Below are 72,089 nucleotides of genomic sequence, written 5' to 3'. Positions count from 1 at the left end.
CCAAAGAGTTGCTCTTCCACGTGGCACCTTTCAACAGTGGATATCACACCCTGTTAGGGCGAGACGCATTCACATGCTTTCAAGCCATACCCCATTATGGGTACATGAAGCTCAAAATGTCAGGGGCCAACAGAGTTATCACTATCACTAGTGATCCGAATATAGCACTCCGTGGCGAAAACAAAACTGCATCCCTGGCCCTCGAGGCACTATCCGAGGCCCTAGCGGCCGAGGAACTAACCACTCTGCGCTCTACAGTGGACAAGGACGATGTAATCCTCGACAAGAGGCCCAAATCCACTTCCTTCAAGCCAGCAGACGAAATAGTCAAATTTCAAGTACACCCAATGGATCCTAATAAAACAGCGGCCATTGGAGCACAACTGGATCCCACGGTCGACGCCGCTCTAAGAGCGTTCTTGCGTGAGAATTGGGACATCTTTGCCTGGAATCCTTCGGATATGCCAGGAATCCCACGCAGACTGGCCGAACATAGCCTCAATATAATAACGGGGTTCAAACCAGTCAAGCAAACGCTGTGGCGATTTTCCGAACCCAAGCGACAAGCTATGAGGGAGGAGCTAGCCAAACTACTTGAAGCCGGGTTCATCAGAGAGATCAAACACCCAGACTAGCTAGCAAACCTGGTCATGGTGCCAAAGAAGGACAAATCCTGACGCCTTTGTGTCGATTTCAAAGTCCTCAACAATGTGTGCCCTAAGGAACCCTTCCCGCTGCCCCGCATTGACCAAATCATTAACACGACTGCAGGACACGATTCACTATGTGTCCTCGATGCATACTCCCGATACCATCAAATTAAGATGAAGGAATTCGATCAGGCTGCAACGGCATTCATTACTCCGTATGGGCCTTTCTGCTTCAACACCATGCCTTTCAGACTCAAAAACGCCGGCGCCACTTACCAACGCATGATTCAAACATGCTTAGAAAAACAAATTGGCAAGACGGTGGAGGCATACATAGATGATGTAGTCATCAAAACTAAACACGTCGAATCATTGGTGGACGACTTGCGCCTTACATTTGACAACCTCCGAACATATGACATGGCTCAATCCGAAAAATGCGCTTTTGGCATTCCGGCCGGAAAGCTTCTCGGGTTCATTGTTTCCAATAGAGGAATCGAAGCAAATCTAGCCAAAATCCGAGCCCTATCACAATTGGCAACGCCAACAGACCTAAAACAGGTCCAAAAACTAGCTAGGTGCATGGCAGCCTTGAGCCGCTCTATCTCCAGATTGGGAGAAAAGGCACTGCCGCTTTGTCGCCTGCTCCGGCGTACCGAGGGGACGGATGCAGCAACAGCCAAATTAGAAGAAATAAAAACTTTGTTAGCAAATAACCCAATCCTTGCCGCACCAAACGTTGGCGAACCTGTGCTGCTCTACAAATCTGCAACTCACCAGGTGGTGAGCGCTGTGCTCGTCGTCGAACGAGAGGAAGAGGTCCATAAATTCCCACTACAAAAACCAGTATACTATGTATCGGCGGTCTTTACACCATGCAAATCCCAATACCCGCACTATCAAAAGATAGCATATGCGGTCTTCATGGCATATCGGATGCTGCGACACTACTTTCAAGAATGCTCAATCACGGTGGCTTCCGAAGTGCCACTCAATGACATCATAAACAATCGAGATGCCACCGGCCGCATTGCCAAATGGGCTATCGAGCTCTTACCATTTGAAATAACATACAAGCCATGCCGAGCTATTAAATCTCAGGTGTTAGCCGACTTTGTCACCGAATGGACAGAAGCCAAACTCCCTAAAGAGTACAACACATACTCCAATTGGGTGATTTACTCCGACAGCTCTAAAATGCTAGCCGGATTGGGGGCTGGTGTCATCCTAACATCCCCTACAGGGGACACAGTCCGTTATGTATTACAAATCATGTATACGGACTCCAATAACGCGGCCGAATATGAGGCACTACTGCATGGTCTTCGGATGGCCGTTTCTATGGGCATACAACGCCTCGAGGTGCGGGGGGATTCGAACCTTGGGATATCTCAAATAAATGGAGAATTCGATGCAAAAGATCCAAAGATGGCGGCCTACCGCAACGCCGTACTCAAAATATCAGCTCGGTTTGAGGGGCTCGAGTTTCATCATGTGGCTCGGGACAGTAATCAAGCAGCGGACATCATTGCTCGAATGGGCGCTAAAAGAGACCCCGTCCTGCCTAACACCTTTGTGGAAAGGCTTTTCAAGCCATCCGTGGTATGACATGATGAGAGTGGAAATACCAGTCCAGCACCGATCACACCCCCGGATACCGAACATGATTCGGATATCATCGGGGGTTCGGGCACCGAACCAACACCTTCCGCCCATGTAATCATGGCGGTAATCGCTCCATGGACCGAACCCTTCTTAGCCTACCTTAATAGGCAGGAGCTCCCTGATGACTAGAACGAGGCTCGTCGCATAGTTCGACGTTCTAAAGCCTACAAAATTCATGAAGGAGAACTCTACAAGAAAATCACTACTGGAGTTCTTCAGAGATGTATCTCCAAAGAGGAGGGGCGGCAGCTCCTGGCCAAAATACATGCTGGCCTCGGCGGCCACCACGCCGTAGCTCGGGCCCTCGTAAGCAAGGCCTTTGGTACAGGTTTCTTCTGGCCCACGGCCCGAGCAGATGCACAGGCCCTTGTACAGCGCTGTATCGGATGCCAGCTCTTTGCCAATCAAAGCCATATGCCGCCCACCTCCCTTAGAACAATCCCCATTACTTGGCCTTTCGCGGTCTGGGGGCTAGACATGGTCGGACCCCTTAAAGGGGGAAGACACAAGAAAAAATATTTACTGGTTATGGTGGATAAATTCACTAAGTGGATCGAGGCCAAACCAGTAAAAATGGCTGAAGCCGGACCGGTGATAGATTTTATATCCGGTGTCGTACACCGTTATGGTGTCCCGCACAACATTATTACTGACAACGACTCTAACTTCACAGCCGATGTGGTGAAAAATTGGTGTGCTAACCTAGGCATCAAGCTCGATTACACCTCCGTATATCACCCTCAAACAAACAGTCAGGTCGAATGGGCTAATGGCCTGATAATGAGCGACATCAAACCCAGACTAGTGCGATCCCTAAAGGAGTCGGATAAACACTGGGTCGAGGAACTCGATTCCGTACTCTGGGGGCTGCGGACCACGCCCAACCGTACGACCGAATACACACCGTTCTTCATGGTGTACGGCGCAGAGGTTGTCTTTCCCTGCGATATTATTCATGACTCACCTCGTTTGGGCATGTATGAAGAGAGAGAGGTCGAGCTCGATCATCAGGATGACTTAGATGGCCTGGAGGAGGAGCGCGATGTCGCAAAAGCCCATTCCGCATTCTATCAACAACAAGCTCGGAGATACCAAAGTAGAGAAGTGCGGGCAAAGAATTATAACGTCAGTGAGCTCATTTTATGCCTCCTAGAGAATAAAAAGGACAAAGTCAAACCAAAATGGGAGGGTCCCTTCATTATAGATGAAGTTCTCACTAGAGGAGCCTATCGCCTTCGCAATGCATCGGATAATCGCTTAGAGCCGAATCCTTGGAATGTTGCCCGGCTCCGAAGATTCTACGAATAAGCCCGGCCATGCTTGTTATTCGTTCCTTTATCTCCTTTTCAATTTTTTCCTTTTTTTGTCTTTATACGTTCCCCATGGTGTGTTCGGATAAGCCGAACACTTGAGTGGTACACATCCTTAAATGTACACACCCCACCATGACTGTGGGCTTCTGTAAGTAGAAGCTCACTATTCTACCAAGCCTAGACATCACAATATATGTGTCGTTTGCGGATATACATCCTTTTTGCCATTATATGCACCTCTATGACTTAAGTTTCTGCCAAGCTGGGTTGCCTTGCTCCTGTGCTTATGCCCTACGTTCCCGATTGTTCGGCTAGGCCATAAAGGGAGCACCTCTGCGATTGTTACAACCGGGTCATCCGGACATGTACCTCAGACGGGTGAAGCCGAAAGCTAGCATTCTTAAGGGAATATTGGTCAGCAGTAAAACGACAGATTGTTGCCGCATTGCAACTATTTCAAGCACTATGAGACAGTTTTTCCGTATTATGGACCACACACCCCGGCACGTGTAATCATAATATGCCGACCCAAGGAAAGGAACCCTTAGCGGAACTATTTTCCTTGGAAGATGTTTCTTACATACGTAATATAACATATATCCCGAGCTCGAATTTTTTGGAGTGTATCTGTTCGAGCGCAATGACTGGGTTGCGTGGTTTCCGGATAAGTACTTTCTTTTGTCTTAAGTATCCGGAAACACTCCACCATTTTGGTCAGGAGGTTAAAGGCAAAAGCCTGCGATGACAAAATCATTTCAAATGTTCGGTTCAAACCAAAGGTAGATCATAAATGTACATTGATACATTAAGTCAACAACTTATTCTTTCTCTATTCCGTCTATAAGGCTGTCTAATCTACAACTTCCTGCGAATATTTTGCAGCGATCATTACTTGATCATAGACCAAATTTAAAGGGATTTCCTTCCCATCTGGTCCCTGCGGTCCTACTCGGGCCATATGATCCGGGTCCAGTTTAGTGAAGCGTGTCTTCACCATGGCCCAGGCTTCACATGAGCCTTCACGGCAGGCAGATGTCTTCCATAGCTCAAACCGGCGCTGGGCACCTTTGAACAGGTTTACCAGGCACTCCATACTTTCTCGAGGGGTATTAGATGGCCATAATGCCTTCACCATACTCCTCATGGCTTTCCGGGCCCGAGCATGCACGGCGGACAACTCCTTTAGCACGTCGCCTTGAAATCCGGATACTTCCTCTTCTGGCCGACCAGTAAGCAGACCTGCAGCAATAAAGTCATGATATTCTGCATAGCGAACCAAACATGAGCACCTATGCTGGTTCTAAATATGAGTGGAAGACATATCGAACATGCCACCCTTCAGTTTTTCATTTTCCTTCTGAAAGGCCGACAACTGAGCCTTCAAGCTCTCTATCTCTTCATACTGTTTGTCCTTTTCCTCTTCAAGTTTTTTCTCCCTAGATGCGCCTGTCGCGCTCTCTTTCAATTCCACTAGTTTGGCGGTGACTGCATTTAGTTGTGTCTGGTTTGTGTCCAGCTCCTGGGCTAGCATAGTGTTCTTTTCTTTCAGAACCTGCAAAAGGTATCGATCCTTAAATCGGTTTGCTTCACCGTTTCAAGTCTCGGGGGCTACCGGCATATGACGATACAAAATTGCATCAAATTTTACCTATATATCTTTTGAGAACAGCCGAATGACTCCGGCAAGTCCCTCTCGAGCGGCTCGGATATATGCGTCCACCGAACTCAATGCGACAAACTCTTGTTCGGAAAAAGCTGGAGCACGCATAGCCTCCTTTAATCGATGGTGATTCATCATGCTCTCCACTTCGGAATTCGTAAATGATACGACATCCGAATCTTCTTGAGGAGGCTGAATGGACATTACATCAGCTCGCGTCCTAGTTGACGAGTCCGGCACCGGATTAGTGGACATTTGGCTAATCGGGCGTTTTCCCACCATCTGCCGCATACTCCTCCTGATGTCAAGGATAAAAAGGGAGATTCTTAACAACCCAGATTCATGCCTAGGCATATATTAAAACACACATACCTCTTGGAAGACTGTGAGGTCTCCGTAGTACTCCCGGTTACTTTTCGTTTTGAACGACGGGCTTGTGTAGGGGCCGCCCTTGAGGAGATACGGGCCCTAGAGCGCGGATCCTGCTAAAATCCATATCAGTACAACGGGTAAGGATGCAGATGAGGATCTCCTTTTAGGAAGCCTCCGGATACTCAAGATGCATGATGGGTAAAGGCGAGGGTAGTCGGCGGTGATGGCCACTTCTGAATGGTCAAGGATCGCTTGATAAAATACCCCATCATCGAATTCTATACATATGTCCGGATCCTCGCAAAAGCCAGGATCTTTATCACGATTATGATCCTCTGGCTGGGGAGCAGGACAGTGGACGTCTTCGGTCATCCTCCTCCATGACTGTTGGTGGCGACAAAGCGTGAATTTGATTAGAGTCTACAACGCAATAAAATAAGCACAGACGATCGAGATCTTACCCATTCAATAGGGGTGTACATAGAATAAGCCTCCCGGTAGTTTAACCGGAGAAAATCTTCTTTTTCGCCCTTATACAGATCAGCTAAAATTGAGGCCAGTTTGGCTGGAGTATCCGGACCCTTCCGTCTGTAGCGGGACGCGTCGTCTTCTCCGTTGTAGCGCCATAAGGGAGTTACTCTGGATTGAAGAGGCTGGACACACCTCTTTATTGCAATGGCCATGACTTCAACTATAGAGAGCTCGGTATGGGCTAGCAACCTGACCTTGCTAACCAACCTCTTTATCTCTGTACTATTGATACGTCCATTTTGCATCATGCTTTTATATCGATATTTATTGCAATATGGGTTGTTATTACACATTCTGTCACAATACTTATGCCTATTCTCTCTTATTTTACTAGGTTTACATAAAGAGGGAGAATGCCGGCAGTTGGAATTCTGGGCTGGAGAAGGAGCAAATATTAGAGACCTATTCTGCGCAACTCCAAAAGTCCTGAAACTCCACTGAAGTTATTTTTGGAAATAATAAAAAATACTGAGCGAAGAAAATACCAGAGGGGGCCCACAACCTGGCCACGAGGGTGGGGGCGCGCCCCCTGCCTCATGGGCCCCCTGGTGGCCCTCCGGTGCCCATCTTCTGCTATATGAAGTCTTTCGTCCAAGAAAAAATCATAAGCAAGCTTTCGGGACGAGACTCCGCCACCACGAGGCGGAACCAATCTAGGGCTCCGGCAGAGCTGTTCTGCTGGGGACACTTCCCTCCGGGAGGGGGAAATCAACACCATCGTCATCACCAATGCTCCTCTCATCGGAAGGGGCCAATCTCCATCAACATCTTCACCAGCACCATCTCCTCTCAAACCCTAGTTCATCTCTTGTATCCAATTCTTGTCTCTAAGTCTGAGATTGGTACTTGTAGGTTGCTAGTAGTGTTGATTACTCCTTGTAGTTGATGCTAGTTGGTTTATTTGGTGGAAGATCATATTTTCAGATCCATTATGCATATTAATACCCTTCTGATTATGAACATGAATATGCTTTGTGAGTAGTTACGTTTGTTCCTGAGGACAGGCGAGAAGTCTTGCTATTAGTAGTCATGTGAATTTGGTATTCATTCGATATTTTGATGAGATGTATGTTGTCTCTCCTCTAGTGGTGTTATGTGAACGTCGGCTACATGACACTTCACCATTGTTTGGACCTAGAGGAAGGCATTGGGAAGTAATAAGTAGATGATGGGTTGCTAGAGTGACAGAAGCTTAAACCCTAGTTTATGCGTTGCTTCATAAGGGGCTGATTTGGATCCATATGTTTCATGCTATGGTTAGGTTTACCTTAATACTTCTTTTGTAGTTGCGGATGCTTGCAATAGGAGTTAATCATAAGTGGGATGCTTGTCCAAGTAAGGACAGCACCCAAGCACCAGTCCACCCACATATCAAATTATCAAAGTACCGAACGCGAATCATGTGAACGTGATGAAAACTAGCTTGACGATAATTCCCATGTGTCCTCGTGTGGGGACCCCGACTCGTAAGTCGTGATCACCGAATGCATGTGTACAGTGATCCCAGAGATCAATGCTCACTGAAAACACAGAAGCTGAATAACAAGAGTCTTACATCCATACATACCGTCTTACACAAATTATGACCATTATGGTCGAGTCTTACATAGGTAAAGCCACAAGGGCTGAATACCAAATAAACTAAAGCATCGGAAATCTTTGTCGATAAGTAGAACCCATGCCATCTGCCTTAACCCTACAGGCATTCTGACTGGGAAGCGTCCTAGCTCGCGTGTTCGTCACCGAAGTATTCTTCTTCATATCCTGTTATTTCATGCCTGGCCAATAAAATAACTAGTGGCAAGCCAATGAGTACTTTGAATGTACTCGCAAGCAACCCATGTTTTGGTTCAAGATACAACAATGCATGATATAGGTAAATTTTTGCAGAAAGCTAGTTTTGAGTGCAATGACATGTTCAACAACTTGTAAGACATGCATCAGAAGAATTCAAGTAACCATGAGGACAGGTTACAGATATCAACATAAATAGAGTGGGCATCAACCCAACTCAATCATGTCAAGTCCTTTAACTTGACCCAAGTAGTTCTTCCCACTTATCCAAACACACAACCTGGTTTACAAACATGTGGACGTAGCCCAAGAGCGGTTACCCAACTGTCCTTGACCGTGAACACGGCTATTCGAATAGTTTTACACTCTGCAGAGGTTGCACACTTTACCCACAAGATCCGGGGAACTTCCGTGTCATCCATGACCCGCGGTACCTCAAGTACCCGGGGTAAGCACCCGATCACTATCTTTCCCTAGACGACACTAAGATAGAGTCCACTCGGTTGGTAGTCACCCCCGTGCCCAACATTTCACAACTTAAAATTGTGGAGCCTCGCTCCCATATTCATCACATACCACTGGCACGGGGTACCAACGGTGTGTCCAGTGCCCCATAAAAATGTTCTTGGCCGCCCTACCTTGCATGACCCCGTCCCGAGAGAGAGCACCGACTCTCCCCCATCACTAGTAATGCGGGCTCCAAGCTAGTATCGGCCTAGGTAATCAATAATGCCCTTTCCCATATAAGGGTAGAGTGGTTGCGCATGTAAGGTTGGAATAACGGTCACAACTTAAACCAATCCGTTTTGAAAACACCACACACACTTGCCTCGGTACACCACTTCGTCATCAAGTGGTTACCCAACTTATTATCTCCTTCGGGCATAAGTGGCACCCGACAGGGTTTTCGAAAAGTCTTTTGAAAACAATCTTGCTCCCATCACCATGCATATTCCCGTCCCTTTTTGCGTAGCAACTACTTTAGCATCCTATCTACTCCCACCAGCATAACCCTCATAAGGAGGTAGGGTCATGCACAATGCAAGTATCAACGAGGAAGTAACGGAGGCCAACCATCAAAGTGGTTCCACCTCATCATGATTCCGTTGCAACAATAATATGGTGCTATATGTCATGCATAAAAAGGGTTTCATAGACATGGTCAAAGGGCTGCTTGCCTGTTTTAACAAAGTCTTCGAGGTCTTCAAATATCTCTGGTCCAACTCCGAGCATTTTGTCTACTTTCTTCAACTATCGTCGAAAGCAACCATAATAAGCAACACAACAAGGCAGAAAATAAAAGTGCTCTAAAAATATTAATTTGACTTTTCTAGGACATCTCTAGTTATATGAAAAATAACCAGAGTGGTTTCATTGGAATTGGGTCAGTGGATATTTCTAAACATTTTGATATGATGGAATCAAGGGGTTTATGGATTTGCAAGAAGTGTACAGAAACATATTTTTGAAAATGAGCAAAGATACTCATTTAACAAGGCATGATTTTAGAAGCATTTAGGAGTTGGTTTCACTGGATTTGGAGTTCAAATGATTTTCCTATGAATTTGCAAAGTTGACAAATATGAAGAAATGGCTCATTATTTTGTGTGGTACAGAAAGTATTAATAAAAATGTTCATAAACCAAGTTATGAAATTAGAAGCATCTAGGAATTTGAATCATGGCATTTGGATCAAATTTGAGCCCTCAATGATTTTCTAAAATTATCACAGAAATTACAAACAAGGGATTTGATAAATGTTTGTGAAGGAAATGATTCTGGAAAAATGTGCAAATAGCACCATGTGATAGGGAATGATTTTAGGAACTACTAGAAATTTGAATCATCAAATTTGGATCTTATTTTAATATTTGGGAGATTTTACAAGTTTTACAGAAAAGAAAAAGGAGAAGGGCTATGTGCCTGCTGGGCCAGAACAGCCACAGCGCAGCAGGCCCAACCAGAGAGGCGGCCCAGCGCACTGGTGCACGCGCGCGCGCCAGGTTTAAACCTGACGGGCGGGGCCAAGGCATCATCATCATCGAGAGAGAGGGGCGATGGAGAGGAGAGGCTGACAGGCGGGGCCCGCCTGTCATCCCTAACCCCGCGACAGAGGGTCGGCGAGCTCACCGGCGTCGATGCAGGGAACGGCGAGGTCGGGCGAGGGTACGGCTAGACTCAACGTCGAGTCGCCGTTCGGGTGGAGGTGGTTGCGGTCGCCGGGGTGGCCTGGTTCGCCGGCGACGAGATCATGCGGTGGAGGAGCTTCGGGCGTCGACGGTTATGGCCGTTTCTGGCTGTAAAAGAAGCGGGGAAGAAAGGGGAAATGATCAGGGGTGCTCGGGGGTTCCAGATCTGGAGAGAACGGGGGCGGAGGAGGCCTGTACCGCGCGAACGCCGACGAGCCGAGGCGGCGAAGCTCGAGCTCGATCTCGAGCTCGAGCGACTCTGGAGACAAATGGGTGGTGCGGGAGGTGGATTAGGAGTGTGGGGGAGCGACAGGGAGTGAGAGAGAGGCTCGGGGTCGCCTTATATAGGCTGGCCGAGGTCCACCGTAGGCGCGGCCTACGGGTGCCCGCGGGATCGGCTCGGGTGGCCGTTAGAGAGGGAATGGAGGGCTCGGGGGTGTTCGTGGGAGTGGTATAGGGTGCCAGGGAGAGAGAGGAGGAGCGGGACGAGCTGCGGGTGGAGCCACGAGCTCGCACGCGCATTGGCGGGCTCGGGCGGCTTTGGGCACGCGCGGCATGGGCAGGACAGAGAGGGGAAGGAGGGGGCCAGCGCGGTGGCGTGTTGTGGACGTCGAGGCACCTCAACTGGCGCAAGGGGGAGGCTCGAGGCGGTCGGGGACGCGGTGTCAATGCTCGGGTGCTCTGCCACGCGCTCCAGAGCATGCAAATGGCCGGCATCCGCAGCTTTTTGCGCGCACCCGCGCGCCCACTTGTGTCTGGCAGCTGCAAGGGGGAGTAAACAATGTGGCAATGGCATCGGATGCCCTGGGAATCCACTGGAGGGGAGAGGGAGTTGAGAGAGAGTGGAAATGCTGCTGCCCAGAGAAGTAAAGTGGATCCCTACCCCCCTTCATCATTGCCTCTCGGGAAGGGAAGCACACCAGAGGTAGAGGGGAACTAGTAGGGGTGGTGGTAAAAAGTAGAACTCATGGAGATTAGTGGAAGTGGTCAAATTGGTGTTTTTAGAAAAATGGCAGAAGGTGTTTGTTATTGACTTGGAAAAGAAGATGAACTCCTCTTGTCATAAGGCTTGACAGGGCCAAATGGCATGAGAAAACAAGTGGTTCCACCGAGATTGAGTCCATTTGGGCAAAGTTGCCAATGCAACTTTTGTAAACCCTAGAAATCAACAGAAATGGACTCTTCAAGATTTAGTCATGCAAAGCTAATCTCCTTGATGCACCACTTAGTGTAGTGTCATCATTTGAGGTTCTGAACATGTCCAAAAAAGTTGAGATCAAAAGGAGAAAGTTGCCAATGTAAAGTTGTTCAAATTTGGTTCTGGACAGAGAGGGTTTTGGGGCACTTTGATCAAGATAACATTCTCTCCAACTTGTGTCGTTTGGTTTAGATGCATTATTACACCATTTGAGCATGTGCACCCAGTTTGAGAGCATTTGGACATGTTTGACAGTGCAAGGTTGTTCAAACTTGAAAAAGGACAGAAGTGGTTTTGAGAGGATTTCATGGGGTTATACTATTCTCCATAACATGAGACTTGGCAAGATCATCAAACATGTCATATGTGACATGCTAGAATTTTCTTGGAATTTTTGGGGAATATTTCCTTTGTAAATATTTCAAATGCTTGAAATATCCAGAAAGGGCTTTTGAGGGGTCTGACCAATATTTTGAACATGACCATGTGTTGAAACTCTTATATATGGACAATATATGTCCACTGAGTTTCCCTAGGTTTTTCCCAAATATTTTTAAAGCATTAAAAATATTTTAACCTATTAAAGAATATTTCTGGACTTAAGAAAAAGCCTTTAAATAAAATAGGAAAATAACTTTTAAAATTATATTTTTGTGGTTTCTGGGTGTCCTATATCTAATAGGAGTCAAATATATTTTTGGAAGGATTTTTACTGCCCTTAATTAAGTACTTGCAGTGCAAATCTCAATTCAGCGTTTTTTTGGAAAACTATTTTTTGAAAATACTATTTGGCCAAATTATTTTTGCAAGAAATCATTTTTATGTCCTACACACATGGCATGATCATTGGGCAAGGTTTTTGGATCAAGGAGAAGGAGTATAAGAGTTGGAGAATTTATTTGATTTTTAGAGCACTTGCAAACAAGAGACAAAATCCAATCAAGGCAAGGTCCAAAACACTCAAAAGTTTTTGTTAAACCACAATTTATCATGATTTATTAGCGTAAGTGTTGTGGCATGAAAATCAGGGTGTGACACCTCGGGAGCGCTTTTCTCTATATAAGAGTTTGTCCAGGCTTGTCCTTTGCTATAAAAAGGATTGGGCCATCTTGCTGCACTTTATTTACTTTTGTCACTTGTTGCTCGTTACAAATTACCTTATCACAAAACTATCTGTTACCTATAATTTCAGTGCTTGCAGAGAATACCTTGCTGAAAACCGCTTATCATTTCCTACTGCTCCTCGTTGGGTTCGATACTCTTACTTATCGAAAGGACTACGATAGATCCCCTATACTTGTGGGTCATCAAGAATCTTTTCTGGCGCCGTTGTCGGGGAGTGAAGCGCCTTTGGTAGGTGGAATTTGGTAAGGAAAAATTTATATAGTGTGCTGAAATTTACTGTCACTTGTTACTATGGAAAGTAATCCTTTGAGGGGCTTGTTCGAGGTATCTTCACCCTGACCGGTAGAGAAAATAGTTGCTCCTCAACCTACTGAACCTATTGAAAATGTCTACTTTGTAATTCCTTCGGGTATGATAGAAAAACTGCTAGCTAATCCTTTTGCAGGAGACGGAACATTACATCCTGACGAGGACCTAATCTATGTGGATGAAGTTTGTGGATTATTTAAGCTTGCAGGTATGCCCGATGATGTTATCAAGAAGAAGGTCTTCCCTTTATCTTTGAAGGGAGATGCATTGACATGGTATAGGCTATGTGATGATATGGGATCATGGAACTACAAACAATTGAAATTGGAATTTCATCAGAAGTTTTATCCTATGTATCTTGTTCTTCGTGATCGTAATTATATATATAATTTTTGGCCTCGCGAAGGAGAAATCATCACTCAAGCTTGGGGGAGGCTTAAGTCAATGTTATATTCATGCCCCAATCATGAGCTCTCAAGAGAGATGATTATTCAAAATTTATATGCTCGGCTTTCTGACAACAATCGCACCATGCTCGATACTTCTTGTACTGGTTCTTTTATGATGAAGACTATTGAATTCAAATGGGATTTATTGGAAAGAATTAAACTCAACTCCGAAGATTGGGATCTCGACAAAGGTAAGGAGTCAGGTATAACACCTAAGTTTGATTGTGTTAAATCTTTTATGGATACCGATGTTTTTCGTAAATTTAGCACCAAATATGGACTTGACTCTGAAATAGTAGCTTCTTTTTGTGAATCTTTTGCTGCTCATGTTGATCTCCCTAAGGATAAGTGGTTTAAATATTGTCATCGAATTGTCACGGCAGATGTCCTCAATCTAGGACTTAGTCGTGGAGCCATCGCAACTAGGAAGCTTGAAGGGGTTATGCGGGACAAGGAACACGAGGGTTTATACTGGTTCGGCCCCTTACGGTGAAGGTAAAAGCCTACGTCCAGTTGAGGTGATATTGATTAGGGTTACGATCGCCAGGGAGCTAAACAGCTATGCCTGGCTCTCGATGAGGTTGATCTCGCCCTCGAACCGCTGCCGGGTCGTCCCTTTATATAGGGAGGCTGACGCCCAGCAACTCTTAGAGTCCTGGCCGGCTCATAAGAACGTCCGGCTCGGACTCTAAACCATACTTGCCTTATACTACAAGTCTACCATAATAATGATTGTAACTACAGGCCCTAAGCCATATCCGGGTCTCAGCCCATCTCTGGCCCATCGTCTTGAAACTTGGCTCCGGGCTTCTGGCAATGACCATCCAAAGAGTAACCCGGCCCCTCCTGGCGGGTGACTCCAAGGTCTACATCCTCAACATTAGGCCCCAGATTGACTTGAGCCGGCTCGCGTCAATCTTCAACTCTGCCAAAAGAAAAAATCTCCGGCTTACCATTCATATGAAAGCCATAACCCGGAGTGACGTCATCCTCTGGACTCCGGATAATCCGCCGTGATGTCATCCTCCATTAAGTCCGTTTTTTACTCCGCCAGATCCGCAACGGATCTTTGCTTTTACTGTCATTCCAAAAATCGAGGCGCCGTGAGGGGGAGATAACCACGCCAGGGTCTCCTTGAATCTCGCGCCCACTTATGACTCTGCCTTATAAATTGGCCGGCCCAACGCTTTCTTCTCACGCTCTCCTTCTTCCTCCTCGCGCCGTCGCTCCTCTGCCCGAGCTCCGCTACTGCCGCCGCCGTCGCGCCCCTGGTTTTCATCAACCCGGCCGCTGCATCACCCTGATTCGGACCAGATTCACAGCAGCGACCTCCGCTCTTTCCAACTCCGGTGAGTCTCCTTTGCCCTGTCAGATAGATCTACGGTAGGGTTCATCTTGTGTTCTTCGCGTTCATCACCATTGCCGCAAACCTCAGTAGCTCTTGTAGTCACTGCACTCGATTGATCTTTAACCTCACGTAGAGTCAGTGCGGTAGATGTTTGAGATCCATTTCACCTACAAAAAACCCTCCTTTTACTGCATAAGAACCATGTTCCACCTCAAGAACTTCTCCTGCCTCTGTTTTTTAGGTCTAGAAAATTTTCATTTCACCCGACCATTTTGATCCGAAAAAGTTACTGCAATATGTGAAATCTGTTTTACCACACTTAGTAAAAACTGCAGCCCTTGAATCTTGGCGGCTTATATTTCCGACTTAAAGAAAACACGCGCCGTAGAACCTTCCGGTTTAAAGAGCACCATGCTCTGTAGAATCCTCCGGCTTAACTGCGGTAAGCCGTAGATGACCAACTTATTCTGAATGCCCCTACGGCTTAGATAACCCACCGTATCTGAATATATATCATTAGTCCCCTTCATAAGCCGCCATTGTAGTTTGAATGATAATCTCCGGCTTACAATTAACCCGGACACTTTTCTCTTTACCATAGACCACCAACCTTCACCATGCCTCCCAAGGCTCCCATCACTTGCAACTGGATGAGATCCAACGTTACTGACGACACCCTGGCCAACTTCGTTAAGTCCGGATATCTGCCCAAGAAGGAAGTGATGTCCTACCGTGCCCCTGATCCGTCTGAAGAAAGACCACAGCCGAGGGACGGGGAGGTAGTGATCTTTGCGGACCATATGAGCCGGGGTTTCGCACCGCCCGGCTCAAAATTCTTCCGGGACGTGCTCAACTTCTTTGACCTTCGGCCTCAGGATATAGGACCCAACTCCGTATCCAACATCTGCAACTTCCAAGTCTTTTGCGAAGTGTACCTTGGGGAGGAGCCCAGTTTGCTGCTTTTCAGAGAACTGTTCTACTTAAACCGCCAAAACGAGTGTGCGAACGGGCCAAGTCTGGAATTAGGCGGCATCTCCATCCAACGGCGCAGGGACTGTCTATTCCCTTACGCAAAGCCGCCAAGCCACCCCAAGGACTGGAATATGACTTGGTTCTACTGCCAAGATACATCCCCGGCTGACGAGAACCCACTGTCCGGCTTTCGCCCAACACGCCTAGAGCCGACTCATCCGCTATCCGATAAACTGACTGCCGCGGAACGCCAGCCTCTGCTTCCAACGATCAATAAGATCAAGGCCCTGCTAGGCAATGGTCTGAACAGAATAGACCTGGTCCGGGTCTGGATCTCATGGCGGGTGATCCCATTGAGCCGCCGCCCCGGCTTAATGTGTGAGTACACCGGGCGAAAGGATGACCCGCAGAGGCACAGTCGCAATGATCTTCCAGAAGACGTTGCCGAAGAAGAGACCAAGGCTCTGTTAAACGAGAGCCTGGCAGACTGTGGAAAAACCGGGCTAGCCCCGTTCTGCAAGACCAATCCAGCCCCAGCGGTAAGCCGCTGACTTTAACCTTTCAACTTCTTTTGCATGTCACCTTGCTCTGAACCATTTTAAGAATTCATTACTGTATTTCTCAGGCTGATGATAAATTCTGGCGGGTCAAGTATGACCATGAGGCGGCCAAGACGGCCAGGAAGGCGAAGAAAGCCGCCCCTCGCAAAAAGGGAAGCAGACCCACTGCTTCGGAGCTACTGCAATTAAGAGACAACTCCGAGTCAGAGGTAACCCTTAAACCTTTAAACTCTTGCCATATTTGTTGTTTGTTGCCGTCCGCCTTACCAACATTTTGCTTATTGACAGGATGACACCGGCACCAGTAACCCGGTGGTTGAAGAGGTAATGTCACTTTCCTCCGACTCGGAGCCTTTGCCACAGCTGAAAGTCCGAAGAGTAACCCGGAACGTAAGCTTTTCACATCCATTAGCTCATCAAGACCCTCAATTTCTTTTGAAGCAGCAGGTTCACGAAAGCCGGCGTCACACCCGGGCCCGCAAGGACACCGACCTCTCCGCCGGGTTACCCGACGCAACAAGGAAGCGTCGCACTGAGGTTTTTTCTCACCTGTACCCTTTTCATCCGTTGGCGGGTGTCATCCGTCAGCTACTCAACTCTTCTGACTCCAATTATCAGGAGACCTCCCCCTCTTCGGGTGACTCCATGCAGTCAAGTCTGCCGGCCTTCAAGACTGCACCCGGGTAATAACAATCTCCTTACATTATCTGTCTGTACTTACTCCTTGTGTGCCTAACACTTCTGCCTTTTGAGTGCCCAGGCAAAGCTCACCAAAAGAGCAAAGAAGACCAGGTCAGCCGGAGTGCCGGACTTGCCTGAGCCGGAGGCGACGGCTCAAGAGCCGCCAGCTGCCTCCGCCCCCGAAGCCACCATTCCCATGGACGCGGCGCCTGAAGCCCCTGCCCCGACTACCAAGACAACGACCGAAGCGTCGGTTAACCCGGAGGCCTCCAGCTCAGCCCCACCAGCTGACGACCCGGACGTGGTAATTACCTGGACGGAGTATGTTGAGCCGGGGCGGCCGACCGTGCTGGCCAAATGCTCCGCGAAGGGGGAGTTGCTGCAGCCCCACCGGGTGAATCTGGACCTCTCCAGCTACACCGACTTGAGCATTGGAGAGCTCGTCTCTGGCTACATCAACCAAGTTCACAAGAGCCGGGACGCCGAGATCGCCATGGTCAACCAGATCCAACAAAAATCTGAGGTATCCTTCTGCTGTCTTCTTACTTTCTGCATAGTGACCCTTGTCATGCTAGCTCCCAAGTCGACAACTTCTACTTGAATATGTTGTAGACTTAGGCCCCGGCTTACTCAACTAAGCCGGGAGTACGTAGATAGATACGTTCAATATGCATTAGCCCCCAAGTGCCAAGTGTCTTTGCTTGGAAAGCGCTTGGGACTTATAGAATGACTGTTAATAACCCGGAAACATATGCAGGCTGTTGGCAAGAAATTAGAGTCGGACCTTGCAGATCTCAAGAGCCGGCTAAAGACACAAGAGATGGAGACCCGGAAGGCAAACGCCAAGTTTGTCTCCAGCATCGCCGCTCAAGAGAAGCTAAAGACCGAATTTGATGCTGAGCGGAAGGCCTGGGCTGAGGAGAAAGCCGCACTGGTGACCCGGGCAGAACAGGGGGAGAAGGCCCTCACTTAGAAGACCGCTGAGCTCTCCGGCCTAAAGCGCCAGGTTTCCCAAATGGTGGCTGCTATCTTCGGTAAGTCGCCTCGCCGGCTTTCATCAAGTCTGTATATGTTATGATTCATCCTTGTCACCGGCTTATCTGATCTTTATTAAATAGGTCCCAGGAGTGCCAACCTTAACCAGAGCGTGGTCACCAAGTTAAAGGCCGTGTACACCCTGGTGGAACAACTCTACACCGGGTCACAGCGCGCCTTAGCTGTGGTGGCCCTATCCAACGAGGTGCCAACCCATCTGGCCGAAGTCCTGCGCCGGCTCGCTGTTCTGCCACAGCGGATCCAGGAGCTACGCCGAGCCTCCGCAAGAGCCGGAGCAATTGCCGCGCTGAGCCGGGCCAAAGCATTCCTGCCAGAGCTAGACCCGGCAGACATCGCCCTGGGTTACCCAAGCCTGAAGGAAGACGGCTCAGCCTTCGACCAGAAGGACTTCGCGGCATGTGTGAAGGCTGTACGCCCGGTGGCCACCATCATCGGGAATGACACCGACTTAACCAAGTATCAGCCGGGGTACAACGCGGAGAATCAGAGGATTCCAACCCCTCGCTATGAAGCTCTCAATCTGATTCCTCCGGCTCGCCAGCACACCTTCGCCCCGGAGATTGACCCGGCCGGGTTAATTGACGAAGAAGCCTAGTTCGAAGCTCTCAGCGGTATCAACTGGAAGTCGTCAACCTTCGAGGTCTTGGAATCAGCCGGAGCAGAAGACAGGAACGAGCCGGGGACTTCAACTCAACAGGCATCATAAAGCGGCTGGCGGTTCACCGAACAACGCTCCATCCTTGAGACTTGACAAATTTTGTAATAGAATAGGTGCAACAATTTATCTCTGCCGTGCCATCGTGCATGTAATGAATGCTGAAATCCCTTGAAGTTATCCTTTTGGCGTTCCTCTGGGTCATAATTATCCCTTTGTCCTTCTCAACCTTAAAGGTGCCTTTAAGTATATGCATAAAAAGGCAAATCACAAGTCTCAAGGCGGCTTACCACCCTGAGAAGCAGGTGTTTGAGATCGATAACCCGGAATATGAATCAAAAAGGACTGGTCCTTAGTTACACTCTGAACATAGCCGTGATAACACACTTAACGGCCTGTAAGCATACTTCTGGATTAAATAACCCGGGTAGCACGGTTGGTATCTTAACTCTAATTGACTTGCCTTGATGACATCCATGATCTTCAATTAACAAGATAAACCCAAAATTAAGCCGGCAGGTGAAACCCGGCCATGCACACTTTGTCATAATCAGAGTAAACTTGTGATAAATCAGAACTTAGGGGCTTCCAGTTCGAATACGACCAGAGACCCGGCCCAAAAGGGGTTAAGCCAAGATTCGGATACGATCATATAGCCCCCAGCGGGTGTGGCGATGCCAATCAAGAGGGTACCGACAGCTATGTTCTCTTTGGTTCGAATACGACCCATGTTTGAACAGGAAGCCCCCAAGTGATTCTTAAAATTGTTTAACGACGCTGATTCGAATACGATCCGCGTCGGTTCTCAGAGGGGTTAAACTGTGATTCAAATATGATCAAAGTTAACTTCCCAACGAGCTCGGCACTTTGCCAATCAAGTGGGTATCGACAGCTATGTTCTCTTTGGTTCGAATACGACCCATGTTTGAACAGGAAGCCCCCAAGTGACCTTACTGCTTACGGCTAGATTTAAATACGATCATAAGCCGGATCCTTCTTTAAATCAGCATGTAAAAAAGAACACACGCATAATTGGGGGAGAAAAAAGGACAGAGGCCCTGCTTTATGGCTTATCATAATATATACATGTCTGAGATAAATATGTACACCACGAGAGCCGGCAGCTCAAGTATAGTAAGGCCGAAGCTGAGCTATATTCCACGGCCGACGGGTCTCCTCCTTAGATTTACGCGAATCTTTATGTTCCCGAATATTAATGAGGTAATATGACCCGTTGTGCAAGTTCTTACTGACCACAAAGGGCCCTTCCCAAGGTGGGGATAACTTGTGTGCATCTGTTTGATCCTGGATGAGCCGGAGCACAAGGTCGCCTTCCTGGAAGACCCGGGATTTGACCCGGCGGCTATGATAACGGCGCAGGTCTTGTTGGTAAATCGCTGAAAGGGCTGCGGCCACATCACGCTGTTCGTCCAACAAGTCCAGAGCATCTTGGCGCGCCTGTTCATTATCCGTCTCAACATAAGCCGCCACGCGAGGTGAGTCGTGACGGATGTCGCTGCAGAGGACTGCTTCTACTCCATAAACCATGAAGAAAGGCGTGAAGCCTGTAGACCTGTTAGGAGTAGTGTTGATGCTCCATAAGACGGAGGGCAACTCCTCCACCCAACAACCCGGCGTCCGTTGCAAAGGGACCAAAAGCTGGGGCTTGATGCCCTTCAGAATCTCCTGGTTAGCTCTCTCAGATTGACCATTGGATTGGGGATGAGCCACTGAGGAAACATCAAGTCGGATATGCTCTCGTTGACAAAACTCTTCCATAGCGCCTTTGGATAGATTGGTGCCATTGTCAGTTATGATTCTATGCGGAAAGCCGAAGCGGAAAATCACCTTTTTCATAAATTGAACCGCCGTGGCTGCATCGCACTTGCTAACTGGCTCAGCCTCCACCCACTTCGTGAATTTGTCAACTGCCACCAAGAGGTGGGTCTTCTTATCCTTGGACCGTTTAAAAGGCCCAACCATATCAGCCCCCAGACCGCAAAGGGCCAAGTGATTGGGATCATCCTCAACTCCTGAGCCGGCACATGAGCCCGTCGTGAGAACCTTTGGCAACCATCACATTTACTGACCAAGTCCTCTGCATCAGCGTGAGCCGTCAGCCAATAAAAACCATGACGGAAAGCCTTGGCCACAAGGGATTTTGAACCGGCATGATGGCCACAATCCCCTTCATGGATCTCGCGCAAGATCTCTTGACCTTCCTCAGGGGAGATACAACGCTGAAATGCCCCTGAAACACTGCGATGATGCAACTCGCCATCGATGACGATCATTGATTTAGCCCGCCGGGTGATTTGTCTGGCCAAAGTTTCATCCTCAGGCAACTCTCCCCAGATTATATAAGCCAGATATGGCATTGTCCAGTCTGGTATGACGTGAAGAGCCGCCACCAGTCGTGCGTCCGGGTCAGGAATAGCCAAGTCCTCCTCTATAGGCAACCGAACCGACGGGTTATACAGGACATCCAAGAAAGTGTTAGGCGGCACCGGTTTTCGCTGGGAGCCTAGCCGGCTTAAAGCATCAGCCGCCTCGTTCTTCCTGCGATCAATGTGCTCCACTTGGTATCCCTCAAAGTGCCCAGCAATGGCCTCAACCTCGCGGCGATAAGCCGCCATGAGAGGATCCTTAGAATCCCAGGTGCCCGATACTTGTTGAGCCACCAAGTCTGAGTCACCAAAGCACCTTACCCGGCTTAAGCTCATCTCCTTAGCCACCCGAAGACCATGGAGCAAAGCCTCATATTCAGCCGCATTGTTAGTGCAAGGAAACATCAACCGTAGCATGTAATGGAATTTGTCACCTTTAGGGGAAGCCAATACAACACCAGCCCCCGAGCCCTCCAACTGTCTGGACCCATCAAAGTGGATAGTCCAATAAGTGTTATCCGGCTTTTGCTCAGGCACTTGTGACTCTGTCCAATCGTTGATGAAATCCACCAAAGCCTGAGATTTAACAGCAGTGCGTGGCACATATTTGAGACCATGAGGTCCAAGTTCTATAGCCCACTTAGCAATTCTCCCTGTGGCCTCTCTGTTCTGTATGATATCACCAAGAGGGGCAGAACTGACCACAGTGATGGGATGACCCTGAAAATAATGCTTAAGCTTCCGGCTCGCCATGAACACACCATACACAAGCTTCTGCCAATGCGAGTACCGCTGCTTGGACTCAATGAGCACTTCGCTGACATAATAAACTGGCCGCTGAACCGGATGCTCCTTACCCGCCTCCTTGCGCTCCACCACAATAGCCACGCTGACGGCCCGTGCGTTTGCCACCACATACAGTAGCAAGGGCTCCTTATCAACCGGAGCGGCAAGGACGGGGGGCTCTGCCAGTTGCTTTTTCAAATCCTCAAAAGCGGTATTAGCTGCATCATTCCAGACAAAGGTATCAGTTTTCTTCATCAACTGATATAAAGGCATAGCCTTCTCACCCAAACGGCTTATGAACTGGCTTAAAGCAGCGATGCGACCCGCCAAACGCTGAACGTCATTTATACACGCCGGCTTAGCCAGGGAAGTGATGGCCTTGATCTTCTCCGGGTTAGCCTCAATGCCTCTGTCAGAAACCAAGAAGCCCAATAGTTTGCCTGCAGGAACACCAAAAACACACTTGGCCGGGTTAAGCATCATCTTGTAGACCCGGAGATTATCGAAGGTTTCCCTTAAGTCATCTATTAGGGTTTCCTCCTTGATGGATTTAACCACAATATCGTCCACGTAAGCGTGAACATTGCGCCCGATCTGTTTATGAAGACAATTCTGTACACAACGCTGGTAAGTCGCCTGTGCACACTTGAGTCCAAAAGGCATAGACACATAGCAGAAGGCTCCGAAGGGAGTGATGAACGCCGTCTTCTCCTGGTCCTTAACTGCCATCTTAATCTGATGATACCCGGAATAAGCATCCAAGAAACTTAAGCGTGCGCAACCTGCCGTAGCATCAATGATTTGATCAATACGGGGGAGGGCAAAAGGATCAGCCGGACACGCCTTGTTCAAATCCGTGTAGTCCACACACATCCGCCAGGTGCCGTTCTTCTTGAGCACGAGCACCGGGTTAGCCAACCCCTCTGGGTGAAAGACTTCAACGATAAACCCGGCCGCCAAGAGCCGGGCTACTTCTTCACCAATAGCTTTTCGCCTCTCTTCATTAAACCGCCGAAGGAACTGTCTGACCGGCTTAAATTTCGGATCAATATTGAGAGTGTGCTCAGCGAGTTCTCTAGGTACACCTGGCATGTCAGAAGGTTTCCATGCGAAGATGTCCCTATTCTCACGGATGAACTCGATGAGCGCGCTTTCCTATTTCGGGTCCAGATTTGCACTGATGCTAAACTGCTGAGACGAGTCACCTGGAACAAAATCAACAAGTTTAGTCTCGTCGGCTGACTTAAATTTCATTGCTGGTTCATTCTCCGTGGTTGGATTTTTCAGAGAGGTCATATCTGTTGGGTCAACATTGTCTTTATAAAACTTCAACTCCTCTGTGGCGCAAACAGACTCTGCATAAGCTGCATCACCTTCCTCACACTCCAGAGCCACTTTCCGGCTGCCGTGAACCGTAATGGTCCCATTGTGACCCGGCATCTTGAGCTGTAAGTACACATAACACGGCCGTGCCATGAACTTGGCATAAGCCGGCCGTCCAAATATAGCATGGTACGGACTTCTTATCTTGACCACCTCAAAGGTCAACTTCTCCACCCTATAGTTGTTCTCATCACCAAAAGCCACTTCCAATTCGATCTTGCCGACTGGATAAGCCGACTTACCGGGTACCACACCATGGAAGATAGTGTTTGACTGGCTGAGGTTCTTATCAACCAATCCCGTACGGCGAAAAGTCTCATAATAGAGGATATTGATGCTGCTGCCTCCATCCATGAGTACCTTTGTGAACTTATAGCCTCCCACCTGAGGAGCCACCACTAAGGCCAAGTGGCCCGGGTTATCCACCCGGGGAGGGTGATCCTCCCTACTCCACACTATAGGCTGCTCAGACCACCGTAAGTAGCGTGGAACTGCCGGCTCAACAGCATGAACAGCTCTCTTGTGAAGCTTCTGATCCCATTTGCACAAACTGGTGGTGAACACATGATACTGTCCACCGCTAAGCTGCTTTGGGTTGGTCTGATAACCCCCCTGCTGCTGTTGATGACCCTGACCAGACTGTTGATTAAAGCCCCCTTGACCGTTCTGAGGACCGGAATTTGATCCGCCGCCCGGGCCATGAAAGCCGCCGGCGCCTGAGCTGCCGCCCGGGCCATTGTAGCTCTTAAAGGCCTTCATGATCGCGCAATCCTTCCACAGGTGAGTCGCCGACTTCTCTCTAGAGCCGTGCCTTGGACACGGTTCATTCAACAGCTGCTCCAGCGTTGGACCTGACCCGCCGCCTCGGGGAGGGGGCCTCCCCTTGCGTCGCTGGTTATTACCTTGGGAGTTGGCGTTGGCTACAAACTCTAGGCTGCCATCGGCCTTACGCTTGCCTCCTCCTTGGTTCCCCGGGTTTAACTGAGGACCCTTGCCATTGCCATTCTTCTTTCCCTTCCCTGCCCTTTCATCGTCTGAAGGGGGATCCTTGGTACCATCGGAATCGGCGTACTTGACAAGAGCCGCCATTAGGGTACCCATATCGGTGCAGTCGCGCTTGAGTCGCCCGAGCTTCATCTTAAGGGGCACAAAGCGACAGTTCTGTTCCAACATTAAGACTGCAGAGCCGGCATCCATCTTATCTGATGAATGTATAATCTCCTTGACCCGGCGAACCCAATGGGTCGTGGACTCACCCTCCTGCTGCTTACAGTTAGTCAAATCCACAATTGACATAGATTGCCTGCAGGTATCTTTGAAGTTTTGAATGAACCGGGCTTTCAGCTCAGCCCAAGACCCAATGGAGTTCGGCGGTAACCCTTTCAACCACGTGCGGGCAGTTCCATCTAACATCATGGTGAAATATTTGGCCATGGCCGCCTCACTAACCTCCAGCAATTCCATAGCCATCTCATAACTCTCAATCCAGGCTGCAGGCTGTAAGTCCGCTGTATAGTTAGGCACCTTCCTAGGGCCCTTGAAGTCCTTAGGTAGACGTTCATTACGGATGGCTGGTACCAAACAAGGGACACCCCCGGTCCTGGTAGAAATTCCCACATCAACGGACATCGTCGGATAAGCCGGGGGGGTCTGATAAGCCGTCAATTGAGGCGCCTGCTCCGCCTCTTGCCGCGCTTGGTCTGTTGCGTAGAAGGCTCCATTATGAGCCGGGCCATGGCCAGGGGGCGGGTCATGGCGTCGTACATTACTTGAACCAGTTGCTGAGACCATGTGCCGGCTGTAACTCGGGCTCTGGCCTGGACGAGGGGTCGAGTGGATCCTGTCGCGGCTATAGGAGTACGCCTCTTGCTGCGCTAGTGCCGTCTGCAGGAGTTCCCTGACCCGGCGGGTTTCGATGGCCGCCGGAGAATCGCCGTCAACGGGGAGAGCCGCCAGCCGTGCTGCCGCAGCTACCATGTTCTCTAGCGGGTTATCATAATGACCCGGGGGTATTGGCACATACTGAGGCGGGGCAGGGTGCGCCTGGGGAGGCCCCATCACTCGTGGCTGAATAAGGGGCCCAGACCCGGGCGCAATGACCCCTGGCGGGTTACTAGACCCTGCACCCGGCGTGTTGAAGAGATTGCGTGGATCATAAACCGGCGGAAGTCGGGACTGGGCCTTCTGATGCCTCCTTCTCATGACCTCGTTGGCCGCGTTCTGATCCATCATGAGTTGGAAGGACTGCGCCTGAATCAGCTGAGTCCGGGCGTCGAGAGCCGCCCGCTCCGCAGCCAGCCTGATCCCTTCCGCTGCGAGATCCTCTTTAGCTTTTAACAGATCCAATTTTAGCTGTGCCACCTCCGCATCATGCTGAGCTTGATCCGCCGGGTCAACCGTGGCGGTTAACAGGGCCGTCATCTTATCCGTGAGATCCATTAGCACCTGAGCCGGAGAAGGCACCGGGTTTCCCGCTCCAGCAGCAGGGTTCTGAACAGGCTGCGCACCAGCCATAAAAACTCCAACCTGACTTGGTGGCTCAAAAAGGTCCGGAATACTGTCACCGTCGGAACAACCCATGAGCCTGCCATCCTGAAGTTGGTACAACGAGTTTGACTCATCAGTGGCCGACTCGCCGTCAGAGCCAGCGGCCGCCTCATCACTGGACCCGGATGGATCAGAGGGCCCTCCATGGATGCATCCCACAAAAGCGCGCCTTAAGGCAGGCCGGGCCCGGGCGGGTTGTGCGAGCTGAGCCGTTTCAATGAGGTCGGCGCAGAGATCCGGCCCGGGGCCCGGCTCACCAATCTTGCCAATGAAAACATGAATTGTGCCAAAGGGGACCCGGTACCCGTACTCAATTGAGCCGGCGTCGGGGCCCCAGTCCGCATCGTCGATGTAGAGCTTGCCGCGACGACTCTTGGTCATCCGGCCCACATCATATCCCTTGAGCCCTTCGAAGCTGCCCTTCAAGAACTCAAATCCACCGTGCGCGAGCCCCACGGTGGGCGCCAACTGTCGTGGAATTGTCACGGCAGATGTCCTCAATCTAGGACTTAGTCGTGGAGCCATCGCAACTAGGAAGCTTGAAGGGGTTATGCGGGACAAGGAACACGAGGGTTTATACTGGTTCGGCCCCTTACGGTGAAGGTAAAAGCCTACGTCCAGTTGAGGTGATATTGATTAGGGTTACGATCGCCTGGGAGCTAAACAGCTATGCCCGGCTCTCGATGAGGTTGATCTCGCCCTCGAACCGCTGCCGGGTCGTCCCTTTATATAGGGAGGCTGACGCCCAGCAGCTCTTAGAGTCCCGGCCGGCTCATAAGAACGTCCGGCTCGGACTCTAAACCATACTTGCCTTATACTACAAGTCTACCATAATAATGATTGTAACTACAGGCCCTAAGCCATATCCGGGTCTCAGCCCATCTCTGGCCCATCGTCTTGAAACTTGGCTCCGGGCTTCTGGCAATGACCATCCAAAGAGTAACCCGGCCCCTCCTGGCGGGTGACTCCAAGGTCTACATCCTCAACAAATATCATCCTCCCATAGAAGTAAAAGTAGTTGAACCTATTGAAGTTGAAGAAAAGACTATCACTTATAATGATCCTATTGTTCCTACTTCTTATGTTGAGAAACCACCTTTCCCTGTTAGAATAAAGGATCATGCTAAAGCTTCAACTGTAGTCAAAAAAAGTAATATTAGGACACATAAACCCCCTGAGCAAGTTAAAGTTGAACCTAATATTGCTATGGTTAAAGATCTCTTGGCTGATAATATCGATGGGCATGTTATTCACTTCTGTGATGAAACTGCTAGGATTGCTAAACCTAGTGCTAAAGATAAACATAGACCTGTGGTAGGCATGCCTGTTATTTCTGGTAAAATAGGAGATCATTGTTATCATGGCTTATGTGATATGGGTCCTAGTGCTAGTGCAATACCTATTGACTTATACAAAGAAATTATGCATGATATTGCACCCGCTGAGTTAGAAGAAATCGATGTTACCATTAAGCTTGCCAACAGAGATACTATATCACCAATTGGGATTGTTAAAGATGTTGAAGTCTTGTGTGCGAAAACTAAATATCCTGCTGATTTTCTCGTTCTTGGTTCCCCACAAGATAGCTTTTGTCCCATTATATTTGGTAGACCCTTCTTGAACACTGTTAATGCTAAGATAGACTGTGAAAAGGATGTTGTTACTATTGGTTTGGGTGATATGTCTCATGAGTTTAATTTCTCTAAATTTCGTAGACAACACCGTGAAGAGGAATTGCCTAGTAAAGATGAAATTATTGGGCTTGCTTCTATTGCCGTGCCTCTTAGTGATCCTTTAGAACAATATTTGCTAGACCATGAAAATGATATGTTTATGAATGAAAGAAGGGAAATAGATGAAGTATTCTTTAAACAGGGACCTATTCTGAAACACAACTTGCCTGTTGAAATCCTAGGGGATCCTCCTCCACCAAAGGGTGACCCCGTGTTTGAGCTTAAACCATTGCCTGATACTCTTAAATATGCTTATATTGATGAAAAGAAGATATATCCTATTATTATCAGTGCTAACCTTTCAGAGAAGGAGGAAGAAAAATTATTGAAAACTCTGAAGAAGCACCGTCCTGCTATTGGATATACTCTTGATGATCTTAAGGGCATTAGTCCCACTCTATGTCAACACAAAATAAATTTGGAGAAAGACGCCAAACCACTTATTGATCATCAACGACGGCTGAATCCTAAGATGAAAGAAGTGGTAAGAAAGGAAATACTAAAGCTCCTTGAGGCAGGTATAATCTATCCCATTGTTGATAGTCAGTGGGTAAGTCCTGTCCATTGTGTCCCTAAGAAGGGAGGTATTACTGTCATTCCTAATGATAAAGATGAATTAATTCCGCAAAGAATTATTACAGGTTATAGGCTGGTAATTGATTTCCGAAAATTAAATAAGGCTACTAAAAAAGATCATTACCCCTTGCCATTCATTGATCAAATGCTAGAAAGATTATCCAAACACACACATTTTTGCTTTCTAGATGGTTATTCTGGTTTCTCTCAAATACCTGTGTCAGCTGATGATCAAGCAAAGACCACATTTACTTGCCCTTTCAGTACTTTTGCTTATAGACATATGCCTTTTGGTTTATGTAATGCACCTGCTACCTTTCAAAGATGCATGATGGCTATATTTTCTGATTTTTGTGAAAAGATTTGTGAGGTTTTCATGGACGATTTCTCCTTCTATGGATCCTCTTTTGATGATTGCTTGAGCAACCTTGATCGAGTTTTGCAGAGATGTGAAGAAACTAACCTTGTCTTGAATTGGGAGAAGTGCCACTTTATGTTTAATGAAGGTATTGTCTTGGGGCATAAAATTTCTGAAAGAGGTATTGAAGTGGATAAAGCTAAAGTTGATGCTATTGAAAACATGCCGTGTCCCAAGGACATCAAAGGTATAAGAAGTTTCCTTGGTCATGCCGGTTTTTATAGGAGGTTCATTAAGGACTTCTCAAAAATTTCTCGGCCTCTGACTAATCTCTTACAACAAGATATACCTTTCGTTTTTGATGATGATTGTGTAGAAGCATTTGAAATACTTAAGAAAGCATTGATCTCTGCACCTATTGTTCAGCCACCTGATTGGAATTTACCTTTTGAAATTATGTGTGATGCTAGCGATTATGCCGTAGGTGCTATTCTAGGGCAAAGAGTTGATAAGAAATTAAATGTTATTCAATATGCTAGTAAAACGCTAGACAATGCCCAGAGAAATTATGCCACTACTGAAAAGAATTTTTAGCAGTTGTATTTGCTTGTGATAAGTTCACATCTCATATTGTTGATTCTAAAGTAACTATTCACACCGATCATGCTGCTATTAAATATCTTATGGAAAAGAAAGATGCTAAACCTAGACTTATTAGATGGGTTCTCTTGCTACAAGAATTTGATTTACATATTATTGATAGAAAGGGAGCTGAGAACCCCGTTGTAGACAAATTTTCTAGGTTAGAGAATGTTCTTGGTGACCCACTACCTATTGATGGTAGCTTTCCTGATGAACAATTAAATGTCATAAATGCTTCTCGTACTGCTCCATGGTATGCTGATTATGCTAATTACATTGTTGCTAAATTTATACCACCTAGTTTCACATACCAACAAAAGAAAAAGTTTTTCTATGATTTGAGACATTACTTCTGGGATGACCCACATATTTATAAAGAAGGAGTAGATGGTGTTATTACACGTTGTGTACCTGAGCATGAACAGGAATAGATCCTCGGACGAGGAGATGGAGTAATCTGCAAAGGCCTTCACTGAAATGTTGGAGGCCTCAAAACGTCCTCTTCACGAGCACACTAAGCTTTGTCAGCTGGATGCCATCTCACAAATAACGGCTTTGAAGGCTCAATTCAACTTGGGCAGAGAATGCTATGACGCGATGATGACAGTTTGCGGACGATTTCTACCCAAAGGCCATGTGCTACCTCCAAACCTGTACCAGTCAGACAAAATCCTCTGTGCTCTTAAGATGCCCTATGAGAAGATACATGCCTGTGAGAAAGGATGTGTCTTATTTAGGCTTCAGTATAAGGACTTGAAATATTGTCCCATTTGCAATTCTTCCAGGTATGTTGTGGTAGACAACGGTATGGGTGAGAAGACACAGACCAAAATACCCGTTAATGTTCTTTGGTATATGCCAATCGTACCAAGACTTCAACGTCTTTTCATGGTTGAAGAGACGGCCAGACAGATGACATGGCACAAAACGGGCAAGAGAACCGAACTAGGTGGAGATGGGAATGTGATGATGGTGCACACATCGGATGGTGAAGCGTGGAAGCGCTTCGATGCATTACATAAGGGAAAAACGGCATATCCAAGGCATCCTCAAGTCGCCGTCAGCACAGATGGGTTCAGTGTGTTTGGTCAGATGGCAGCCCCATACAACTGTTGGCCCGTGTTTGTCATTCCACTCAATCTCCCCCCCGGGCATATTATGCAACGAAAGAATTTTTTCCTGACGTTGATAATTCTAGGGCCCAACTATCCGGGGAAGAATATGAATGTGTACATGCAGCCGCTTAAGGACGAATTGCAAGAAGCTTGGGATAATGGGTTCAAGACATACGACGCCTTTAGCAAACAGAACTTCATAATGCGTGCCTGGTACATGTACTCGACGCATGACTTGCCGGCGTATGCGCTCACTACAAAAAAATACACTTCCGTGATGATACGTGTTTGTCACAGTAGGTCGCGTTTTTTGTCATGCATGTACATCCATGACGATTTTATGACAGAGTCAAGATAGTCATACCTGTGCTATCGTAGAAGTGTTCCATGACATTACCAAAATTATCATCACGGAAGTGTGCACTTCCATGATGATAAATCGCACGTCACAGAAGTGCTTTCGTCAAGGGTGACCGACACGTGGCATCCACCGTAACGGAATGCCGTTAAGCTATCGGGTCGGGTTTTGGATCCGATAACCCGTTAACAGCCCCGACCAATGGGGATTTTCCACGTGTAAAATCATCATTGGCTGGAGGAAACACGTGTCGGCTCATCGTTGGGACAGATGTCATCCACTCATTGGACAGAAGGCGCCTATGATACATCGACACGTGGTACGGCCCAACAGAGGCCCATTCCTATGAAAAGGCTGGCCCATTTGACTTGGTTAAAAGGTGGCGGGCCGGCCCATGGAAAGCCTGTTAAGGGCATGTTCGCATATAGCCCATTTACAGCCCGCTAACCCAAGGCTCGTTACGCCCTATCCGAATTAGGCCCAGTAGCGTCATCTAGGCCATCCAATATGATTCCAGCCGTTTTCACTTCTGGCCCATGTATGGCCCATGACGTCTTTCGGCCCATATGAGGCCCTATGTAACTCTTGGCCTATTAACGGCCCGTGGTGAAACTGACCCGTAATGAACAGTGTATCACTTTACACCCATTAACGGCCCGTGGTGAAACTGGCCCATAATGAACAGTGTATCACTTTATACCCATTAACGGCCCGTTATTCCGTTGGGCCGTTTCCAGCCCATGTTATCTTTCGGCCTTCTCAGAGCCCATTTATTCTTGGGCTCATTTCCAGCATTCGTTTACTTACGACCCATTACTGTCATTTTCTGCTTGTGGGCCAAATTCAGCCCGTGGTTACAGTCGGCCCGTTTGTGGTCCGTTAATACGTTGGGCCATTTTCATAGCGTCATCAAATACGGCCTATTAACGATGGCCCGTTATGGTCGGCCCATGAACGGACGTTTCCAACTCTAGCCCGTTTACGGCCATAATGTGGCCTGTTATTGGCCCATGTTTGGCCAATCGATCATACGGCCCGTATAAGGCCTATTGATGATACGACCCGTAGAAGGCCCATTGTTTCTACGGCCCGTAGAAGGCCTACTGTTTCTATGGCCCGTAGAAGGCCCACTGTTTCTATGGCCCGTAGGAGGCCCAGTGTCACTACAGTAAATATTAGCCCATGGTTATTGTGGCCTAGTTTTAAAAAATAGGTTATTGCAGCCACTAGCAAACCGCAGAAAAAGAACTGCACTGACTACAAGCAAACAAATAAACAAGACAACAAGGAAATAAATAAGCAAGCAACTTATGCTAGGCTATCACGGCTATTACACATATTACATCCACTGGGCATCAAAGTTCGCCACCAGTGCAAATATAGGGAACAAAGCAGCATATAAACGTCACAACAAAACAAGTCCAGAACTGAAACCACTTCAGAAGAGTTCAAGAAACAATATCCTGGGTACCCATAATGCTGGTAAGATGCTTAGCAAGCTTATTAACTTTTCTTGTTTGGCGCTTAAATCCTCCAGCGCTTGCTGTTGCACAAGAAAGTACGCATCTGAATTCTGCAGGGACTTCCTCAGTCCTTCGGCTTCTTGCCGCAGCACAGCTGACTGATGCCTTTCAGCTTGTAGCTGAGACTGAAGAAGCCGAAGTGATTCAGGCAGCGAGTTCGAAGAGCTTGTGCCAGCGGTACTGGCCAGTAACTCGATCACTACATCAATGCAGGACTGTGGGGTTTTCTCACTGTCTACAAGATCGTTTTTATCACCTTTCGTGGAGACCAACAGGGTTGTCTCACTATCTTGAACCTTATCTGCATTACTTTCTCTACCATTGCATAGTGGGGTGCTCTTCTCCAATATTCTGTTTGCATACTACAAGAGAAACAAGCAGACACATCACAGGTTTAGCTTGTAGTATACGAAACTCATTTTTGTAAACCGGTTCAGTAGTAAGGTGGACAGGATAACAGCATGAAACAAACATATATCTATGTACTATGGTCACTGTATTGTCCATATCATTCTAGTTTATGTTCCCTAATCAAGATAGAGACACGGTTCAACTCATATATTTTTAAGACACAGCAGCATAGACAGAATATAAGTGTGAGAAACTACACAGCATTGGCAGCACTTGTAATGTGCATCACATGAGAACATAACTGTTTATACAACTTAAACTGAAATCAACATAGAGCAAGAAGTTAGAACAACAATCCAGTTAAAGAAATAGGTTTAAAACATACCTGTTGCGCCATTGGAGTTTCAATTGGATCCTTCAAATTCGAAAGTAGTTGGTATGAGTAAATACAGTGATGCAACAGCAAAGGAGTATGGACCATAGCTATGGAATCTGACCTGAGAACAGTTGCTCTTCTACTTTAAACGTGGACTTTGGGTTAGCTGTGGTGGTCTTCGTGCTTTGGGCACTGCAGTAACTTTACAAACTGCTCGTGTGGGGGTACTTTGTGGTGGACATGGTGCTTTGTCAACTATAAGTGGGTTACTATCCGCTGGGGTTGCGGTTAGATGGGTTGTAGCTGGTTCTCTGCCCAACGGTGTAAGTGTGCAATCTGGAAGAGTCTCGATTATGTGTGGTGGGGCTAGTTTGTGGGCCAGTACAACCATGGTTCTATCTGCATCGACGGGTAGCACTGTCTTTTGTGAAGAACGGGTTTTTGCTCCCTTAGATACTGCCATCACCCCCTCCAATTCAAATGGCTGATAAACAAGAAAAGAAATTGAACGTACAAACATTGTATGATAGACAGATGTGGTAATTCACATATATGTTGTCTAACCAAACAGGACAGCATGACACAATTTCACATTATGATGCGTAACTAAACATGATAGCATGACACAGTTTCAGATATATGATGGATAACTTAACAGGATATAATGGCATAATTCAACATATGATGAGTACCTAAACAGTATGATATGACAAAACTATATGATGTCTTTCTAAAATAGGTTGGGATGTAATAATTCGCATACATGTTGTCTAAGTATACATGATGGCATGATATAATTGACATAATTGATTCATATACTAAGCAGCTGGCACTCGCATGTATGATCTCTAAACTAAGCAGATAGAATTCAATATTGTGCATATGATGTCTAAACTAAGCAATGCAAGACACCATATGCATCATATGAGAAATATAAACATTGCAACTTAGAGCATACACCTCAGGTGGGATATAGGACTGGTCATCTGTCTCTGAATCCTCCTCTGAGGAGCTCCCTGTAACCATCGAGATATATGCTTCAACAGGTACCATTGCCTGCTCTGAAGACCTTGTTTTCACTCCAGATTTTTCCATAACCGGCTCAAATGGCTGATACACATGAAGAGTAGTTCAATATACACAGATTGTCGACAAATGGAATACGTAATTGAAAAAAAGATGGCATGAGATAATTCACATATATGATGCCTGGCTCCATGGCGGTGCATAATTCACATATATGATAACTGGCTGAAAAACATGGCATTGCATAATTCACATATCTGATATAGAAAGCAAACAGGAGGCATTCACACAAAGCATGTCTAATCTAAGCAGATGGCATGGCAATGCAAGACACCATATGCACGATATGAGCAATATAACCTAGCCAAGTTAGAGCATGCACCTCGGGGGGGAATACGACTGGTCATCTCTCTCTGAATGCTCCTCTGAGGAGCTATCTGTAACCAGCAAGAAATCTGCATCGACAGGTAGCACTGACTGCTCAGAAGACCTTGTTTTCACTCCAGATTTTCCCATGACCGACTCAAATGGCTGATGCACAGGAAGAGTAGATGAATGTATAAACATTGTTGACAAATGGAATACATTATGGAAAAAAATATGGCACAATACAATTCACATATACGATGACTGGCTAAACAGGATGGCATTGCATGATTCACGTATATGATGCCTGGCTAAAGAAGATGGCATTGCATAATTCCCATATACTCCCTCCATTCCTAAATATTTGTCTTTTTAGAGATTTCAAATGGACTACCACATACGGATGTATATAGACATATTTTAGAGTGTAGATTCACTCATTTTGTTCCGTATGTAGTCACTTGTTGAAATCTCTAAAAAGACAAATATTTAGGAATGGTGGGAGTATGATATAGAAACCAAACAGGTGGCATTCACACAAAGCAAATCTAAACTAAGCTGATGACATATAAGATGTATAATGTAAGCAATGCAAGGCGCCATATGCATGATATGACCAACATCAGCATGCCAGGTTAGAGCAAACACCTCAGGTGGTAAACAGGCGTGGTCGGCTCCTTCTGAATCTCCATCTGAACAGTTATCTTCCTCTGGAATACAATCTGGAAATGCAGGAGGGGGGGCACTTCGCCCACCATGGAGCGGCGTCTGCATGACATTATATTTGCACGCAACGGTCTTCTCTTTTTCTCTACATGTTCAGTACGATTGTGTACAATATCTGACATGCATAATAAAAAAATAGTTAGATTTTGTAAGGCCTAAGGGGTGCATGCAAAAATCAAGACCGATGGTAGCAAACGAGTGGATGGATCCAAAACTAATGATAGCAGGTAGATTATAGCTTCAGTTTAAAAAGATAGGCAATGGATCAACTATAGTTTATTGCCCACCCAACATGAACCACATAGAAGACCCCAGATGAACCAGATAGTAGACAGATACTATTCGTTGCTGGCTCGATATGAGACCCATGGGCAATTCAAAACTCAAGATTGAACGATAAAGTAGCAGGTAATAATAACCAATGTATAACGTAAGCGAACACGAAAGACTGCGACCTCTCTTCCGGAACTGTGTAGTCCTCAGGTTCATCTGCTCAGTCGATGATGGTAATGCAGTTGGCGTGGCTGCCGGCAACAGGGAAGATGATCTGAGGCAGCGAAAGGAAGTCTGCAGGGGGGATCTCTGCTGCAGTGAACGCTTCTGTCGATGGTGCACCTCAAGTGGGGTGGATGACGGCACGGCAGGAGCAGGCCATAACACACAGAGTTTTCTTTGATGCCTATCTGAAAATGAAGTAAATCTGTAAGGGCTCCTTAGAATTGGAGGATTCTATATCTGAAAATGAAGTAAATCTGTAAGGGCTCCTTAGAATTGGAGGATTCTATAAACGCAGGGACAGGAAAAACACAGGAATATGATAGGAATGCATGTGCAAAACAGAGCATTTGGAAACATAGGATTTCAGTCAACCTGGGTGTTTGGCTCACATGAATTGGAAGAACAGAGGAATGGAGAAACATAGTGATGCGACGAGTGTACAACCTCTTTGACATAGCCTTGTGGACCTCAACATCATTGGGTTGGATGTGGAGGATGGTGATGATGCTGGTGTGACTGTCAGAGGCGGGGAAGAAGATCCGAGGCCTCTGGAAACGGCGCCGAGGGTACTGCTCCACTGTGATGGACGGTTCTGTCATTGGAGCAGCTCCACTAAGGTGTACGGCGACGAGGCTGAAGCATGACAAGACAGACAACGTTAATCTGAAGTGGGACCCTAATATCATCTGCAATAGATGATGTAAAATACATCACCAAAAAGTGCTAGATGTAAAACGCATCAGCCGCGCCACGGCCGCTCCGACAGATTCTGTAAGTACTGTTCACTCTGAACTTAACTGAAGAAAATGAACTTCACAGTCGAAACTGAATTTTACTGTCGAAACTGATTGAACTAGTAACAGAGCATTGCAATAGATGTTTAGGGCGTTCGAGCACTAGTAGCAGAGAAGCAGTGATCTAAATCAGCAGTCGCTCGAGCAGGGAACGCACTAGCAGAGAGCAAGTCGTGCAGTAGCACCGTGAGCGAGTGCTAAAGCAGCAACTCCTGTAGCTGCCGGAGGTCGTGCAGCAGCAGCGCAAGTGAGAGCAAGAGAAGAGCAGCAGCACGAACGAAAGCAGGAGCAGTGCGGCAGCGCGACCGACAGCAAGAACAGTGCCGCAGCGCGAGCGAGAGCCGGAGCAGCTGCAGCTAGTGCCGTTGTGGAAGTCGCCGCCGAGGAAGCAACGACATGGGGGAGAGACGCCGTGGATGATGTGGCCGGCGACGGCACCGTCGATGGAGACACGCCATGTCTGCACGGTATCTAGCACAGGCAGCCCCGTGAGATCGAATAAAAGATAAAATGCAACAGTGAGTGCAGAACCTCCTTGGTGGCGCCGAGTTGGCCTCGGCTTCATCGGAGGAATTGGTGAGGGTGCTGCAGTTCCAGTGGGGCAGGTCAAGACGGCGCCGTGGGGATTGAGGTGGCGCGATAGACGAGGCGAACGTCGGGGCAGCTCCTTGGAGGTGGAGGACGGGGCGGCTGATCCGGCGGGACGACGAGATCGATACCGGATCCTCATCCGGTGCGGTGGATGAGGGACGACGAGCTGTTGCGGTGGACGACGTAGTCGGGGAAGAGTCTCCGGCTGGGCGGCGGTCGGGAGGCCGACGGAGGAGCGTGGGGTTTCGCGGGGTTTGGCGGCCTCGGTGTACGAATGGGGGGTGAAGGGGGAGGGGGGAGCCAAGCTTAGGGACGCGCTTGTCTGAAATGTAGGGTAAGTTACCAGCGTACCCCCACCGGTTTTGACACCGCGACGTGGAGCTTCATTTCCGGCTGAGGGGTAGAAGGGGGATTTCGCGTGTCTGGGCTGCGGGAGCGATTTCGGATGAGGAGGGAGTTCTCTCGCGCGTCCAAATTTCGGGATAACAAGGCGCGGCGCGGGTTGAAGAAGCGGGAGTTTCAAAGCAGGTGAGACAAAAGATACTCGAGCTTGAAAATTTCGAGATAACAAGGTGCGGATTCCTTGTTCGGCAGAATAAACTTAACGTGTAAAAAAACAATTCATACAAGACACAAGAGAGTCATGTCCCCTTTTACTATATTGCTATAGATGCCATTGAAAAAACTACAAGAAAAATGTAAAAAAAATCGAGAGAACAAGATTACCCTGCACAATACCAAATCGATTCGCACTTCCCTCAACAACAAAAAAAAAATCAATTCCCACCAAAGAAAGAGTAATGTGCCTTTTTATATGATTACAGATGCCATGATCTCGAATTTCAATTTTTGAATCCACGTTATGTTGAATTCTAATATATCGTTAGGTGACCTTGCGGTTTATAATTGATGTAGTCGTACATTTTGATCTTCCATCATATATGAACATTTTACTCCACCATGTGAACATATATATTGTCGTCTACCATATGGACTAAATTTGAATCTCCTTATTTGATTACGATTGTTGTCAAGTTATACAATAATTTAAATATTATCTTGATAACAAAAAACATACATATCGCAATAATCATATTTCACTATGAACTACATGTACCATACGCTCTCCAATTCAAATATTTGTATCCATTTTATGTTCAATTCAAATCATAGTACATTATTGGTCTAGGTAGCGAGATGTTTGGGATAATCTAAACCCTGTTTTCATACGTATAATTTTTGGCTGAATTGGGACAAGTTTTGGTATAAGCCTCTTGCAAAACCGGAGATTCTCTCAACAAGCCTCGTGGTTCCGAGAGGGAATGTGTCACCTTTGTGTGCGAAACGATATACGCTGCCTCCCCCCTGATTTTATTTACAGAGGCAACATAGAACTATATGAGTGCCCTGTTAAATTTTGGAATTATTTCGGGTTCATTAGGCCTTTTTATACATTAATCAAGTTTCTGGACTTTTAATGTGCATAATGTAATATGAATTGCATGCACATGCTCTGGTGCAGCAAAGTGGGTTGAAAAATCACATGTGTGTCCTTGGTTGAATTTCTAGGTCCCATGGAAGAAATGAGAATGAAATTCCAACATCTGGGCATCATGACTCGGCCGAGAACATCGAGAAACTTTGATTTTAAATTCATGTAAATCCAAAACTCGCCTGGAAATCATGAAACTTGGCATGGTGTCATGTCATGGCACTAACATGTTGTGGTAAAAAATTGGGCCAATTTGGAAGCTCGTGGTTCTAAGAGGGAACGTGCCACCTTTGAGTGTGAAACGATATACGCTGCCCCCCCTTGAGTTTCTTAACAAAGGCAACATAGAACTACATTAGTGCCCTGTTAAATTTTGGAATTATTCCGGGTTCGTTTGTCGTTTTTTATACATTAATTGAGTTTCTGGTCATTTAATGTGCATAAGTCAAATTTTAACTACAAGCACATGCTCTCGTGCACCAAAGTTGGTTGAAAAATCACATTTGTGTCCTCGGGTGAATTTCTAGGTCCCATGAAAGAAATGAGAATAAAATTAAAACATCTGGGCATCGTGGCTCGGCCGAGAACATTGAGAAACTTGGTTTTAAAATTCTTGTAAATCCAAAACACGTCTGAAAATCATGAAACTTGGCATGGATGTCATGTCATGGTACTAGCAAGTTGTGGTAAAAAAATTGGCCGAATAGGAACAGATTTTGGTATAAGCTTCTTGCAAACCGAAGCTTCTCTCAAGAGGGCTCGTGGTTTTGAGAGGGAATGTGCCACCTTTGAGTGCGAAACGATATACGTTGTCCCCCTTGAGTTTATTTACAAAGGCAACATAGAACTACATGAGTGCCCTGTTAAATTTTGGAATTATTCCGGCTTCGTTTGGCCTTATTTACACTTTAATTGAGTTTTTGGTCATTTAATGTGCATAATACAAATTTGAACTACAAGCACATGCTCCCGTGCACCAAAGTTGGTTGAAAATTCACATTTGTGTCCTCGGGTGAATTTCTACTCCCTCCTTCCATCTATATAGGTCCTAATGCGTTTTTCGAGGCTAACTTTGACCAAACGTTAGAGCAATAATATATGACATGCAACTTACACAAAGCATACCTTCAAATTTGTATGTCAAAGGAGCTTCCAATAATATAATTTTCATAGTATACATCTCATGTGCTATTAATCTTGTCAATAGTCAAAGGTTGTCTTGAAAAACACATTAGGCCCTATATAGATGGAAGGAGGGTGCAAAAAATGAGAATGAAATTCAAACATCTGGGCATCATGGCTCGGTCGAGAACATTGAGAAACTTGGTTTTAAAATCATGAAACTTGGCATGGTGTCATGTCATGGTAGTACCATGCCGTGGTAAAAAAATTGGCCGAATAGGAACAAATTTTGGTATAAGCTTCTTGCAAATTGGAGCTTCTCTTAAGAAGGCTCGTGGTTCTGGGAGGGAACGTGTCACCTTTGTGTGCATAATTCAAATTTGAAATACAAGCACCTGTTCCAGTGCACCAAAGTTGGTTCAAAAATCACATGTGTGTCCTCGGGTAAATTTCTAGGTTCCATGCAAGAAATGGGAATGAAATTCAAAATTCTGGGCGTCGTGGCTGGGTTGGAAACATTGAGAAACTTAGTTTTTTAATTCCTGTAAATCCAAAACACACATGAAAATAATGAAACTTGGCTTGGTGCCATGACATCACACCAACATGCTGTGGTAAATTTGCAGTCCGATTTGTGAAGGCGCACACATTAACAATCAACAAAGTCATTTTGGAACAAGTGCTGTCGCGTTACAATCGGAAACACAAGTATTATTGAAACGTGGGCGTTCTACTTACTAGTACCATTTACGTGCCGCCACGCATCCCCATTTTTTATTAGCTAGGAGGCGCCGTGCAGGATAGCTATTTGAGTACGAGAGGAGTGCGATCAGACCCCTGCGCGTGCTTATCGGGAGGAGAGCCCTTTCACCTCCATCTGCCGTCCACCTCTCTCCCACGGTCTCCATTAATGGTGCCCGAGCCTCTGTTTAATGGCGTGGCTATGTCTCACTCGACTGAGATTTAAGAGAGAAAAAAGAAAATCTGAAAGCACGGATCTTGATGTAAGATCCGACGGACCTATATGGCATCTACTGCAACTTATAGCAAGACTGATGAATATATAAGGACGATTAAATTTTTTTGATCAAAGAAGGGCTTGCCCCTTCTGATTTTCATTACTGAAAACCACCACAATTCACAAGAAGTTCAGCACAACTCCAGCCTAACACGAAGGACTAAAAGCTACCAGATTGAAATCGCAACATCCCAAGAGGCCAACAAAGGCCAAACATCCGCGCTAGAACCCAACATTTCACAACCGACGACACAATCCACATCCTAAACCGATTATTACATCAAAAGAAACCAGGAAACTGAAGGAAGCCCAGCAGCAACTAGAAGAACAGCAACGCCAGGGTCGCCACAGCAAGAGTTATCTTCATTCCAGCCTCGCAACATTGATCTTCCACAGAAAGATAAGGACGATTAATTGTCTTACATAATTAGAAAGATAATTAAAAAAGCCACATGCGGCTACGCCCGGAATACACAAGGGCAAAAGAAGAAGGAAGACAAGGATCTGGCTCGCTGGTCTCTACTTTCTTGACGTGTTGCTGCAGGCCGCGGGAACTAGTCTCCGTGGCGAGCGGTGATGAGCTCTTTCGTGTCCTCAAGACGCTGCTTGATAACATCCACGGATTCCTCCACCAGTCTTTGGTGCTCGTTGCGGAGCATGTCATTCTCATCCATAAGTTTCTTGACGATGACGCCGGTCCTCTTCAACAAGGCACTGGTCTCCTCCTGCTGGTCTGCACTTCGGACGATCTTCTCCCTCAGCAGGTCGCGCTCGGCCCGGAGCCTCTCATTGCCCTCCCTTAGTTGCCGGATGACGCCGGTAGCCTGTTCAACTGAGGCTTTCATGTCGTCCTGCAACCTCGCCCAGCCGGAGATCTGATCCATCTGGCTATGGACGATCGCATGCATGCGCCTGTAACAATCGTCGCCTCCCCATGAGAAATTTTCCCAGGCCGCCGCGGCGCGGCGGGACATGTCTGCTGCATTCGTGGCGCGGCGGGACATCGCTGCTGCTTCCACGGTGCGGGCGGACCAATCTGCTGCATCGACGGCGCGGCGGGACCTCCGTGCTGCTTCAGCAGCGCGGCGGGACCTCTGTGCTGCTACTTCCGCGCGGCGGGACATGTCGGCTGCTCTCGCAGCGAGGCGGGACATCTCTCGTGCTTCCGCTTCCATGCTCGCCTCTCCCTGGTGGCAATCTCTCGACCCAGAACTCACGCTGGCCATGGCAGACGCAAGGGAAGGATGCTGAATGACTTGTTTGTTTTTGTGGATGAGGAGTTGAGGAGGAATGTGCAGTCATCTTGGCATACTAGTATTTATAATCGATTACTAATACGCTCCTAAGTGGGAAACCGTTTAGGTTGTGATCGGTGTGAACATGTTTGCAATTCAATATAGCGTGGTACTAATACACTCGTAAGTGGAAAACCGTTTAGGTTGTGATCGGTGTGAACAGGTTTGCAATTCAATATTGTGTGGAGTAATTTGGAATGTGACAAGACGCAAGCTCAAGATTTATTGACGGTTCTAGTTTCGAAGTGCGGCACTATTCCCGGATGGAGTACTTCTTTTTCTACTCCCTCCTTTCCGGTTTTATAGGGCTTATCTCAAAATTTTAGTTTTTCCATTTTATAAGGCTCAATTTGGTTGTTCCCCAACACATGTTCAGATTCCAAGGTGCATTAAATCATTGCATGCAAGTATTAAGAGAAAATTGACCAATGCATGTACTTTCTGCATGCATGCATTGCAATTAATGCATTGATAAACATAATTTTTGGAGAAAAACAAGAGCATTAATTAGGTGCTTTTGCAAACTACAAAAAATATTCCACCACTCACCATCTTGGTTGGTGAGATTTTTGAATTAAGCCCTATAAACCGGAAAGGAGGGAGTACTGCTGTGTACGTGCAATAACTGGCATCGTCGTATACATATCTTACGGTTAATGGGGCGTTCGACAGGAATAGCCGCGTGGCGAGCTCTAGGCTACTCTTTTTTTCAGACGCATTAAACCTATCTATCGGGACTTCTCGCACGCACCATCGTGCCACCCACAAAAACTTGTACTCTGAGTTTAGTACTCCCTCCGTCCCAAAATTCTTGTCTTAGATTTTTCTAAATACGTATGTATCTAGTTATGTTTTAGTGTTAGATACATCCGTATCTAAACAAATCTAAGACAAGAATTTTGGGACGGAGGGAGTAGTACGTTATACAGGAAGAGAAGAGGTGCACGCACGCACTCGTCCTCTCACACACGCGTCTGTTTTTCTCGAAAAGGAGGATGATGACCCCCGGCCTCTGCATCTGGGAGTCACACACGCATATGTAGCTACGAATTGCAGTGTTCTCAACCATCCGATTGGCTCTATCATGGATGTACCTATATACTAAAACATGTCTAGATGCATCTATATTTTGACAAATGGAAGGCATGTATTGTGGAATGGAGGGAGTGCTTGTCATCAAAATGGATAAAAAGGGACGTATCCAGAACTAAAATACGTCTACATACATCTCCTTTTATCCATTTTGATGACAAGTAGTACTTCTTACCCAAAGGAACTTTATATCCAACAGACACAAAATATCCGTTCGACTGTTGGAAATTACTGATCAGATGTCGAAGTAATTGCTGCATCGCCACCAAAACCCACCATTTCTTAAGCTAAAGTAGACCAAGGTAATCCCTATATTAGCATATTACTAAGATAAACAGAAGGCATGGTAGAAACATTTAGGACGTGAGCTTGTCAATCTGAATGTGGAGGGACACAAGCTTAGCCCTGGCCAGCAGCTTGGGTGGAACTGTCAAGAAGGTCAGCTCCTGCACGTCGACGTCGCCGGGATCCTTGCTGCTTGTCACCTCCATTTCCACCTTGACGGCGTCGGTCGTGCCTTTGGGCTCCCCCAGCGAGCCATTCGCCCACAGCTTGGCCACGTAGTGCGGCAGTGGGGACGCCCCTGCTCTGATGCAGACGACCGACACGGCGATAGGCGCGCCGATGTCGAGCACGCCGCCGACCAAGAAAAACGTGCGGCGGTCCTCCTCCGCGAACAGCAAGAGCCGTGGCTCCGACAGTGGCACTTGCAGCCGGAGCACCTTGCCGTACTGGATCCTGTGCACGGGCATGGGATGCGCGGTGCTGATGTGGTGGTAGAGCGCCGGCGGCGGGCCTTCGTAGCCGCAGACGGGCACGGGGCATTTGCAGGGCGCGAGCGGACACACGCTCTGGTGATTGGCGAGCTTGTGGTAAGTGACGTAGAGCCCACAGCCTTCGTGCGGGCACTCCACCCTCACCGACGAAAGGACCGAGTCCACCGCCGTGTTCCGCACGTCGAAGCCACCGCCGCGCTTGCACTTCTGGCACTGCCGCTGGTTCCCGGGGCGTTCGACGCGGCAGTCCACGCAGGCCAGGTGCCCTCCCTTGCACTGCAGAAATCAATCGAATAGCACACCAATCAAGAAACCTGCACCTTGCTCAATCAGCCGAACGGACGAGGTGTATTAGAACCTCATACACTGGAGGCGTCAAGGGGCGGAGGCACAAGGGGCAGTGGAGCACGGTGAGGTCCATCAAGACCTTAGAGAGCTCCATCGTCGGGTCCTGTTCGGTCTGCATGATCTCGCCCTCCTCGTGCACAACCATCTCTCGACTTGGGCTGGGGTATTACAAAGCTTTACCGTCACATATTTTATACTACTTCAAGGTGCATTAAATCAACACATGCAAGTATCAAAAGGAGAGTCGCGGCATGCATGCATGCGTTGTAATTAATGCATCGGTAAACACAAATTATTGAAATATATCAAGTGCAGTGCTTTGATGTGTCGCGTCAACTCGTACATCAATGAGAAGTTTGATTATCCTCTCCCTCGTGGACTTAACTGCACCTGCCTTTGGCTGTATGACAGGTTGGCCACACACCTATCGGGCCCACCTGTCATACACGCAAAGGCAGGAGCGTCCCTCCCTCGCCCATGAGCGTGGTGGCTGGTAAGACTAGGAGAAGCTTTCGCTACACGCTCTCCCTCCTGCACGCGGTGGACATGAAGCAGTTCAATCGGTGTCAGCTGGCCAGAAGCGTACTGTAGTACTCCTCCAGTGCAGTAGTACTCCATCATTGTTCGACTTCCCGAAGAGGCAAAGAGCCAAGCGCAGCCCGGACGCTCGTGTGGCAGTTTCATGTGTAGAGTAGTCTAGGATAGCGTGTATCGTGCCTGTAAGCTTAAAATCGTTGGGGTCGGCTCCATGCTATGTGGCCGTCTCGAAGTTTTTTTAAAAAAAAATAGTCTTCTGGCCCTACCTGACACCCTGGTGATTGTAGTTTGCACGCTCATCTGGTCAAGACAGGAATATATATTTTAATTTGTTTTTTTTTCGAAAAGGGGGGACTCCCCGGCCTCTGCATCAGAACGATGCATACGGCCACATATATTTTAATTTGTGGTGGGTAAATGTTAGAGGTTGCAGCAAATATATTGTACACTGCGGGTCTTTCAGCCAAGTTTAGAGGCAAGCATGTGGGGCTAGTGCATTGATGTGTCGCGTCAACTCGTACAACGAGGAGAAGCTTGATTTTACTACACGCCTTCTCCCTCACCCATGCGCGCGGTTGCTCGCAATCGAGGACAGGCTTTTGCTTAGTAGTACTTCTACAACAAGCTATCCGTCCCGCTCGCGATGGACGGACATGCAGCAGTGGATTCGACACTGTAGAAGTAGTAGTAGTAAAATCATTGTTCGTCTTCTCGAAGAGGCGAAGAGCCAAGCGAAAACCGAACGTTGCAGTTGCGAACATTGGAGCACGCATATAGCCAGGCTCTTGCATCAGACAAAATTGCTATGTGAGCCCACTATTGTACTAGTACAGACAACTACTTGCTAGTATAGCCCTGTAAACCAGAAAGGAGTATTTGCCCTTCTAGAGGCGCAACGTTTCCAGACGGTGCTGGCGACCGCAGGCATCGTAGCCCTCGCCGACGCCGGCTTCGCCTCTCGCATGGACGACATGATGGTCAACTCCATCCGCAAGTTCACCGCCGTCAAGAAGCGCGCGGACGACCTTGCCGTACTGCTCCAGCCCGCGCGCCCAGGTTCCTCATTGCCTGCCACCCTCATCGGCCTCCATGGTGACGAACTCTTTCAAGCCCTGGTGGCCCTGCAGGTGCCGGAGGTCGCGACGAAGAATGTGCACCTCGAGGCCGCGCTCGCCGCGCAGCGCCTCACCATGCAAGAAACCGTCGACCTGCACATCCACGTCTACGAGGAAATCGTCTACATAGGCCACTACAAGGCAAGCGAGGACAGAAAGACGTTGGCCTTCTTCCAGCGGCTGGAATCTTTGGACGCCATTGTTCAGAAGCACGTCGACCTGGCCACGAAAGCCGCTGCTACTTAGGCGCCGTTCGGTGGGCCGGCGCCCTGAGTCGAGGAGGTGGACGTCGTCGATGGATGCATCTCTTCTTGCCTCCTGTAACCAACACTACATCGCCTCATGGCATTAATGTTTTATTAGTATAGTACTCCCTCCGCTCCCAAATATAAGTCTTTCTAAAGATTCCAGCAAGTGACTACTACATACGGAGCAAAATGAGTGAATCTACACTCTAAACTATGTCTACATACATCTGTATGTTGTATTCCATTTGAAATAGTATCTAAAAAGGCTTATATTTATGAACGGAGGGAGTATATGGCATTTTTATTCCAGTCATAACGTTTTCACTGTGAGGTGGGGCCGCAGTTGAGCAAACCCACCCCGCCCACCGGGCGTCGGCCGAGTTTAGAATTACTAGAAGAGAGAAACGAGGGAGGGGAGCTAGCTGTAGCACGGACGCTGTTGTCAGATGGGACTCGTGTTTATAGAATAGGAGTACTGAGCACTCGTGCCTCTTTTTTTTTAGGGAAAATTAGTCGTATGTCTAGTACCACTAGTTGGGTGCATGCGACCTATAGCTGTCATCACTTTAGGTCTCCTTTTCGAACCGCGGCTACGCTTCACAGTACATATTATTTCACGCATTTATCCTCCTATATGTACTCCTAGGCTATTTCCACGTGCTCCCATTCGCCGACATGTGGGACATAGAGCATCTGGGTCGTAGTGCATGCACGACTCGGAGCATATGTCGGGGTACTTTACATTTCAGACCTCACGAATTACATGCAAACCCCCCGCAGAAGAATAAATAAATGAATGAATTACTACATGAAACCGGATTATTTTTGTGGAAACGGGAGCATGTTCATTAAATTTTGGACATAACACGTTTATAAAAAATGACCGGACCGAAACCAGTCTAAGGGCCTCTTTGATTTTTCCCGCAAAAAAAAGTGCCTCTTTGATTCGCAGGATACTGAAAACACAGGAATGGGGAAAGTATGATGGCGATGAACCGAGACGAGGAGAACTCTAACTCAGTTAGAGGTTAGAGTTAGATTTTAACCCTGAACTAACTCTAAACCAAAGAGGTGTATGGATGGTAGGGTTAGATTGACAATAAATGCTCTATCTCAATCATTTGACTACTTTGGACCCTATTTCCTGCCGGATTTGGAGGGTGCTTGGATACGTTTTAGTTCCATGACTAAAGTAGTGGGACTAAAACTTGCTAGCCTCACCCATGCTTGGATCCAAATACTAAAGAGACTAAAATCAAGTTAATGAGCATTTATTATAATCCAAACCCTCCAATCCAGAACTCGCCTGTGTTAAAGGAGAGGAGTTAAATGAGGAGAGAGAGGACTAATCCACATTTTAGTAGGGGTACCCCTGACTAAAAAAATTTAGTCTCAAGACTAGTTTTAGCCCCTCTTTAGTCAGGGGTGCTTGGAACTTTAGCCTCTTAAAGAGACTATTTTTAGTCAGACTAAAATAAGTCCCTTGGATCCAAGCACCCTCTTGGTGTGGCCGGCTCTTCTTTGGCCTCCTCCCGCTCACAATTGACATAAACGAACCATCTATACAAATCAAGCATGCAAAAGATGACAATTTTTACTTTGTCCATACAAATGAGATATCCCACTTAAATATACAAGTCGTCAATCAAGCTTCACAAAATAAAAAAAAACACTTCATGAAACAAAGAATGAGCTAACTCATCATGGAAGTCGTTCACGATAGGGAGGGAGCCCGGAGCCGCTCACGCACCGAGGGAGGAGCTCGCCATCGTCGCTCTGGAGGAAGGCTCTGTAGAGCCCAAGTCCCGGGAACCCCTCCGACGTCGGCCCTTGCGAGTTGCGGTCGACACCGGCATGGGTAGCAGGGCCGCTTGCCGCCGACTGGGAACTTAATCTTTGGGCCTCTAGAAATAATGCAAGCCTGTAACTAAAATACCTAGAAAGGTGAACTGAATCTTTGGGCCTGTAGAAATAATGCAAGCCTGAAACTGAAATACCTAGAAAGGTGAACTGAATCTTTGAGCCTCTAGAAATAATGCAAGCCTGAAAGTGAAATACCTAGAAAGGTGAACTGAATCTTTGGGCCTCTAGAAATAATGCAAGCCTGAAATTGAAATACCTAGAAAGGTGAACTGAATCTTTGGGCCTCTAGAAATAATGCAAGCCTGAAATTGAAATACCTAGAAAGGTGACCTGAATCTTTGGGCCTCTAGAAAGATTTATTACCTCCTCAAGCAGCATCAAACAATTCCATGCGTTCACCACAAATCTATACCAAGTTTGATCAGGATCTACTTTTCCAAATCAGAATTAGCGCTAGAGCAAGCAAGATCAATGATATGGCCGTGAGACAGAGAAGGAACGAACAAACTCACCCCTCTCGCGACCTCCCTGGTAGATGCGCCGCCGTCGCGCATGACAGAGGGAGAAAAACGACTGGTGAAGGGGGAGCGGGGCGACCTTCGAAGGCCGGAGGGAGAGGGTGGCCGGAGTAGGGTGGCGGAGGCCGGAAGGAGAGGGCGGCCGGAGGAGAGAGAGGGCGAGCGGCCCTATGGGGAACAGAGAGGAGTCGTGCGAGAGGGGGGAGCGATTTGGTGCAGGCAGGGGAGATTTTTTTAGTTCTCTTTTAGTGGGCCCGAGGATAACTAACCCAATTAGAACCTCTCCACCGGGCTAGTTTTTTTAGCTGGGTTGGAGCAAACTAGCTCAAACTAACCCCTCCTATTTCGATAATTTGAGGCTATTTCAACCCAAACTAGCTCTAACTCAGGGATCCAAACAAAGAGGAGTGTTACTGTACATGCTACAGTGTGGACCATAGCACATTGTTTTTTATGGCCATATCACCACATTGTTTTCTACTGCTGGTTCACTGGGCTACCGTGGTTCGCACTGCTGGTTCATTGGGCTGCCGTGGTTCGCACTCCACCGACCTGAGTAGTACTGTAGTATAGTACTAGTATATACCGCATCATTCTTTGCTCCTTCTTACTACTCCGACATGTGGGAGAGCCAGCATCTGGGTCGACGTGTCATGCACCAGATTAGAGCGCGAAACGGAAGGGGGGCATCACCCCGGTCGGAGCGCCAGTAATTCATGACTATAGTGAGTGGTCATATCATAAAGTCTTTCCAGCAGTAACGCGCCGTCAAATCGCACAACCCCACTCGCTCACCCTGCTCACCTCTCTGTCAAACCGCCTACCCGAAAACTGCCGCGCGTACTGCCCGGGAAAAGCCCCGCCCTCAACTTTTAACTACGCGAAAATAGTTCGAGCTTGTTCGTTCTATATAAATACAGTACTTACTGTATGTTTATTCACCCGTGGGGTTGTTCAATGAATGGAGGGGCGGGGAGCACAAGTGAACAATAATGTAGTACTACTAGTAGTAAGTAGGAGTCGTACAGTAGTCACCTTAAATAGAGAGTTTCTTTTCTTTAATGACACGTACACAAATTGAAACGCTTGTTGTGGAGAGAAAAAAGATAATCACTCCACTATATAAGGACGCAGGGGCCTGAGCGCTTGCTTTACTAGGGTTGCTCTGTTCATTCTCTCATCCTCTCCAGATATAAACAAGACAGCGGTAGCGACATTTTCTCTCTGCTCACCGCTGGTCACAGATCCGGCCGGATCCCTTCGGCCGGTGTGTGTAGAGGACTAAAAGGTGCATCGTTCACGCGGTCATCGCCGCCGAGGGAGGAAACCCATAGCTGCCGGAGGGGCCGATCCTCTGCCCGTGCCGTTCTCTCCGACACAGTGCCGGCTCGGGAGGTCCTCCGACCCTTCTTCCTCCCTGCCGTATTGTCCGCAGATCCGACCTGCCGCCGCCGACATCCCGGCGACCCTCAGGTATAAGTTCTTTGAAAGCGGCCTTGCTCTACTGCCCCAGCTCGCCACGTGTCTGCATGTGCATCTTTTTCTACTCCCATCAGCTCTTCCAAAGCCACCTAAATTTTTAGTATTATTAGAGGTAAAGCTACTTCATGCATTCGAATCTAGGGCTTTGTTCAAACAATGAAGAAAGGGGGGAAGTTGTAGCATGAATCTAGGACTTGATTCAAAGAGGAAATAATATGGTGAAAGTAGTAGAGACCGGATACCCAACCGGTCTCTTGGTTGAAAAGGGAAATAATGGGAAAACGCACTACAAACTGGATAAGGAACAGATCTATTATTGGTTGAAAAAAGGATAGAAAGTGGCGGCTGGTGGACAAGTTAACAGAGTATGTCCAGGATTAGATTTGCTGCCGTCACATAGTAAAAGGGCTCCAGGATTAGATTTGCTGCCCTCACATAGTAAAAGGTCTCAGGATTAGATTTGCTGCCCTCACATAGTAAAAGGTATCAGGATTAGATTTGCTGCCCTCACATAGTAAAAGGTCTCCAGGATTAGATTTGCTGCCCTCACATAGTAAAAGGTCTCTAGGATTAGATTTGCTGCCCTCACATAGTAAAAGGTCTCCAGGATTAGATTTGCTGCCCTCACATAGTACAAGGTCTCCAGGATTAGGTTTGCTACCCTCACATAGCATGAACAAACTCGGCATCACCACTTTATGCCTCCTTGTAGGTACATTGTGCTGATGCGTCCATTGTCACATGTCCTTATACCAACCTTTTGCTGTTGTTAATGTAAGGGCGCATGTAAAATGAAGCGATCACACTGTTACCTTAGGGACATGTCTAACCAGTGTTATTGTTAATCTAATGCCTCCAGTGATAAGATGCAATTAAACTGTGTTACAAATGGCACTCCTGCTGTTTTCCCCAGTATGATAAGTAAGTTGCTCCTTTACGCCGCTGAGGGTCCTGGTGTCCCCACGGTCCCATGCCCTTAAACCAACTCTTTAGCTGCTGTGGATTTACTATGTCTGGTAAACAAGCAATGCCACCATTAAAGTAATCCCATATTTGAGGAATCTCATTGTTGATCGTAATGCTTCTGGTAACATGAAGCATTGCTGACGTTTTAAAATTTCTACTGTCCTTGCGTGATTGCCATGAACATAATTAAGATGCTTCTTTTCATTTTGTATATGTTTCGTATATTCTTATTGACCAGCAACTGTTTACTTTCTATCTTTTTGTGCAGATAGGGATATCCATTTCACCTTGTTGCTATTGTGACCTTTTGGTGAACTGCACAAAACACTTTTTTTGGAATGAGTGTCTTGTGCAGTTCAACTAAAATGTCACGTGGGCAACATCTCTCAATTTTGGTGGAACTGCACAAAATGGTGATTGGAGTTTCCAAAATCTCCGTCAAGTTCTGCTGGTAATCTCGTGCAACATTTTATTAGCCTTTGCAAGATGGAGCCGTCACTGTCACCACAATGGCACTTTATTTTAGTGGAACTGCACAAAAGGATAAGAAAATTATAGTTGCACCTTACATGAGCCGGACAGCCAACCTTAATGTTCCTCAATTTTAGTGCAACTACTAAAGAAGAACCTGCCAGCTCACAAGAGCAAGTACTTCTTGCTAGCTGAATGATGCAATCTTTGCTTCATTTCAGGTGAACTGCAGAAAAAGGCGCATGAATTGAATCATGGAACTCCAGGCAGACCTCATCCAAGTAGAGCTGGAGGTTGAGTTCAAGGAGGCCGCTATTAAAGCGAAATCATGCTCTCCTGTCTCCTTGTTTGTGCTGTGCAAACATGCTGTGCAAACAGGAATACTCAACTACAGATGTTGTGATGGTCAAGAGCATTCGCCAAGTTCTTCGATTGTATGACATGGCTAGCCAAGATGGATTTAATCCCGATATTCACTTTATCAAAAGGCTCTAATGGGTTCGTTCTGAATCTTGCAAGCTGGGAATCAGTGAGATGTGTAAGCATCTTTGTTGTACTTATTATTTGAATCTTATTTGTTGTTTCCGAATCTTGCAAGCTGGGAATCAATGAGATGTGTAGGTATCTTTGTTGTACTTATTATTTGGATCTTATTTGTTGGTTCTGAATCTTGCAAGCTGGGAATCAATGAGATGTGTTGGCATCTTTGTTGTACTTATTATTTGGATCTTATTTGTCGGTTCTGAATCTTGCAAGCTGGGTAACACGGCATGATGATGCAGAGGACAACAACCATAACAAACAGTTCAAACTTGATAGTATTATCTTTGTGAAAGTGCGACAAATGTGCTGGTCGTGTGCGTCCTGAGAATAATAATTCTAATTGTTGTGCATGTTGATCCTGTGGCACTGATAGAACGAGCGAATGCATTGCTTGTTTTAAGTATAAATTTCTATTAAAGCTAATTAAATTTAAGTAAAGTGACCACTAACTCCTGTTATTACAGTACCAATGCAGACCCGCTCGTGAACTGACGTGTGGCCGAGGATGCATCTTCTGTCGGGCGTGCAATGGACGAGGGAGGGGTAGTAACTGTTGTCGCCTGTACACACTCAGCTTACTGTTGAATCCAGTTCCCCAAGAGCTGAAAAACGAACTGCTGCCGCCGCCTACACACTTGTTCACTCGAAGAGACTCCAATGGCGATCCGAGGGGTGAGCCTGCTGGATATGGACTTCAGCAAGGAGTTCCCCTTTGAGTTCGCCGTTCAGTCCTATGGTTGCACCAAGTTGAATGTGATGTACACCAACGATACGGACTCGGTGAAGCTCTGCCTCGCCTCAGTCCTATGGCTGCACCAGGTTCTGGAGCATTCACCCATTTCATCGGCAGCGCCGACTGCACCTTCGCTATGGTGGAGAGAAGGAAGAACGCGACGATTCGGCCATCTGGTGCAACAAGCTTGTCGACATCCAGAAGCAATACAAGATCATCAGCAACGGGCAGGAGAAGGACTCCGTGGTTGACCTCGCTGAGACCATCATCGACCCCTGATACGCCAACATGAAAGAAGACGACCTGAACACGTGGGAGGTACCTCTGAATCTAGCCTACATAACCTACGCGGCCAAGGACGCATACGCATGCTACGACATGTACAGGCAGATCTTGGACATGAGGGCGTGTCTGCTTCCCGTAACCGACGAGTACACGGACAGCCGCAGCGTCATGATCAAGCGTGCCAGGAAGGTCTAGATGTTGTACTTTATCTGTTTATAAGCACCTTTATCATCTGAGTGTTTCATGCATTAGCCTATGTGTCGTAATTATCTGTTTTGTCCGAAATATTTCTTTTAAGAACCCATTAACCTGATTGCTTTTTTAGTGGCTATTTGCTTATGTATGTAAACTAGTTCACTTGTCCGTAAAAAAAACTAGTTCACTCGGCTGTCGTGCTTTGAATCTCCTTCCTCCCAACATATTCCCCTCCTCAGGTGGACCCAGCAGGTCTCTGAATTTTCTCCCACTTTGTTTTTCGATGTAAACTGAGTTTTCTCCCAGTACTTTCCCCTAGAACCAACTCAACTGTCCCACGTCTAGCCTAAAAAATAATAATACCCCACGTACTATTAACTCATCAAATTAAAATGATATTTTATTTCGTAAGTTGAAAGTTCTTACAAAATAATAATAATAATTGTTTATATATAACTTGGCAAGTTAACTACTAGTGATTGCGTACATAAGCTTGCAAAGATTTTACTGACATGCAATCATGTGTTTATGTTTTTATAACATTTCTCCGTCTAGCCCAACATGATATTTTCACCCAGCCCAGCAAGTCCGCGGATTTCGAGAAAAATGCAAATGGGATTTAAATGGGCTGCATAGATGCTACATCATTGTTTCACCCAGCCCACCAAATGGACTAAAAAACAAATGGACTGGCTGACATGTGGGCCAGTAGGTCGAAGCCTAAGAAGGCGTTGGATTTACATCCAACGGCCGGCATTCTTGTTCAATCTCTCGTCTTCTGCCCCCAGCGCTGCCGGAACTGCCTGCTCTAGCCTTCGGCGTCCAGCGCTGTTGTTTTGCGCTCCTCAGCGAAACGCTACCCCCCGACAGCCAGGCCATCCCTCCACTCCGCACCTCCTGTTATTCTCTGCCGAGTGTAGGCCCACCCCGCACCCGAACCAGTCAAGTTTCCCACTCCTCTCCGTCTGCGACTCCACTGCCGCGTCTTCCCCATCTCCGGGTCGTTCCAGTCTGGGGCCTCGCCGTCGTCCACCGCCTCGGTGCGCTCGTCGCGGCGTGGTCAACATACGAGAGTCATCGGAAGAGGAATGTACGTGGAGAGCCTGACGGCTGGGACCCACGAGGTCCATGGTCGCACGCAAGGAAAGTTCCTCCTTATTACGCACTATACGTGCACTGTACATGGGAAGGGCTTCTGTATTTCGCAAAAAAAAACATTCCCCCCGCTGACAGGTCGGACCCACCAGCTATATCTTCGCACGCAAGGAAGTGCCTCCTTATTACGCACCAAAAATTGAATACCCCTACTAGCTGGGACCCACCATAGTGGGTGGCTGACTTGTGGGCCTACTAAGTTGATGAGGACGGAGGGTTTTGTCAACTTAGTCAATATGAACGATTCTAGCTCCAGTGACCGTACGATGTCCATCCAACGACCATAGTGCTTCTTCAACCTCTGGTCTTCTTGCTCCAGCCACCCAAAGCAGCGCCGGTCGTGCCGCGTGCTCCTGCCTCTCGTGGCCGGCTGTGATGCCGTTGAGGCCTCACCGCCCCCTACTACTCCCACCGCTGGCCCAGGGTATCCCTCTACTCACCCACATCCCCTGTTATTCTGCGGCGACGACAGCCTCACGCCGCAGCCGAACCAGTGAACCCTCGTACTCCTCTCCGCGTGGGCATCCACTGCCGCGTCTTCCCCGGCTCCATGTCGTCCCCTTCCTAGGCCTCGCCGTCGTCCACCGCGTTGGTGCGCTCGGCGCGGCATGGTCAATGTGGTCAACGACCGACTTCCATCGGAAGAGTACTGTACGTGGAGAGGCTGACAGCTGGGTCCACGGCCACAACCCAGTTTTTTTGTGATTTGCCAAGTAAGTCGCTTTGTCAAGCTTGTTGGGCTGCAAATCTTTCAAGACGAGGAGAGCTTCATTCGGCTGGCCAAGAAAATGGCCTATCAGTAATGAGAAATGGGCTGTACATTTTTAAAACACATCAAACTGACAATTAGTTTCAAATATCTTTTTTTCATTTCGAGATTTTAAATTACATTAATTTTTATGCGTGGAGAATTTGTTGGATTTTATATTGATATACATTTATTTTTAAAATCAGTTTGAATGTGAGTCGAAATTTCGGGATTAAAAACAGTTCGTATAATTTTTTAACCGTGGCCACAATATGGGCTCTAATGCTAACAAAAAGAATATGGGCTCCAAAAAAACCTTAAGAATTAGCAAATGGGCTGTAAATTATTAGAAATAATGGCAGATGGGTTGTATGCTGTTTTCCACAGATTTGAGGCTTTCCTAAAAAAAGGTTGACGCGCAAGCAGTGACTGTTGGATGTCCATCGAACGGCCGTCGTGCTTCTTCAATCTCTGCTCTTCCTGCTCCAGCCGCTCAAACAAGCACCGGCGGGACTGCCTGCTCCCTCCTCCCCACGGCTGGCTGTGCTGCCGCGGAGGCCTCACCGCCCCACCGTACTCCCATCGCTGGCCTAGCCATCCCTCTACTCACCCACACCTGCTGTTATTCTCCGGCGACGGCAGACGAACCAGTAAACCCTCGTACAGTCGTACTCCCCTCCGCGTGGGAAACAACTGCCGAGTCTTCTCTGCCTCCATGTCGTTCCCTTCCTAGGCCTCGCCGTCGTCCACCGCCCCGGTGCTCTCGGCGCGGCCTGGTCAACGTGGTCAACGACCGACATGCATCTGAAGTGGACTGTACGTGGAGAGGCCGACAGCTGGGTCCACGGCCGCACGCAAGGAAATGCCTCCTTATTAAGCGCAAAATAATGATTCCTCCACCTGACATCAGGGACCCACCGAAAGGGCCTCTGTATTTCGCGAAAAAATGTTACCGCCGCTGACAGCTCGGACCCACGAGCTATATCTTCGCACGCAAGGAAGTGCCTCCTTATTACGCACAAAAAAAAATGAATACTCCCCCTGTTAGCTGGGACCCAGTATAGTGGCAGGCTGACTTGTGGGCCTACTAAGTTGACGGGGACGGAGGGCTTTGTCAACTTAGTCAATATGCACGATTCTAGCTCCAGTGACCGTACGATGTCCATCCAACGGTCGTAGTGCTTCTTCAACCTTTGGTCTTCTTGCTCCAGCCACCCAAACCAGCGCCGGTCGTGCCTCGTGCTCCTGCCTCCCGTGGCCGGCTGCGATGCGGCGGAGGCCTCACCGCACCCTAATACTCCCACCGCTGGCCAGGCCATCCCTCTACTCACCCACACCCCTTGTTATTCAGCGGCGACGGCAGCCTCACACCGCAGCGAACCAGTGAACCCTCGTACTCCTCTACGCGTGGGCATCCACTGCCGCGTCTTCCCCGGCTCCGCGTCGTCCCCTTCCTAGGCCTCGCCGTCGTCCACCGCCCTGGTGCTCTCGGCGCGGCGTGGTCAACGTGGTCAAGGAACGGCTTCCATCGGACGTGGACTGTACGTGGAGAGGCTGACAGCTGGGTCCACGGCCGCAGCAAGGAAGTGCCTCCTTATTACGTGCAAAATAATTATTCCTCCACCTGACAGCGGGGACCCACCGGACAGGCCACCGTATTTCGCGAAAAAAACGTTTGGCCCTGACTGCTAGGACCCACCAGCTACATCTTCGCACACAAGGAAGTGCGTCCGAAAAAAAACGATTCGCCCCCTTGACAGTCGGGACCCACCTGGTCGAAGCGTACGTAGCGTTGTCATTTTGGTCGCGAACATGTACGTACATATATACTGGTGGATGTAGAGGCGCGCACTTGTCGTAGTAGAGGCGCGTACGTGTCGTAGTAGAGGCGTGCACGTAGCATGTACACGTACGTACATCGGCCAGGGTGCAAGAAAGAAAATACGGCCACATATGTGTACATATGGGCGGGGTCTCGAACGCCTACTCGCGCATAAGTACGACCAGGGCTCGTGTACATGGCTGGGTCGGAACGGAGAAATAGCGTCGTCGTCGTGTTCATGGGGAGGCAACGGAATGCGTCGTGTTCATGGGGAGGGGTGTGGCGTACCGCAAAACGGAGGAAACGGACCTCATATGGTCGAAACGGGGGTCCTGTTGATCGGGAGGAGTGTGGCATACCGCAAAACGGAGGAAACGGACCTCCTACGGTCGAAACGGGGGTCCTGTTGATCGGGAGGGGTGTGGCGTACCGCAAAATGGAGGAAACGGACCTCCTACGGTCGAAACGGGGGTCCTGTTGATCGGGAGGGGTGTGGCGTACCGCAAAACGGACGAAACGGACCTCCTGCGGTCGAAACGGGGGTCCTGTTGATCGGGAGGGGTGTGGCGTACCGCAAAACGGACGAAACGGACCTCCCACGGTCGAAACGGGGGTCTTGTTCATCGGGAGGGGTGTGGCGTACCGCAAAACGGGACTCCACGGGATATTGTTCATCTCCACCGTCGACCTCCTCCAGCCTCCACGGGCTACCGTCGACCTCCTCCAGCCTCCACGGGCTCCTGTTCATCCAGCCTCCACCGCGCGCTACTCCACCGGCTACTGTTCAACCACCCCTCCACGGGCACCCCTCCATCGTCTACTGTTCATCCATCACTCCACACCACGGGGTCCGGTTCAACCACCCCTCCACGGGCACCCCTCCACCGTCTACTGTTCATCCAGCCCTCCACCACACCACGGGGTCCTGTTCATCCAAAGGCACCGCCACCGCTCACTGTTCATCCAACCCCCCCCCGCAACGCTCACTGTTCATCCCAGCGGCAGCATCGATCGGCTTCAGTTAGCAGCAGTAGCGAAGGAATCGCTCGATCGGGTTCAATTAACAGCCATCGATCGATCGCTCGGGTTCAGTAACGCGTAGCCTGCAGTGCAATCGCTCGGGTTCAGTTAGAGCCCAACGCCTCGCTCGGGTTCAGTTAGAGCCAATGCCTCGCACACACACGCGTACGTTACGAGAGAAACGCGCATCGCTCGGCCCCCGACCTCCCACCATAACCGGGAACTCACCGAAATTTTCCTCGCCCTCGCTTCTACCACGGTTTTTCCGTCATGGACGGCCCAAAGAATGTCATGCAGCTGCGTCTCCGGCCCACCCAGGACGAAAAGCCCATTTTCTGTCATGATTTTTGTCATAGAAGTAGGAGCCCACCACATCTATGATGATACCGGGTTTTGTCACAATTATCGTCATAGAAGTGTCATATGTATGACATAAAAAAAATCCGTTCGACCCAAAATGTCACGGATGTGTCTTTTTTTGTAGTGGCTATTCGTTGGCTGGTGTGTGCATGGAAGGTTCCCGTGCCCCACATGCAAGGGAGCTCTTGAGTTTCGTTGGCTGATGGCAGGGCGCAAGTATAGTTGCTTCGACTTGCATAGACCGTTTCTACATCCTGGCCATAAGTTCAGGAAAGACAAGAAGAACTTCATCAAAAGTAGAGTTGTCAAACACTCTACACCACCTGCGTTGACAGGCCAACAGACCCTAGATCAGTTAAACGCTCTCGAGCCAGATCCAGAGCGTCTAGGGTATTTCAAGGGGTATAATAAGGAACACGCCTGGACTCACAAGACATGCTTCTGGGATCTGCCTTACTTCAAAGACCTCATTTGCCCACACAACATCGATGTGATGCACACTGAAAAGAATATTGCCGAAGCCATTTTTGGTACATTGTTCAGCATAGAGGGGAAATCAAAGGATAATACTAAGGCTAGAGTCGATCAAGTGGAGCTATGTGATAGACCATTACAAAACATGAAAGAACCGAAAGGAAAGGGGATCAACTGGACGAAGCGAAAGGCATGGTTCAAGCTTGGAAGGCCAGCTATGAAGAAAATTATTTTGTGGGTCAAAATGCATTTGATGTTCCCCGATGGGTATGCAGCAAATCTAAAGAGGGGAGCGAGTGTTCTAAAATTGAAAATATTTGGTCTAAAAAGTCATGATTGGCACATATGGATTGAGCGGATAATGCCGGTGTTGTTGCGTGGCTTCATCCCTGAGGATGAATGGCTAGTACTGGCAGAGCTAAGCTATTTCTTCCGTGTTCTTTGTGTGAAAGAACTATCGCCCGGCCTCCTAGAAGAAATGGAACAGTTGGCGCCGGAGTTGATCTGCAAGTTAGAGAAGATCTTTCCGCCAAGCTTCTTTAATCCAATGCAACACTTGATTTTGCATCTCCCGACCGAGGCACGATTGGGGGGGCCCGTGCAAAATCGTTGGTGCTACTCAACTGTGAGGATGCAGAAGACGCTTCGAGCAAAATGTAAAAATAAACGTAGAAGAGAAGCATCGATGGCGGAGGCATTCATCACTAAGGAGGCGGCAAACTTCGTGACCGCACACTACGAAGCCAAATATCGTCATTTGCATAATCCGAAGCCTCGGTACAATGCTGACGAACCTCAAAAGGGTCAATCCAACCTCAGCCTATTCAAAGGGAATCTCGCACCAGCCGGTGGTTGGAAACCAGTAAGGTTGGATGTTGAAGAATGGCGGACCATTTCGCTGTATCTCTTCAACAACCTAACAGAAGTGCGGCCGTACATCGAGTAAGATCTTGGTACATTATTTCACAACTTCTAATTCCTTTGAACTTCTCTTATTCCTGGATTTTTGATGCAGTCGATACGTCGCCATATTCTCGTATGGAGCGGTGGATCCAAAAGGATTCCGTCGAAGAGTATGAGCTTCTGGCAAAACAAGGAGCCGAATTTCCCGGTTTCATCTCTTGGTTCAAAAAAAGGTAATTTCCATTACACCGTTTTTTTCTTTGGCTAATTTGCGACTAATGCAACAATCCTTTCATATTAAACTTGTAGGCTAATTCAGAGATTATGGATGCCGAATTGAGACAAGTAGCTAATGGTTTTGACTATAAGGTCCGTTCATTTGACAAATACGACATCAACGGGTATCGCTTTCGTATCTATGGCAAAGAGCTTTCTATGGCCGACCGAAATTCTACAAATTGTTGTGTCTCTGCTATCGGCGAAGGAGGTATCGAGTATTATGGAAGAGTTGAAGCAATTTATGAACTTGAATTCTATGGTGAAAACCCACCAAAGGTCGTAGTCTTCAGATGTTATTGGTTCTAGCCGAGGGAGACTAGAAGGACTCATGAACATATAGGGCTAGTCGAAATCAAACAAAGCACCCATTTGGATGTTCCCGATGTCTATATTACGGCTCAACAGCCAACCCAAGTTTTCTATCTACCGTGGGCCTGTCAAAGTGATCCAAATCTCAGTGGTTGGGACGTCGTTTATGAAGTGTCGCCACGTGTTAGACCACCTCCCCCCAATGAAAAGGATTATGAACCTCACATTAACCAAGACACATATGACGAAGGAGAATTCTTCCAAGAAACACGTCTTTCCAAAAAACGTTTCAAGAACCGCTCTACTCCACCCCAGAATATTGAAGTAGACAACGATAGTGAATCCGACTTCACCCCTGAGCTGAAACAAGAAGAGCCGGAAGAAGAAGAAATTACTTCTGCAGATGACCTGTCAATGCCTGAACGATTACGTAAAGGTGGCCTTCCACATGATGATGCATTTATTAATGATGATGATGAGCACGTCATTACCGATAGTGATGATGATGATACTTTTATTAATGATGATGACGAGCACGTCATTACCGATAATGATTATTAGGTATTCAAATTTTTATGTTGTACTTGATTTATATAGTTATTTGTATGATTGTATGATTTATATAGTTGGTATTTATAATTTTCTTACTTTGTATGATTGTTTCTTATACATAGTGCCATGGTCTTAATTTTCGTCCCGGTCGGCCCTCGCCCGCTTTATGATTCGGATGTGGTAAATTCTCTTTCATAACTATTTGTTGCATTTCGCATTTATGGAAATTATGCCCATCAAGTTGACATAGAGATATTTTAATCTAGGAGGTATGTGAACCGGAATTTGAAACGGACCCTCTTGTCGAGAAGTTAAATTTAGTTGAAAAAGAAAATGAGTATTTGAAAGAAAAAATTAAAAGAATTGAAGAAGAGAAGATGACATTGGAGTTGTATGTTGCCGATGCCATCGATGATCACAAGATGAAGATGAATGCAATGCGCTTGAAGATGGATGCAATGCGCGTGAAGCTTAAGAAGATTAGAAAATATGCCATTGGTAATGAGGCTTGGTATGATTATGCCGTTGGATCAATTGTTACCTTAGTTGCGATCTTCATCACATTTGTTGTGATGAGGGTAAGTTTTCTCTAGTGTTTTTCTTTACAAATGGATACTTAGCTTATTTTCCTCCTAAATGGCATAATTACCTAAGTTAGATAAAAAATAAGCTATACTTAGCTTATTCAGTTCATTTATGACATACTTAGCATACGTAGGTAAAAAATGGCATGATAATCTTTGTTAGCTCCAAAATGATATAGACTTAACTTATTTTCCTCGAAAATGACATAATAACCTTACTAAGCTCCAAAATGACCTATTTACCTACCTTAGCTCTAAAATGACCTACACTTAGCATTTTTACCTAGCTTAGGAATAAAATGACATTTTTACCTACCTTAGTTAGAAGAAGAAGAAGATAAAGAAGAGGAGAGGAGAAAAAGAAAGAGAAGAAAAAAAATCTTCTTCTCCTTCTTCTTCTTCTTATTCTAACTAGTCTTCTTCTTCTTCTTCTAACTTTCATCTTTCCCAATTTGCAGATTTGCTTTACATGAGGAAGATTGGATTCATGGAGTGTACTACTCTTGTGGTGCTTCCTTATTGTTTATGAAAACTTGTTTGGATATGTATGTCTATATGGATATGTTGTTGGAAACTTGTTTCTGGTTATGTATATATGGATATGTTGGACTTTGTTGAAGTATGTTGTTGGATTGGATGAAATATGTTGTTGGACATGCTGTTGGATATGTTGGATATGTATGCATGTATATCTGTGTTTGAAACCATGTCTAATTAATGGGATTTAAATAAAACAGGGGATATATAGCCTCTTTGCCGTCCGCTAGCAGACGACAAAGAGTTCACGTGGTAGTCACCTGTGCAAACTGGGAACACTGGCTGCCTATTTGGTCATTTTGCCGTCTGCTGGCTGACGGCAAAGTGACCAGCTATGCCGTCTGCCAGCAGACGACAACGATTTAAACCTCTTTGCCGTCTGCTGGCGGACGCCATATCTGGACATGTGGCAGCTTCCCAGTGTTGCCTAGCTGGGCTCTTTGCCGTCTGCTAGTGGACGACAAAGATCTTTGACTCTTTGCCGTCCGCTGGCAGACGGCAAAGAGCGCCGTTAACCCCCTAACGGCTCTCACGCCACCGCATTGCCGTCAGCTGTCTTTGCCGTCTGCTGGCCTCGGATGGCGGACGGCGTAATCCTTTGCCGTCCGTTTCTAAGAAGCGGATGGCAAAGAAGGCCTTTGCTGGCAGGCGTTCATCCGGACAGTTTGCCGTCCACTAGCAGACGGCAAAGTAGTTTGCCGTCTGTGATCCATGCCTTTGCTGTCCGCCATGGCGAACGGCAAAGAAGCTGATTCCAGTAGTGCATTAATATTAAGACACGAGTGATTCAAAGCAATAGTCTATCATTTGACATAAAAACAATAATACTTCAAGCCTACTAATAAAGCAATCATGTCTTTTCAAAATAACATGGCCAAAGAAAGTTATCCCTACAAAATCATATAGTCTGGCTATGCTCCATCTTCACCACACAAAATATTCACATCATGCACAACCCCGATGACAAGCCGAGCAATTGGTTCATACTTTTTAACGCGCTTCAGCTTTTTCAACCCTCACGCAATACATGAGCGCAAGCCATGGACATAGCACTATAGGTGGAATAGAATATGATGATGGGGGTTATGTGGAGAAGACAAAAAAGGAGAAAGTCTCACATCGACGTGGCTAATCAACGGGATATGGAGATGCCCATCAATTGATGTCAATGCGAGGAGTAGGGATTGCCATGCAGCGGATGCACTAAGAGGTATAAGTGTATGAAAGCTCAAACTGGAAACTAAGTGGGTGTGCATCCAACTTGCTTGCTCATGAAGACCTCGGGCATTTGAGGCAGCCCATCATCGGAATATACAAGCCAAGTTCTATAATGAAAATCCCCACTAGTATATGAAAGTGATAACTCAAGAGACTCTCTATATGAAGAACATGGTGCTACTCTGAAGCACAAGTGTGGTAAAAGGATAGTAACATTGCCTATTCTCTCTTTTCTCTCATTTTTTTGTTTTTTTGTTTTGGTGGGCTTCTTTGGCCCCTTTTTTTAAAGTCCGGAGTCTCATCCCGACTTGTGGGGGAATCATAGTCTCCATCATCCTTTCCTCACTGGGGCAATGCTCTAATAATGATGATCATCACACTTTTATTTACTTAAAACTCATTATTACAACTCGATACTAGAACAAAAATATGACTCTATATGAATGCCTCTGGCGGTGTACCAGGATGTGCAATGATCTAGCGTAGCAATGACATCAAAAAACAGACAAGCCATGAAAACATCATGCTAGCTATCTTACGATCATGCAAAGCAATATGACAATGAATGCTCAAGTCATGTATATGATGATGATGGAAGTTGCATGGCAATATATCTCGGAATGGCTATGGAAATGCCATGATAGGTAGGTATGGTGGCTGTTTTGAGGAAGATATAAGGAGGCTTATGTGTGATAGAGCGTATCGTATCACGGGGTTTGGATGCACCGGCGAAGTTTGTACCAACTCTCGAGGTGAGAAAGGGCAATGCACGGTACCGAAGAGGCTAGCAGTGATGGAAGGGTGAGAGTGCGTATAATCCATGGACTCAACATTAGTCATAAAGAACTCACATACTTATTGCAAAAATCTATTAGTCATCGAAACAAAGTACTACGCGCATGCTAAAGCTAATCACTACTCTAAGTACTGTTGCAAACCAATTCATATTTTATTTTTTCATTGTAGCTACTGTAATATAACTTTTCCATGGCTTAATCCACTGATATAAATCGACAGTTTCATCAAAACAAGCAAACTATGCATCAAAAACAGAATCTGTCTTAAACAGGACAGTCTGTAGTAATCTGAACATTCACCATACCTCTGGTACTCCAAAAATTCTGCCAAAATTAGGAAAAATAAAAACTTTGTATAGAAAAACAGTGCAAAAAGTTTCAGAACCATTTGACGTTCCAGTAAAAAATGTAAAATCGCACACTACAACCAAAGTGTCTGTCCTGCACCGCACAAACCAACAAGCAATGTAAACATCCTAAAGGAAAATCTTGGCACATTATTTTTATTATACAATGGAATTGTACAAGGGGATAATTATTTTTGTTGAAAAGTTTCTGTAATCAAGATTCACAAAGTTTCTGTGAGCATGAATAAAGTTCATGGCTAGCTCCCACTTTAACAATGCTCGTCTTTCTCACTTTCGCTTTCCTTTTCTGAAAAAGTTTTGGGTTCCCCTCTTTATTTTTTTTGTTTTTAAACTTTATAAAAGCACACAACAGAAATAAATGACTCTCTAAAACTTTCGGGTTGTCTCCATGGCAGCGCTTTCTTTAAAGCCATTAAGCTAGGCATATAGTGCTCAAATAATGGATCCAACCGGATCCCAAGGTATATCAAAGCCAATTTTAATTAACAATGATTTAACATTTAGTAGTAAGCACAAAGCAACATATATCAAGCAATGATGAAGCTAACTCTCTTCCTACGCATCGGCATGTCATAAAAGAACAATTCATGCACACATAGTAAAGGCCAATGCATAGTATAAGCAGTTTCTTGCAATTTTATCATATTGGATACATGGAGAGGCGGAGATGTAGTTCCTCTCTCATAATAATTGCAAGTAGGAGCAGCAAGCACATGCATATTATATTCATCAAAATCATCATGTGTAGTAGTAAAAGGCAACCCATCAATATAATCCTTAACAAGTGCAAACTTCTCCGATATAGTGTAGTCGGGAGAATTCAAAAAGATAATAGGACTATCATGCGTGGGTGCAATAGCAACAATTTCATGTTTAACATAAGGAACTATAGCAAGTTCATATCCATAAGCATAATTCATATTGGCATCCTGGCCACAAGCATAGCAAGCATCATCAAAAAGGGATATTTCAAAAGAATCAACAGGATCATAACAATCATCATAGCATTCATCCTTCGGTAAGCATGAAGGGAAATTAAACAATGTATGAGTTGAAGAGCTACTCTCATTAGAAGGTGGGCACGGGTGATCAATCCGCTCTTCCTCCTTTTGTTTTTCTCTCTCCTCCTCATCTTTTTCATCCAATGAGCTCACAATGTCATTAATTTCTTCTTCCATAGACTCCTGCAAAATATTAGTCTCTTCATGGACAGCGGAGGAGTCCTCAATATATGGTTTAATATAAGGATTAGAAGCATAATTATAATAGAAAAATTTAAGTATGGCCCATTTTCAGATTTGTAGAGAGTAGTATCACACTCTTCAATAAAAGAAGCAATTTCACAAGTACCCCTAAAAGCAACAAATTCTTCAATTTGTTGAACATCATAGTAATTATAAACACCCTTAGTATACGAAGATACGATTCCATTGTCACTAAAATCACATTGGTAAGGAAGGTGTTTCTTGGGGTTTTTAGAACAACAAGTACAATCATATATTTCACATAAATTCCAAGCATAGCACTGCAAACGATGAATTTGATCAAGTAAAAGTTTCCCTTTTCAGATATGCGGTGTCGCACATAACAAGCATGCTCATCTAAAGATTTGTCCTCAACTAAGCTAGTTGGGGTTTCAGCCCGAGCACATAGGGATCGAAGATGATCCAAGTAAAAAGCTTCAGGAGTGTGATAGATTTTGAGTGGTTCTTCAACCATTGGTTCAGTAGGTACCACTAATTTTTTTGGTATTTTGCGTTTCCTACCCATAACTAATATAGAAAACAAGAGCACAAAATAAAAACTACTTAGTGATAAAGCAAACAAGCACACACAAGAATATTCACCCCACGCTATAACTCCCCAGCAACGGCGCCAGAAAAAGGTCTTGATAACCCACAAGTATAGGGGATCAATTGTAGCCTCTTTCGATAAGTAAGAGTGTCGAACCCAACGAGGAGCTAAAGGTAGAACAAATATTCCCTCAAGTTCTATCGACCACCGATACAACTCTATGCACGCTTAACGTTCGCCTTACCTAGAACAAGTATGAAACTAGAAGTACTTTGTAGGTGTTGATGGATAGGTTTGCAAGATAATAAAGAGCACGTAAATAAAAACTAGGGGCTGTTTAGATAAAAACACAATAAAGTAAGTATAGCGAGTGTGGAAAAGTGGTGGTAGGACTTGTGAAATTGTCCCTAAGCAATTGACTACTTTACTAGACCGATAGCAAGTTTTATGTGGGAGAGGCCACTGCTAGCATGTCATCCCTGACTTGGAATTCGATGCACTTATGATTGGAACTATTAGCAAGCATCCGCAACTACTAACGTTCATTAAGGTAAAACCCAACCATAGCATTAAGTTATATTGGTCCCCCATCAATACCGTATGCATCAATTTCTATGCTAGGTTGAAGCTTCTGTCACTCTTGCCCTCCAATACATAGTCCTATCAACATACAACTAACCCTATGGTGTGATCCACGCGCACGCTCATATGATGGGCACCAAAGGACAGCAACATAACCACAAGCATATTAAATCAGTCATAGCAATTCATCAACCACCGATAGGACAACGAAAATCTACTCAGACATCATAGGATGGCAACACATCATTGGATAATAATATGAAGCATAAAGCACCATGTTCAAGTAGAGGGTACAGCGGGTTGCGGGATAGTGGACTGCTGTAGATAGAAGGGGGAAGGTGATGGAGATGTTGGTGAAGATGGCGGAGGTGTTGGTGAAGATCGCGGTGATGATGATGGCCCCCGGTGGCGTTCCGGCGCCACCGGAAGCGAGGGGGAGAGAGCCCGCCTCCTTCTTATTCTTCCTTGACCTTCTCCCTAGATGGGAGAAGGGTTTCCCCTCTAGCCCCTCCGAGATTGGATCTGTCTCTCTATCTCTCTCTGTTTCTCCGCTCTAGATTTTGCCCTTTCACCGTTTCTTTTATAACGATTGGGCTGAAGTTTGGACACGATCTCTATCCGGATATTAGCTTTCTTGCGGCGAAAGAAGGGCTCCAACCGCCTTACGGGGTGGCCACGAGGGTCCAGGGCGCGCCTGACACCCTGGGGCACGCCCCCTGCCTCGTGGCCCCCTCGGGCATCGTATCGCGTTGATTCTTCTTCCCAAAAATCACAAATATTCCAAAAAAACCACCGTCAGTTTTTATCCCGTTTGGACTCCGTTTGATATGGATTTTCTGCGAAACAAAAAGCAGGCAACAAACAGGAACTGGCACTGGGCACTGGATCAATATGTTAGTCCCAAAAATAGTATAAAAAGTTGCCAAAAGTATATGAAAGTTGTAGAATATTGGCATGGAACAATAAAAAATTATAGATACGACGGAGACGTATCACCTACCTAGACCCAATACCTTGCTTTTGCCTTTGTTAGCGTAGGTGATATGCTTCAAATGCGATGGAGATAAGGCAATGCCCATCAATAAGTTCTTGTCACCGGCCATGTGATTTGTACATCCACTGTCGAGCACCCACTCAGTAGCTTTGGGTTGATCATCCTGCAGATGAATTAGTTCATCTTACGAACTCATATACTTCATCAGTGAAGAATCTGACATCAAATTCATGAGATTGAATTTCATCAAGCAGTACAACAGATATAGCAGTATAAGGACGTGAGAAATGAGTATTCATTTCCTCATGATTAGCTTGCGTCCTTTCAAGCAAATTTAGGTCTCCAGCAAATTCATCAAACGTTTAAGTTGTTCTGGAGACCTGACCCTGCATAAGAGATTAGTTCTTTTTCTTCACCACTCACATCTGGAGGGGTGGCAATGAGTTCATCATTCTGCGAGCTACATAAGATAAAGGTGGCATAGAAGCCAGTCCAGTTCGTTTCATAGTAGAAGGGTTAGAGTAAGCATATGAATAAGCATAGAAATTCATCAAGGACTTATGAACATAATGATTTGAAGAATAATGCGCATATTCATAGCCCTTAGATTTTCCCTGCGAAACAGAAGTGTTAGCACGATGATGTTTATATGACGATTTGGATCCATATGAGGAATTTGATCCATGTGAGGAATTTGGTCCATATGAGGACTTGGATCCATATGAAGACTTTGGCCCATATGAAGAATTTGATCTCGGGTTTCTATTCTTCACAGGTGGTGTCATGATGACATTCACTTGAAGACTTTCAAGCCACCTTTTGGGAACCCAGATTTTATTCATAGGGGGACCATTCCTGTAGTTAGTTCCAACATATCTAGCAAATACTTCCCCATTCTGATTTTTGAACAGTTTGTAGTTGGAGTCAAATGACTCATCAGAAAAATATGAAGATTCACATGTAAAGCCAGATAAAGTGGATGGATCTACGGGAGGTCCATTCGCATCATGTTTTGGGATACTTGATACGTCCATTTTGCATCATGTTTTCCTACTGTTATTTATGATGTTTTTATCCATAATAATGCTATTTGGATTAGTTCTAATGCCTTTTCTCTCATAATATGCAAGGTATACACAAAGAGGGAGAATTCCGGCAGCTGGAAATCTGGACCTGGAAAAGCTACGTCAGGCCACCTATTCTGCACAACTCCAAACAAGCTAAAACTTCATGGAGATTTTTTTATCAAATACATGATGAATATTGGAGCAAATAACTACCAGAGGGGGCCCACCAGGTGGGCACAACCCACCTGGGTGCGCCAGGGAGCCCAGGCGCGCCCTGGTGGGTTGTGCTCACCCAGGCCCACCTCCGGTGCCCATCTTCTGGTATATAAGTCATTTGACCTAGAAAAAATAAGGAGAAGACTTTCGGGATGGAGCGCCGCCATCTCGAGGTGGAACTTGGGCAGGATCACTTTTGCATCATGTTTTCCTACTGTTATTTATGATTCCGCCGGGGGAACCTCCCTCCCGGAGGGGGAAATCATCGTCATCATCATCACCAACAACTCTCCCATCTTGGGGAGGGATATCTCCATCAACACCATCTCATCTCAAAACCTAGTTCTTCTCTTATGTTCAATCTAGTTACGGGAACTATAGATTGGTGCTTGTGGGTGACTAGTAGTGTTGATTACATCTTGTAGTTGATTACTATATGGTTTATGTGGTGGAAGATTATATGTTCAGATCCAATATGCTATTTAATACCCTCCTAATCTTGAGCATGATTATCATTTGTGAGTAGTTACTTTTGTTCTTGAGGTCACGGGAGAAATCATGTTGCAAGTAATCACGTGAACTTGATATGTGTTAGATATTTTGATAGTATGTATGTTGTGATTCCCTTAGTGGTGTCATGTGAACGTCGACTACATGACACTTCACCATATTTGGGCCTAAGGGAATGCATTGTGGAGTCGCAATTAGATGATGGGTTGTGAGAGTGACAGAAGCTTAAACCCCAGTTTATGCGCTATTCCATAAGGGACCGATTGGATCCAAAAGTTTAATGGTATGGTAGAATTTGTTCTGAATACTTTTATCGTAATTGCGGATGCTTGCGGGAGGGTTAATCATAAGTAGGAGGTTGTTCAAGTAAGAACAACATCTAAGCACTGGTCCACCCACATATCAAATTATCAAAGTTGCGAACACAAATCAAACCAACATGGTGAAAGTGACTAGATGAAATTCCCGTGTACCCTCAAGAACGCTTTGCTTATCATAAGAGACCGTTTTGGCCTGTCCTTTGCCACAAAAGGATTGGGCTACCTTGCTGCACTTTTGCTACTACTATCGTTACTTGCTTGTTATAAATTATCTTGCTATCAAACTACTCTGCTACTTACATTTCAGCACTTGCACACATTACCTTGCTGAAAACCACTTGTCATTTCCTTCTGCTCCTCGTTGGGTTTGACACTCTTAGTTATCAAAAGGAGCTACAATTGATCCCTTATACTTGTGGGTCATCAATACTGCTCAGGTTTCTAGTAGGACCATCAGTATTGAGTTTCCTCTCAAAGGCAATACCCTCTTTCCTAGGGTTCCTGTTGAGGATCTGCTTTTTAAGCACATCACAAAGAGCCTGATGCCTTTTGAGGATTTTGTACATGCCTATCACATACAATTCCTTCAACCCTGCATTGTCAGTAATACTTGTGGTTGTTGGGGAACGTAGCATGCAATTTCAAAAATTTCCCTACGCTCACGCAAGATCTATCTTGGAGATGCATAGCAAGGAGAGGGGGAGAGTGTGTCCACGTACCCTCGTAGACCAAAAGCGGAAGCGTTCGACAACGCGGTTGATTTAGTCGAACTTCTTATCGTTCTAACCGATCAAGCACCAGACGTTTGGCACCTCCGAGTTCTGCACACGTTCAGCTCGATGATGTCCCTCGAACTCTTGATCCAGCAAAGTGTCAAGGGAGAGTTTTGTCAGCACGACCGCGTGGTGACGGTGATGGTGAAGTCACTACTGCAGGATACTGCTAATGCAACACTACGATCATAGACCCTTTGACAAAACTGTGTGCGATGCAATAATCACAAACGGTGGTGTTAAAAAACCGTCAAAAAAGGTGCAAAACATTTGCGATGGTGGAGCCATCAAACACGGTTCAGATTTTAGTTGCGTGTGCGATGCAGGGCACACGATTAATCCATTTGAACTGTTTGCAATAGGTAGAACAACAGAAACGGGCAGCCATATCAATGTGTGTGCAATATACGGCATACGGTTCACTCGGACGAACTGTTTTCGATTAGGGAACACAACAGAAACGGTTCGACTTAACAAGATGTGTGTGATATGTGGCAGACAGTTCACATGGATGAACTGTTTGCGATGAGCCAAAAGAACACAAATGAGTCGTGTAAACAAGATGTGTGTGTTAGGTGGCAAACAGCTGACTCGGATGAACTGTTTGCGATGAGAAATTACAACACAGACGGTTAATACAGTTAGTTTGTGTGCGATTCTGTGTGTACACAAAACTTTGAAAAATGCAAACTAGTTGCTTGCGGTTGCTAGTAGTATCGCACACGATGCATCTACGAGTACTCTTGTGTGATGATTAGTAAGTTACACATATGTTTCCTTATGTTAACATGTGTGTGAATTTACAATATGGACAGTTAATATGCAAATGCCTTCTGGACATCGGGCACACGCTTAAACTCGATGAACTGTGTACGATGCTAATACTTTCCATGAAAATTTAAGAACTTGGGTAACATCATTTGAGTAACATATATAGTGGTTACACTATTCAACAAAAGGAGGATCTTCGTAACACGGTTTTGACAACCATATGGTCCATATCTACATACTTAACATAGTAACAACTATCACATTTTAAGAGGCTAAGGGCCAACAACCATATGGTCCATATCTACATACTTAACATAGTAACAGCTACTACATTTTAAGAGGCTGAGGGCCAACAACCACAACTAGCCGGTGGAAGCAGCTTGATCACGGCGACTCGGCATCTCGTCAATGAAAACAAAGAGCCATCCTATGCCTTGGTAGAGCATGAGTAGAACAGTGTCTCCAATTTTCCAATATGGATGCATTGCCACAACAAGCGAGAACTTGTTAATTTGAATGGTTCCATTTCTACAGTAAATGCAGTACCTTGCAATCACTTTGGCGTTGTTAGCAGGCACAAGTGTAATTCGACCACGCCGGGAAATCGATCCAGGAACTGCTACAGCGGGCAATTTCTATTGACATGTAGAATAAAAACCAATTGTAACATATCATTGAAGATATATATAGTTTATGAGCATCAACATTAAAATAAGACTTTTTACCAGCGTTTTGTGCACACAATTGGTCTTGTTCAATGTGTGCACCATAGTTCTAATTAATCCTATCAAAAATCGAGCGTTCATACGTTGTGCTATCTCTGTCAGATTATCAACAAAGTTTATGACATGCTTCAAGTCCTTCGAGTGAAATTTGGTACGGTTAGTAACATACAGATTGTTCACTATGCATCCAACATATCCTGCTTAAAAGGTGGAAAGGTATTATTTATTCAGAACATGGCAGAAGAATATATAGTGCGCATAAATTCGTAAATAGAATTTGTTACTGCCTAGGAACGGAGTCAGAATATGAAATCACAATTGGTTGCTTAAATAGTGATCAATTAGTCACAACAAACACCCCGATTTTGCTAAGTAATATGACAACATGGAGAAAGTTGAAAGGACACTAACCTCGATCAGACTTTGATCGGCTGATGACGTTGGGGAAG

Source organism: Triticum aestivum, chromosome 2D (genome assembly GCF_018294505.1).
Source record: "Triticum aestivum cultivar Chinese Spring chromosome 2D, IWGSC CS RefSeq v2.1, whole genome shotgun sequence".
In the NCBI taxonomy this organism is placed as follows: domain Eukaryota; kingdom Viridiplantae; phylum Streptophyta; class Magnoliopsida; order Poales; family Poaceae; genus Triticum; species Triticum aestivum.
The sequence above is the reverse complement of the archived record's forward strand: the minus strand, read 5'-3'. Positions refer to the sequence as shown.